This window comes from Maylandia zebra, linkage group LG4, assembly GCF_041146795.1.
Source record: "Maylandia zebra isolate NMK-2024a linkage group LG4, Mzebra_GT3a, whole genome shotgun sequence".
NCBI lineage: Eukaryota > Metazoa > Chordata > Actinopteri > Cichliformes > Cichlidae > Maylandia > Maylandia zebra.
In genome coordinates this window covers 27311955-27384043 of record NC_135170.1, presented here as the reverse complement: position 1 = coordinate 27384043, position 72089 = coordinate 27311955, and the positions used below count along the sequence as shown (strand labels likewise).

At 38.6% G+C, this 72089-nt stretch overlaps 1 protein-coding gene across 1 annotated transcript; it reads left to right on the top strand.

Moving 5' to 3' along the window:
* Positions 1-26470: 26470 nt before the first annotated feature.
* hs3st2 (heparan sulfate (glucosamine) 3-O-sulfotransferase 2) lies at positions 26471-60241 on the top strand. Its single transcript, XM_004552209.3, has 2 exons — positions 26471-27439; positions 59428-60241. The coding sequence occupies exons 1-2, from the start codon at positions 26931-26933 to the stop codon at positions 60044-60046; spliced, it is 1128 nt and encodes a 375-aa protein (XP_004552266.1). The 5' UTR covers positions 26471-26930; the 3' UTR covers positions 60047-60241.
* Positions 60242-72089: the final 11848 nt, after the last annotated feature.

Sequence of the window (72089 nt, the reverse complement as noted above, 5' to 3'; positions counted from 1 at the left end):
AACGCAGACAAGCAGCTGCAATTAATCAAAGCTGTGGTTGACAAGGAGAAGAAGTGTTCAGTTGTGACAGACTCAGATGACAGTAACACAAGAAAGAAGATCATGAGAAAATTGTGAAGTGCTGGGCACTGAAGGCCTGAACTGTATATATGGAGAGTAAATTCCAAACTGCAAGAGTGGCTCCAGCAGATTCCAGGCACACTATCTCTGCTCTGTCCTGATGAGTACAGTCCTAACAGCAAGGATACAGACACACACATACACACACAGTTAGGTCCATTAATATTTGGACAGGGGTAAGTTTTTTTCTAATTTTGGTTCTGTACATTACCGCAATGCATTTTAAATGAAATAATTCAGATGCAGTTGAAGTGCTGACTTTCAGCCTTAATTCAGTGAGTTGAACAAAGGGATTGCAAAGAAATGTGAGGAACTAAAGCATTTTTAACACAATACCCTCATTTCAGGGGCTCAAAAGTAAACAAATTAAACGACTGGAAATAAAAAGAGTTGAAAACTCTTTTTTGCCAACGACAGCCTGAAGTCTTGAACTCATGAACATCACCAGATGCTCTTTAATGTTCTACCAGGCCTTTACTGCAGCGACATTAAGTTTCTGTTTGTTTCTGTCCAAAGTTTAGTCTTCAACAAGTGAAATGCATGCTCCATTGGGTTAAGATCAGGTGACTGACTTGGCCATTCAAGAATATTCCAGTTCCTTTCTTTAATAAACTCCTAGATTGCTTTAGCTGTACATTTTGGGTCAGTGTCCATCTGTATTATGAAACGCCATGCAATTAATTTGATTGCATTTAGCTGGATTTGAGCAGACGGGATGTCTCTGAGCACTTCAGAATTTATTTGGCTGCTTCTGTCCTGTGTCACATCATCAATAAACACTAGTGTCGTAGTGCCACTGGCAGCCATGCACGCCCAAACCATCACACTGGCTCTACCATGCTTTAAAGATGATGTGGTATGCTTTGGATCATGAGCTGTTCCATGCCTTCTCCATACTTTTTTTTGCCATCATTCTGGTAGAGGTTGATCTTGGTTCCATCTGTCCAAAGACTGTTCTGTTTTTCCAGAACTCTGCTGTCTTTTTAAATGGTTTTTAGCAAAGCCCAGTCTAACGTTTCTCTACTTTACGCCTATGAGTGGCTTGGATCTTGCAGAGATGCTTCTGTATTAACTTTCATGCAATTCAATTTCAATTCAATTTCAATTTTATTTATATAGCGCCAAATCACAACAAAAGTCGCCTCAAGGCGATGCAGTCTTCTCTTCATGATAGACTTGGATATCAATACGCCTACCTTCTGGACAGTGTTGTTCACTTGGTTGACTGTTGTAAAGGGGTTTCTCTTCACCATGGAAATGATTCTGTGATCATCCACCACTGTTGTCTTCCATGGATGTCCAGATTTTCTGCATTGCTGAGCTCACCAGTTCTTTCTTAGGATGTTCCAAACTGTAGATTTTGACACTCCCTAAAATTTAGCAATTTTTCGGATGGTTTTTTTTTCTGTTTTTGCAGCATAAGGATGCCTTGTTTTCATCTTGTTTCACCTGCAGGGAGACCTTGTTTGTTGTCTGTTCACAGCAAAATCTTCGAAATACAAGTGCCACACCCCAAATAAATTCCATCTGCTTAATTGATTATGATATAACAAAGGAATTGCCCACACCGGCCCATGAAATAGCCTTTCAGTCAACTGTCCAACTTTTTTTTTTTTTAACAAATGCTAGGAAGCTGAAACTCCCAAACCCTTCATCCAGCTTAAAAGGGGATACCCTAAAAAGAAAGTCTTCACATTATGTGTCCATTAATGGATATAGACACATTATGTCTATATCCATTAAACAGGACCTAAGAGCATGCATATATATATATATATATATATATATATATATATATATGTGTGTGTGTGTGTGTGTGTGTGTGTGTGTGTGTGTGTGTGTGTGTGTGTGTGTGTGTGTGTATGTATACATATTTATTTATTACATACTTATTAGAAAATGTATGTTTTTAGAGAACATTTTATTAATACTATTAATTTATTTAGCCTAATACCTAAATATACTAAGTCTAAATATATTTCTAATACCACTTACATCATGTCAGTGCTTTATGTTATTCTGATGCAAATACCATGCTGCTGCTAATTTCTCAGTCTGCTATTTATGTGGCGTGAAGATGTAATATATTGACCTGTCTATGGGTGGCACTACATCAACACCACCAGCAGAGGGATGGGTGATCATTATTATGCTTCCCATCATATCTGTTTGTTTGACAAAGATGGTAAAGTGTGTTGCATAGTAGCTCATTAAAAATCAATCAAACACTTCATTAAGCCTCTCTGAATCCAATAATTTAATTTCTAGTGGCCCAAAGCTTTGTTAATGTATGTTACTGGTATAATTTTTCACTAGGTTCTAAGGCTTTTGAGCAGCACAAACATGTCCGTTCTTGTGTTTAAAACCTTTCATAAGACAGTGTATACTCCAATTAAATACTTTTGAGCAAGACCCTAAACTAAAACAGCTTTATTTGATCTGTAACTCTATCTGGAAATATGTCGTTAAAAGCCCAGCTGACTTTAATCTTCACTGTTGCCTGTATTTTAACAGTTCTGTGACCACGTTTTCCTGTCTAATTATATACTGAGCCTACGCATTTTACTTTAATGTACTGTAGGATTTGAATCACATATCTGTAGTATGCACTCTGAGTCAATTTTTAAAAGAGTTTCTGAAATACGAAGCAGTCGAGAGGTTTCTTTGATCATTTTCTTATACTGACATCTGTATAATGTGAGGGCCTGGGATGTGGTTACAAGAGCTATTTTGAGCTCAGCTTGCTCTGATCAGTGAATTGATTAGCTGTGAATGAATCCCTACAGAGGTCACTGAAATCAGTACAAGGACATCAAGGACCATTGGACTAATACTTCCAGCCCATCAGTTGCACCCATGTTTCTAACTCAACTCCTCAAATAAAGATTTATTACAAATGTTATTACAACTTTGTTATATCTGTGTTTAGATATTACAGCATCCATGCTCTGCTTATACACCAACTCCCCCTAATGTGTATCCATCAAAGCAAAACCACTTTTCTTTTGTTGCAACTATCATATTTTTTACAGCAGTTACAGAATGCTGTAACAGTTTTTTTTACAGCATTCAAATGCATACTTTAAACATGAGCATCAATGATAGTGACTAACAAAACATAGACAGCCAGAAGGTATTATAATTAAGATTTAATTAGATGTGTTTAAAGAAAGAAAAAAAAACCCAGGAAGCAGTATTAGTACTATTAAATCTTGTTCAACATGCAAAGGTCACATCAGTGTGTAAAAATCATATTTTTGACTGGTAGTTCAGCTAATCAAGGAAAATTAGCTGCATTACGTACATGACCGATTTTAAGCAGAGCCAATGCGAGTGTACTGTAGGTGTCAATGTATGTTTGGTTATTTGGCACATTTCATTTAAATTGGGGGGGAAATGTATGAAACATGTACTAATGTGCTTTTAACTGCCTGCTGTAATACATTTGTCAGATATTTCATCATCATTAAACCTTAAATTGAGAAGTGATCAAACATTTTTGTTTCACTTTCAGTTACACAAACGGTGCATTTGTGATTGAAACACGCTTCATCCTTTAAGTTTTGGCTTATATTGTCATTTACTTTGCCTCTGTAATGACAGACTTTATTATGTGACTTTACTGTAAATGTATTCAGTGGTGATAGTGCCTTAACAGCAATTTAGCACAGATTTCCCACTGAGACCAATTCATGCACCCTTTTTATTAAAATAAAATCTTGTGTTCAGCAGTAGACAGTTCTCCACCCATAGGAAATGATGAATCAAGATTTAACATTCTGTCTACACAGGAAGGGAGCGCCCCACAAACAGAGCTCCTCTCACTAACAAAATGTATTCTCAAAAGACAGAATTATAATGCCGCTGCAAGCGACAAATAGATGAGCCGAGTCCAAATGTTCACAGATGAAAGATTTTCAATAGTGGTAGAATATTCATTCAGTAACACTTACAGTGCAGCCTGCCAACTTTGTCATTGTACTAAACTGACTGCAAAGTAAGTACAATGCCTGGGCTGCAGATACTTTCAGACTCACAGGGTTAGCAGGAAAATCTAAAATCCATCATAATGCACTCTCGCTGATTTCAATCAGAATATAAATTACAACATTTGTAAGTGATTTGATAAAACTCAAATCAGAATAAAAGGATACGTTTTGTCCCTTCTGGCAAACCGCAAGTCATGGTTTTTGTTTGCATATTTTTGAATGCACATGAATTTAAATAAAGTTTTTTTTTTAATATAATAAGAGAGAGGAAACAATGAAAGCAGTTTATTTATTTCATCTGGTTTGAATTTTTATTTCATTATTATTATTACATTTTAACCTCTTAAGCTGCAATGCCCCCTGATACGGGGGCAAAAGGCAGGAGATCAGTTAGGCTTGGGGCTTAAGATGGCAAGCTACAATGTAGCTTGCCATCACCAGTGTGTGAATGTGTGTGTGAATGGGTGGATGACTGGATATGTAAAGCGCTTTGGGGTCCTTAGGGACTAGTAAAGCGCTATATAAATACAGGCCATTTACCATTTAAAGAAAAAAATGGGTTCTGATGTATATTATTCTAAGCATCAGGAATAAATAATTACTTGCTTATAATCAGCAGATATCATAGACTGCACCTAAAAGACAGACACATCCAGTGGTAGAGAAAAGTGACACTAATATTGCAGATCATTAAAGATACCAATTCTTATTAGAATAGGCAGAATAGAACTAAAAATGAATGTCACCACTAGGTGACATTGTTTTGCCACAACGTGGAGTTTCTCTGTAATTAGAAACAAGAAAATACAAAACGTGCAACTGTCAAGGTCCCTCCTGTCCTCCAGGTATGAATCCCTCTCTCTGTCTCTCTTCTGCTGCTACTTCAGTTCCCTAGTCTTTACCCCTCAGTCATTATTAGACTGTTGCAATACTCAGGCTACCTTAGCTTTTGTAGTTAACATTACTTACTCTGTCTGTCCATCTGAAGATCACAGATGTGATCTGGAAAACCTGCCTATCTCAAAGCCTTCTGAAGAAATTTACCTTAGAGCAGAATAAGCATGCTTGGGTGTTAAACCTGTGGAGAATTCTGGAGACTTCCCTGAAATTGTGTAGCTCCAGAGCAGAACAGAAGCTACCTGAGTTTATTCTTTAACAGACTTCACTTGAAAAAAAGAGAAGTTTGAGTTATTATTCAATACAGTATTCTTACATTTTGTGCTTGAGTTATCACTACTTTGCTATCTAGCAATCTGTTAACTAGGGACTTTCAGATGAACTGAGCCCCAAATAAATGAGTTGTCTTAACTATTTCCAACATATAGTCATAGAGTTGATTGCTATCCCAGTGCTTGTAAGGTAAGAGGCGGGTTTTTTATTTATCATACTTTTTATTTAGTATGATGTAAATTTGCTATTTGATGCAAACAACTTGGAAACAGCCTCAAGAGTACTGTTAAAAATCAGGAAGAATATACTTTAAAAAGTTGCATAAATTAAGTTTCAGGGATTCAAACTGCACATTTAAATATTTTAGCAGAAACAATGTAAAGATATGTACAATTACGTGCAGTAAAAATCATGAGACATACACAGCTGGACTGTTATTCATTTCCAACTTCATTTAGGGTTTCAAAATGATCAATCTGCTGAAAACTTTCATCTTTAATCAAAACACCAAATGTGAAAAAAAAAAGAAAATGTCCTGCCAAATTTCAAATGAATGATATGGAATTTTAGCTGATACCTAACCTTGGGATACCTACCTTTGTGAAGAATTAGTAATTTAAATTGATGTCCATAGTCATAAAAATTATTATCATTAAATTTTTTTTGTTGTATTATTTTATTAGGAAAATACAGGGAGAAATTCAGAGTTTGCCCACCAAGGGGCTCCCTCCTCAAACTCTGATATAACTATGCAAAGCAGCTTGACTCTTTTGAATGTTAGTCAGCCACAGTGTGCTGTATGCTCTTTTTATTTGTTAAAAAAAGAAGAAGAAAACAATCACATTTTTTACTCTCAAATAAATAAATACCAGAATATTCAATACAACATGAAAGTTGGAAAGATTTTATTTTTGAATGTAGATGGGGTTTTTTTTCTTTAATGCAAGAGAAATTTAGACCAGTGTCCTTATATTTCTAATGTTCAGTCATAGCTGAACATGTCTAAATTTGTTTCTCTGTTACATAATCATAACCACAAAATTAGAATAACCTATTAAATTTTTATTTAAACATATATTTCCATCTTTTATTTAAAAAAAATCATGTCTTTAAAAATGTTAAAAAGAAAACATCCATTTGTTTAGACTTCTTATAGTCAGAGTATTATTTATTTATTTATTTATTTATTTTACTTCTTTATGCAGTGTAAGAAAAGTACAGTACACACAGTTTCAAAATCCAACATAATCAATAAAGTAAATGTTATTAAAAACTGAATCGAATGCAGAGTCAGGCACATTTCCATGTGCTTTCCCACTGCAGTGATGACATCCAGTTGTACAAACAGCCAAAACAATAAAAAAAAAATGTTTTGCATGGGGCCCACGTCCTCCACTGACCTTTCTTGATTGAGTGTAATAGCATACAGAGCAAATGCAAAAAGGTCGCTAGTAGACAGCTTTAATGTTATAATTGGCACTTTTTTCAGAAAGACAACTGAGTTTCAGGGTGTTACAGACACTTTTTGCAGAAATATCTCTTAGAGATTAAGGGCATTATGTTTGCAGGCTTTGCCATATGCACACAAGTTGGGCTACCTGGTTAATCACACAAAAGCACTGCTATAATATGTATAACACAATAAATATACTGCAAATGTAGTGACAGTTTTTTTCCACTTTTTGTCAGCTGGCAATTGGCCCTGCCCTCAAGTCTTTACTGAGGCTACTCTGAGTAATTGTAAACTATGGCATATTTTCACCTGAAATGTGCATTTGCTTTTGCGGGTATAAACAGAAAGGAGATTTGTGCTGAAAACACTGAATTACGATGCTTACCTCAACATTTGTTGAACTAGCACAGTTCCATCGCATTTCAAAATGTTGCTTCTGTCATCTTCAGGGATAATCATCGCCCATGCTCCTCTGCTCTCTGCAAGCTAATCAGCAGAGAAAAATATTGTGTTCTGTGACTGTTAAGCACCTTCAAGCACTCTCTGACTGCCCTCTCCTTGTGCTATAATGATGAGCAAGCCGTTTGGCCAGTTTAATCACTGTTATTCAGGCAGGTTAGTTTTGTACGTGGGCTACATTGTTAAAGGCCAAATCTGAAAATATAGAGTGAAGCACAGTGGAGATACAATTGTCCCTGTGCTGGTTTTGTTTACATTGTTATTGAGTAGATAAAAGACATTGTCACACTGGGAAGTCAGAGGACAAATGGTTTTGCATTAATAAAATTCCAGTGAATATATTTGACCTGAATATGGGACTGTTTTGGTATTCTGATGCCTGATGTAGGATCATTTTGGTGCACGAGCTCACAGCACTTCATGTCATAGTATCCTAACATATTTAGCCACAATTCGTTACATGAAAAATGTAGTTTCACTGTGATTACCAGCGCAATAAGTCCAACTTTTTATGCACAGGTACATTGTTGTATTGGAGAATTAAAGAACACACACCCTGTGATGGTTTGCAAACTCAAGAAGCAGGTGGAACAAACAAAAAAGTTGGAGAAAAGTTCAGTAAGGAAGTCCAAAGTTTGTAGTGTTCACCTCAAGACGTTATATCCAAGTGCAAAGGGAAGACAGCACCACTATACTCGCAAGCTGAAGGAATGAGACACAGGTGCACACAATCAACACAATCACAAGGGTGGAAGTAATACTAAAGACAACTAATTAGCAAAGTAAAACAGGAAGTAAGTAACAATAACTAAACTGGAAAACTCAAACATGAAAATATACTTGATACAGAGAAAAGAATAAAAGCAGGGGAAATAACTGAAAGGACTAATAAACTCTAATATAAAAAGTAAAAGTAACTAAGAGCTCAAAATGGCAAAATCACAGGCTATGATCCCCATCATCAACATCCTGTCATCACTGAATAGACTGATTTTACATCTTGGTAAATAATGCGGTAACAGTTTCCGAATGTAGTTTCCAAATGTAGCTACAGTATGACAATGGCAACAGTAGGTGGAGTAATTATTTTCACTCAAGCTAAATAGGTTTAGCTCAATGGCTTGTTTGTTCTGGGTTATGTAAATACTATGCATTCTAATTAATGTAATGGGGTAAACAGGAAGAGATAATTGGGAAGCATCACACAGAGCTGTTGTGTGCTTTAGTTAATAAAAGAGTCACGGTCATTGAATACAAACTTTAATGCAACATAATCATAAGCGAACTACGTGAAATTTAATATTGTGACCCGGTTCAGACATACTGTATTCTTTGGAGATGATATGGAAATGAAAAGCTATTCATTGTTGCAATAACTGTTGCATTTGAATGGTAAATGGTAAATGGTCTGTATTTATATAGCGCTTTACTAGTCCCTAAGGACCCCAAAGCGCTTTACATATCCAGTCATCCACCCATTCACACACACATTCACACACTGGTGATGGCAAGCTACATTGTAGCCACAGCCACCCTGGGGCGCACTGACAGAGGCATTTCTAATGCAGACCAGTTTCCTACTGGACACACTGAACAAATGGCATCATGACAACATCTGATAGATAGCATTCAGCCTGTGGATGATATCTTAATGACTGATGGGAATGTCAGAGGACTCACTGACTTCACATGGTGACTCTTGTCATCTTTTTTTTTTTTAACTGTGCAAAGTCTTTATACCAGAAGGGACATTTCAATCTTATGCTCTATTTTTGATGATTATTGTGTCCTTGTCCCTTATGTCTGTGAGCAGAGCATTGAAAGGGTCTGAACTTGATTTCAATGTAAATTGCTATTTTGCATTTCAAGAGAATTTCTGCCTCCTTTTTCTTTCCTTCATTCAAAATTCCAATTCATTATTTATTTTTTTATTCCTTCCGACGAAGGTGAAATTTTGCTTCAGTGATTGGCTCACTAGTCATACTAAAATAACCCCCAAATTACTGGTTGGAATTCTGTGACATTTGGCTCGTGGTAATTAGGGAACATTCAGGGTCCCTGAATAATCCCTCAATCACCAAAAGGTGATACTACTTTCTTGTTGTTACCAAGATTTTCCTTTTTTTGTTTTTGAGTGGAATCGACATCTAGCATTTAGCCGCTTGCATGGCCGTCAGCTATTATAGATACACATGACATTTAGGGTTCACTAATGTCAGGGGGGACACTCACATTACACAATGGAGTTCAGTGAGGTTTAGTCCTGTTGCGCAGCTGTCGACTCACGGGTCATATATTTACATCTGAACAATCAATATTAAAAACTCAGTGTAGCATGAGTATGAAGGAGGGTGAATTATATTATATTTCCACCCTCTCGTTACAGAATATCTTAAATCTTCAGATGCAAATGAACCCTAAAGCCGAGACACTAAAATTAGTCTGATAATCTGTCTGTGGAAATGATAAATGTGCGGCTGTCTCTATGGGTTGATGTATTCCAGTGAAGGTGTCAGATCTAACACTGTATGCGACAAGTGTCTATATGCACCTGTGAACCCCCTCCATGCTTTCGTGATTATAGCATTTAATGGCTCCCTCTCAGTAACACATTGACATTGTCTACCCGAGATCCTCTCAAAGATGGCTTGATTTACCAAACCCCTTGAAAGGGGAAAAAAATCTCATTGAGGAGACGGATTGCTGAGGGGCTCTCCAGCAGGCCTATAAATCATTCTTTAATCAGAGCACGCTGAGAGTGAGGTTACACATTCAGACCCAACATTAGCACCACTGACTCTCAGCTGTCTGTGGTTGTGCTCCTGCACTCCGCCTTCCGAAATTCTTCTTTGCACCTTTGCCCTTCATCTGCTCCCATCCTCAGCATTCAAAAATCTAAAGCAACATGTCATTTACTTGAGAGAAATTTGGAAAAATTAGGCATTCGTGGTTTCAATGTCCTAAATATCTAAGTCATATAAGATGCGTTAGTGCAAATATGAAATTGCAAAATAGGAGGGAAACATGTAGACTGGCAGGTTTAATTTCAGGGTTCTGTCAACAGTGAAACTGAACAGACAAGGAGCACCTTTTTTCCACACAATTCATTTTCAATATTTAATGTAAAACCATGAAATTGCAATGCCAGTTTTTTTCTGTTTAAAACAAAGACCTCTGGAGTTAAGCAATCAGTCAGTGTGTGTCTAGCCATCCAAAATAAATCCATCCAAAATATCATTCTTTAAAAGTTAAGGTTAAACAAAAACTATGGCATGAGTGTTTGTCCATCTTTGTTTGCTGAAACCAGACTGTTTAAATATGAAACAGGCTTTCTGGCCTTCCTCAAGTCATAGACAGACTGGTTAATATTAGTGGAAGCACTTTCAAAAATAAATAAAAAGAATAAAAAAGGAGGTCACAGAAAGAGGTGCAGGAATGTAAGATAAGAGTCAAGGAAGAACAAAAGCTAGAAGGCCCGTTGCATTCTTATTAGTTAAAATATTGTTTGAATGTAAAAATTAAAAAGCCTCTTCAGGATAATGCGCAAATATCCTGAAGAACCTTAAAATATCAAGATGGTGTGCTTTGATGAATGTCAAGCTAACTTTCATTTCCTCATTAGAAGACTATAACAAGTGTGTGATTAGCTTTCTTTGTCTCCTCGGGCCAGAGTAATTGCTCTGTTGTTCACTCTGAACTCGACCACCTTCTTCCAGCTTTGTTCACTGACTCATAGTTGACTATATGCCCCTTTGTCTCAGATACTTGGAAAGTGATCATCCTTCATCTACGTACTATACTTTGTGTCTTTAATTATAACTTCTTTTCCTAAATCATGCATGAATGATGCATGGAAATTTGCACAAAAAAAAAAAATCTCCTCTAAAAGAAGAAGCGTGAATAAAATCTGTGATCCAAACAAAGAAACTTAACCAAGGGTGATGAACAAAAATAACCTCTTAGATTATTGGACCAGTTTATATTCAGTATTTTCTCTGTTTTTTGTTTCAGTGAGAGTTGCATTTTAATAGAACCCTTTGCAACTGAATAATATTGAAATACTAAACATATGATGAAAACATAATCAATATTTCTGAAGGTTGTTTTGGAGGTAAAGTGATACGTTAGCATCCTCATTAGGTTTGCTGTGTACCTACGCTCACACTCCGCAGCGAAAGTGCACCCGGTCGTCATTGGATTTAAGTTCTTTCAACTCACTTCAAAAGCAGTCTTACGCTGATAGTGTGGCAAAAATTCAAGCTTCAGTACAGTCACATCACAGCCTGCACTCTGGATGTGTCAGCTCCATCATCTGGATCCTCTTAGTTGCCATCTTCTTCAAAAAGGATGCGTTCAGCTTGACTGAGATAGGGACTAGGGAACTATATTTCAGTCTATGCATTAGGACATCAAGTTTGTTCAGCCTGGGGATCATGGAACTTCACTTGTGCACTTCACTAGTGCTCTTTCTCTTTTAAAGAGAAAACAACAGCATATAGAAGTATGAACAGTTAAATGTGTATCAAGGTGAGCAGCATTTGTTCCAGAATTTAAAACACTATAATGTAGGGCAAAATAAAGTTAATAAACTAATACAATATAGCATATTTAATAGTTCGGTGGTGTAATTTGGGCATTTGATTGATATAGTTCTGGGATTTTAAACAAACTACAAACACAACACTGACAAGTCTTAACACTTTAAGTTTATATACTTGACCTGTAACCAAAGGCTTAGTTATTTAAGCATGCTGCACTAAAATTAACAGGAAATCATTTTGAGCTGGGAATTATTTTTCTCTTTCTTCTTGCGTCTGCCAGCTATTTGGTGATGAGCAAGATGTGTACAGTTGGATTTTACAACTTTTTTGTCTGCTGTACCCTAAAAGAATCAGAATCAGAAAGGGTTTTATTGCCAAATGTTGAGCAGGTTTGCAACATTAGGAAATTGCTTCGGTACTTAGTGTCATATAACGCTTAAATAGACATTAAAATAAGAATTAAAAGTGCTAGGTAGATAGATATATACATGAGTGCAGGTGGTGATCAGTGCCAAACATGGAATGATGCAGTGAACACAGCGTAGGGTCATGTGTTAGTGGTGGGAACAGTCATATGGTTATTGTTCATGTGTCCAACAGCAGAGGGGAAGAAACTGTTCTTATGGCGAGAGGTTCTGGTGCGAGTGGACCGGAGCCTCCTGCCTGAGGGGAGCAGGTCAAACAGACTGTGTCCAGGGTGAGAAGGGTCAGCTGTGATCCGAGCTGCACGCCCCAGTGTCCTGGAGGTGTACAGGTCCTGCAGAGATGGGAGTCTGCAGCCAATCACCTTCTCAGCAGAGCGCACAACACGCTGCAGTCTCTGTTTGTCCCTGATAGTGGCTCCAGCGTACCACACGGTGATGGAGGAGGTGAGGATGGACTCGATGATTGCAGTGTAGAATTGCATCATCGTCCGTGTTGGCAGGTTGAATTTCTTCAGCTGCCTCAGGAAGTACATCTTCTGCTGGGCTTTCTTTATGACGGAGGTGATGGTGGGCTCCCACTTCAGGTCCTGGGTGATGGTGGTACCCAGGAAGCGGAATGAGTCCACAGAGGTGATGGGGGTGTCTGTCAGGATGATGGGGGGGAGTGGGGCTGTGTGCTTCCTGAAGTCCACAAAAATCTCCACTGTCTTCTGGGCATTCAGCACCAGGTTGTTTAGAGCAATGAATGTACCAAAGCACTGAAATTAAAGCTATACAAAGCACTGAATATTAGTGCATATTCACATGATGGCAATCAATAAAAGCAACCCCTTTCATGCTGTGATTTCATTTTGTCATTATAAAAATACTGATTATGGGGGCTTTATGGAACAGCAGTGCACTCATCACTTCTTGATGGTAATGGCTCTGATTCTTTTGAAGCCAGGCTGAAAGAACATATGTAAGCCTTTATATCTACAGTGTGATTCACAATCTCTTCATATTAAACTATAAACTATGGGTTGAAATGATGAATCCACTTAGCAATAATCCCTACTCTGCCTGCTTTTATCTCTGAAACCTCAAGTGAAAGTTTAAATGGAAAATAGAAGATTATTCTTAGCATCCTCAGCTGTTGAATCCTGAACAGGTATAAGTAATTAATTGTGCACATTTCAAAGTAAATATCACCATACCGCCGGCTATACGAATTATTTCAGTGCCTCCAGAGCACATATGGTAATTTCAGTAGTCGCAAATCACATTAACCTTCTGCTGATAAATATCCTCAAGTTAACCTTCGCATAGCGTACAGTGTATGCAAAGCTCTCATACATCTCTCTCAGAGGATATCCCTGCAGACTCTTAATGGGTTAACCTTAACTTTAGTTGCCAATTTATAGCGTGTTAATGAAAACTAGTCAGTGCTATGCCTCTGACCTGAGTTTACATCTTTAAAATGTTACACTTGTGTGTTTGCATAGCATTTTGCTGTTGCATGCAAGTGTTCAACATATTGAGGAAAGTATTGTAGATTATCAACTATCAACATATCAACAGATTTAAAGATGGACGTAGCCATGGGGACTTCACCCACTGTTTTATGAAGTCTCATTATAAAGCCTCATGCTGAGTGTTTTCTCCATTGCCAACATGTTATTTTTTGTTTTTGTTTTGTTTTTAGGGGGGATTTGTAATAGACCTCCTTTCCTCCTATCTGACCATATTTTCACATAATGGACTTTATGTTCTATTTGGAAAAACCTCAAACTAGCAGCAAAGCTCATAAACTCATCAGGAAAGAACCCCTGCCTCATCTTTACTTTTTAAACCCAGAAGCTGCATCATTTATATTGTCTATCAATAGACAGCATAACACAGTGGTTCCCAAACTTTTTTTGCTAGGCCCCCCTTTGTTTTACACAAAAAATGTACACGCTTACATATACACACGCAGTTACTGTCCCTCCATTTAGAAAGGCAGAGGCGTCACGGTGCAATTATGTTACGTGTAGTTGTTTTTTTTTCCTGTGTAATGATATTCAACATTGCTATCAATACATTTTTCAAAAAATGCCTCTCTGTGCAAAATGGGTTTAAAAACATAAATAGCTGCGGGATACTGTTTGTCCGTGATCTGAACCGAGGGAACAAATCGTGGCAGGATTATTTGTATCCTGCTGTAACTTTACTGTATAAAGAGCTAACATCTCCAAAATGTCAGGAGTAGTTAGTCATTACAACAAGTGTTTGTGAAATAAAAATCAAGAATGTGGGATACTGTTTGCCCGTGATTTGGAGAGCCCAGCATGTGCTAGGAAAACTAATTCTGCAGGGGAGACCTACCTTGGCACTTGTGCAGGTGAAGCCAAAGGGAAGACATGCTTCAACCATATTTTCTAGTCTTTGGCTTATTTGGAAACATATTCAGCGATGCTTCATCTCCTGCTTTGCGTTTGTGTGGGAGCCCCGTCAAAGACCTGTCCATCCTGTTAGCAGTGTCCAAGTGTTCTTTTTTTTTTTTCCCTTTTCATACCCCCCCCCCCCCCCCCCCCCCCCCTGCAATGGCTCTGCCCCCCCCCCAGGGGGCGGGCCCCACACTTTGGGAAGCTGTGTTGTTGCACATTGGCTGCAGCTGTAACACATATGTTTCAGCAGGTAGCCTCACCTTTGAAAGGTGTCACTTTTAGGGGAAAAATAATATTTAGGCTGTGCATGTCACAACAATTTGGTGTATGACAGGAAACTTTTATCACGACAAATCACTTCCTGCAGCACAGCTTTCACGTCCTAAGAACCTAAAGGTGCAAAAAAAAAATTTAAGTGAAATGTGGGGCCTTTTTATTCATAATTAAATTTAGTGTTTAACATTTGCCCGTGATAAATAATTCAAATCACTCACTGATGTGTTCTCCATCAGCTAACAAGTAGCAAATGGCAAGCAAGTGAATAGAAAACTCATTTCCACAACCAACTACAGCTACAAAGGAAGAAAAAAAAACTTTAATCATTTTTATGAGCTTTTATGTTTGGCTCATAAAATTGGTTGTTTGTGTTTTGATTATCTGTTACATTTCCACATATTCTTATGGCTTTAAAGCTGGAAAAATAATTCTGAAGAGAAGCAAACAAATGTGACCCTTGTGATCGTGTGGCCTTGCAAGTTCTTCCTCAGAGTTAAATATGTAGCATTTCATTTCTGTCTACCATGCAAAACATGACAAATCACTAAACCACCTTCTGTTTCTGCAGTTTTATCATCCCTCACCCTTGTTCTTTGTTTTCTGAATCTCCACCCCTATGACACTGGTGCAGCAAAAGGTGATAAATGATTGAATTCCCCTACCCCCTCACCCAACCATTTTTTCCACATTCTTCTGCGTGGTGGCTACACTATCTCCTTTGACAGACACCGTCTGTGAGTGGAGTTTCCCCTGAGCAGTGCAGGAATGGTATGGATACAGAGTCAGCCCTCTGTGAAAAGACAAACTAGGCAGAAAATTGAACACCTCCATCACTATTTGCAACAACCAATTTATATAAAAGTTGATAAAATATTTATGTAGCGATTCTAAAAGTCCCTCTTCAGATTGTGTAGGGTTATATCTACCAACTTATGATAAACTTACAAGGATTTTCCAGGAACTTGGTAAAGAAGAAAAAAGGCAAAAATAATTCCATTATTCCACCGTCTGTGTCTGAACACACAGATTGTTTCTGCTACCTGTTTCCATGGTCACTGCTGAGCACCTTTCCTTTCAAATCCTCCCTGAAATCCCAATAAGAACATTAATTGAGACTAGATTCCTGCAGGATAAAAGAGGTGAGTCTGCACGGATGACAGTAAATGAGATCTGAATATGTAGTGGGGACCAAGAAGGATTTAAAAATAAATTATGAATACAGCAGAATTTCAGAGTGCTCTAAAAATTCTCCTTCGCACTTTAATAATAGACATGGTTTAGTGCTTTGCCAATCCTGTTTTATACACCAGTGTTTGCAGGACTGATGACAGCAGTTGTTCCTTTTTACGTTAGATGACTGAGATTTCCAGTATTGTTTAGACATTTCCTGTTTAGTAAACATGAACTCAGAAATCAGTGTGTTCTTTTCAGGCACAGCCTTACTTATCGGATTCGATATTATAAATTTGAATTATTGCATTTACTTCAGGCTTGTTTGTTTTTCTTTGTGAAGAAATGAAATAAGCTTTAAGCTCTTAACTTTCACATTATTGGAGAGGAAAAAAAGAGGTGTCTTACCTGAGACAAATGAGCTGTTTTTAAATTTTAACATTCTTATACCAAGTCCCAGATCTTTGCACTGCGCTGCATGTTACTTGTGCTAGATTTACACATTTTTAATATACACTATCATAAAAAGATACTTTTTACAAACACCTTCTGTTCTCACTTCTGTTTTCACAGCGGGATGCTCTGTAGGAGCAGATCTGCTCTTTCCTGCACTGACACCTTTCATATGCGGAGATGTCTGATGAACTGCAAGACTTCTTGGGAAAATCAAAAAATTCTGTTCAAGGAATAGCATGCTTTAGGGGAGTCAGTACCAGGTATCTTTAAAAATGTATGCATGGATAGAGGCAGATAGGTTCTCTGCCCATCTCAGTCACCTCAGTCATAACACGTAATGTGACCTGCATTTTGGATGGGAGGATATTGGTATGCCTGTGCAGAAAAGCAAAAACTACTTCTTGAGGCATCTTACCAGGATAATTTCAGGCAAACTGCAAGGTATATACATGTTTATTTCATGTTCAGGCCCACTGGGAGATGGTAAATGGCCTGTATTTGTATAGCGCTTTGCTAGTCCCTAAGGACTCACACACTGGTGATGGCAAGCTACATTGTAGCCACAGCCACCCTGGGGCGCACTGACAGAGGCGAGGTTGCCGGACACTGGCGCCACCGGGCCCTCTGACCACCACCAGTAGGCAACGGGTGAAGTGTCTTGCCCAAGGACACAACGACCGAGACTGTCCAAGCCGGGGCTCGAACCAGCAACCTTCCAATTACAAGGCAAACTCCCAACTCTTGAGCCACGATCACCCCAGATAATTAAGGAGCTGAGGGCCCAATAAGCTGTGCATTCTAACAAGATACCAGGTAGGAAAAAATAATGTGGAATACAATTGCAGAAAAACAGCAATGATCCACCATCTACAGAAAACATCAGCTGACAAAGTGGACCTCAAATAAGGCTGAAGGAAAAAAAGGGACCACAAGACCAACTTTATGTTTTTTTTTCCTCTTCTGTTTTTTTTAGATGGAAGGGTTTTCAAATTGTTTCTGGTCAATCACCAATTTAGGAATTATCTCATCTCTGCTCTTCACAGGCCTACATATCAAACAACTTCTCTGCAACGTAGCCAAACCCCTTTGAGTTTCTACAAAGTATGGGTTTCTTTCATGCCATTAAAAAGTAGCAATTTTCTTTCTTATGGCCAAATTGAAGGTTTGAAAAATAGCTTGTGGGCCATAGCAAGAAAGAAAACATTAAACATGTAAAAGGTTTTAGCAAAACACAAACTTGAGGAATGGGCAGCAATATGGAAAGGGCTTCCGTGACTGAGGATGGGGAATGAAAATAATAATGAGTGAATGATTAAAAAAAATAGTCTGCTCAGTCTTTCAGCAGAGAGGGAGAAGTTTAGAGTTGGAGGAATATTCCCCCAAGTGTTATTACTGTCATGTAACAGTCTGCTTATTACAGGAAAATCAAAAAGGTCAGCAGGGACATTGAAGTCAGAGAGTTTTTACCACATTTAATGATGAAAGCCCTGCAAAAATTCTTGATAGTCATGCACATGTGCTTTCAGTCCATCTTTGTCCAACTACTCGTAGAATTTCTGGATGTCAGCCACCTCCTCTATCTGCCAGTGGTATATACCACACAGGGGCCTGTCCTTCCATAACGGTTCCTCCTCTTGCTCCGCTTTCTTGGGTCTCTGCTGCCTGAGGTATTCACTGAGCACACGGTAGGTTGTGGCCATCTTTCTAATCTACTCATGTGTCAGGGTCCTGGGTCTCCTGACCCAGCGTTTTAGTTCTTTGTGATTTTTGTATTATTGTACTTGGTGTGAGTTTCTAGTTTCGATCCCTTGCCCTTCATGTTTCTCTATGTCCCCTCTGTTCTGTGTAAGTCTGTGTCTGCATGTTTGATTTCCCCTCTGTGTCTCTCGGTTCTTAGAGTCCTCTGCCTTATGGTTTATGTCTCTGTGTTTCTTAGTTGCTGTCTCCACTGTGTCAAGTTCGCGTCTCTGTGTGATCCTTCCTGTTTTACTTTGAAGGTCCGTGTCTTATGTGAATGTGTCCTGCTTTGCTTGTCTCGTCAGTTCTAATTTCCCCCAGCTGTGCTCTCCTTCTGTGTCTCATTCTCCTCGTTACTTCCCAGTGTATTTAGTCCCTGTGTTTCTCTGAGTCAGTGTTGCGTCGTACCCTCAACAAGCTGTGTGTGTTTTGCCTCCGTGTTGCCAGTGTTTTGTTTCCAGTTCCAGTTCAGTGTTTTGTGCTTCAGTGTTTTAGTCCACCAGCGTTTTTGTTTGTCTTTTGGTGAGTTTAGTTAGTAAGAGGTTTTCCAGCATTAAAGCTGCGCTTTAAGTTGAATTTCTGTGTCTGAGTCCTGCATTTTGGATCCACCACTCCTGCTTGCCCGCCTGCCACACAGCCAACCATGACATCATGGATGTTCGTTGTCTCATCCTGGACTGTATACTAAACAGAAGGAAAGAGGGCGGGGACTAGTGAGTGTCAGTACCACAGTCTCAGGGTGCTGGATTTGGGGTGAAACCCTCCATGCATGGCCAGGAGCTTCCTCATCTTGATGTCAGTGGCTTCTATCTCCTCCTTTAGCCAACTTATTATCCCAACAGGGTACCTGATCACGGGCAGGGCGTAGGTGTTAACAGCCTGGATCTTGTTCTTACTGTTCATCTGACTTCTCAGGACTTGCCTGACCCTTTGCAGGTTATTGGTGGTTGCAGCTTTCCTAGTGGCCTCATGGTTCCCATTTGCCTAAGGGATTCCCAGATACTTGAAGCTGTTCTTGATGTCTGCAATGTTGCCTTCTGGTAGATGGATCCCCTCAGCTCTGACTACCTTCCCTCTCGTTGTTACCGTCTGACTACACTTCTCGAACAGGAATGACATTCCAGTGTCCTTGCTGTAGATCCTGGTGGCTTGGATCAGTGATTCAGAGTCTTGTTTACTCTTGGCATACAGCTTGATGTCATCCATGTAGCAGAGGTGGCTGAAAATTGCTTCATCCTGTAGTAGTCGGTATCTGTAGCCAGTCTTGTTAATGATCTCACTGAGGGGGTTCAGGCCTACATATCAACTGATCTATCCATCTGTATGTGTGTATGTGTGGGTTTTTTGCTGTTAAATATGCATGTAGCATGTGATCATATTCCTAATTTTTGCTCTTCATGTTCATGTAGAGACTGTTTGAGTGGGAAATGTAGAAACGCTTCATATAATATTCTAATCATGCAGCCATTTCAGCGTGTGTGTAAATTAAACAATCTACAGTTTTGCTCGGAGCACAATATGAGCCAATTAAACATTCTCATCTCCGCTGGACATGAAATTCTGCTGGACTTCCCAACCAATATTTGTCATTGTTAATTCTCTCCTCAGGTGGAACAGCTAAAACCGAAATGTAGGGTCTTAAGAAATAACATCTAAAGCATTCATTCTTAACTTTGCAGAACCAATGTTTTAATTAAAAAAAAAAAAAGGTACAATGACTTTACTGGATAGTAAAGTTGTGCAACAAAAACTTCTCTTAACCAAGCAATAGCAGCCAGTTAATTTTCACAGAAAGACTCGTGGTGGTCTGTGTCATTATCGGACTTTCTCACTGTTCCCCCAGTTTGATTCTGTTCTGTGATACAACGGCCCAGTGAAAGACAGTTCTCATTTTGTCTGGATTCAGAATTGCTGAGCCCCAGAATAACAGAGGGGATTAGGTACTCCCCATTTGTGTGTTTTTCACAGGATGCTGGTCATCCAGAATAAAGAGGCTGTGATGCAATCAGAGAATACAAATCTGAGAGATACTGAAAGGACATCGAAATCCTCTTCACAGCCATCAATTGACTCTTGTCGCATTTAGGTAACAGAAACAGGAGTGTAGCCTCCTCTGCACAGTGATCAATCATTCAGCAAAGCTACCCTTTGTCTCTGTCATTGAGACACAAATAAAGTGCACAAAATCCATCAGCCATGTGGTCTGTCTAAATCAATAAGCAACTGTGTTCAGAAGTGCTTGCAGCAAAGCGACTGCTTCATATTTAACCACACCGATGTCCTTCTTTGGAGGCAGCTGTCCGTCAGACAGCTGCTACATCAAACTGGAGTGGTCGGTGCTAGAAAATGATGCAGATACACTTGATCAAAAGCATGACTGAGTAGCTTCTCCATAACCCAAACAACTTTATGAACTGACAAATGGTTAAGAAAAGAAGCGATGGCAAGATTTCCATTTCTAAAAAAGTCAGTGTTGGAAACTATTCCCCAGTGCAATTAAAAAGAGCATCGACTGCTTAGAATCAGTGTCTCTTACTTTATCAAATAAATGTGTATCAAATTTCTGCAGTGTTAAAGATAAAAGAAATCTGATTTTTCTTTTTTTTTTTTTGTTGCTAAATTTGTAACTAATTGGAATTTCAGGATTCCTCTCGACAGTTAAGAGTCTTTTTCACCTGCTAGGGGGTAAAACCTGTGGGTGTTAACTTCACTCTGCATGCAAGAGGATCAAAAATGTTTGCTGCATCTAGGAAAATTGCTGAGTACTGTCAAAACAAACGGTGTGATAATTAGAAGATTTTGTCAAATATTGAGATTCTCAGCAGACAGCGGAGAAGGTGGCATTTCTAAACTATGTCCCCCGTTCGGGAAGAAACAAAAGAAAGCGGTGCATCAGAATAGTTTGGATTTAAACAACGTGGGCAAAATGTCAGCAGCAATTAACAGAAACTGCAGCTGACAAAGAGAGAGGTAACCTGCTGTTCAACGGCCTTTAGTCGATGCTTGGCTTTTGTTCTTGTTGTCTTTTCTTGATAAATCCATGGCAAATTCAGAGGAAGAAGAACTTTTAGGAAAAAAAAAACAGGAGTTGTTATAATCATGGTTATAGTGGCAATAGAAACTGGTTTGAACTGCAGATACAAGGAATACACGTTTAAAAACAAGTTACCAAAACTCAATTATGAGAAAGCTGAAAAGTGATGATTTTGCTTCCAGAAGTTCAGCACATAACAGGTTTCATAGTCAAGGCGTCTTTATTGCAAAAGCTTTTGGGTGGCTATTGGAGAAAAAAAGAAGACTTTCCCCCCTAATTATTAAACAAAACACATAGCTTCTTCTACCCTCTGCATTTTAATACAATATGTTTATTAGGCAGTGCATGTGCATAGTGCTCAGACTCATGCACGAGATAACATGGTCTGCACTTGTACACCCAGCAGTCTAGTAGAAGTGACACAATTTAATTACATATCTTTAGAGGTTCAAGTCAGTCAGGAAATTTTATGTTGTTAATCACACACACACACACACACACACACACACACACACACACACACACACACACACACACACCTCCCTTTTTGCCCAGCACAGAAAGAGCTCCAGCACATTTGTTAATTAAGTAATGAATATAAAACTATTAATACATTCAATAGACCATTAAATGACCACCAGTTGGTAATTCAAGCGTAATTCTCTGACCTTAAAACACCAACATGTAGATAATTAAACTACATATACAATCCTCCGAAAGGACCACAAAAAAACCCCATAGAGTGCCACTAAATTTATTAAGCATCTTTAAATGAATTTTGATGGCACCATAATGGTGGTAGAAAAGGCTAATTGGGGTAGAAATGCCTTAGTTAAATTGTGCAGGCGGCAGAAAAAAGGTCTTAGCTAAAATAGAAGGAAGAAGCAAACTGTCGCTTCTTCCAGTCTTATCACACCAATGATTTACAGCAGCTCGCACTTGCATCACTGCCAGAACATTATGATGAGGGTTGTTCGGTAGTTATATAATAACATGTTATGGATTCAGTGAGAGGGAAAAAAAGAAGACAGAGAGAAATGCATCTTTGTTTTTAATGTTTGAAACATTAGCGCAGTCGAAGTGACACAAGACATTGCTGTAACTGCTCGGGTTCTGCAAACTCTTCTTTATTTGTCAAAATATCTTCTCTTAATACTTTTGGCTGCTCCCTTATTTCCCCAAGGGGTAACTACAGTAGATGGATCAGTATGTTTGAATTTTTTTTACACTGGATACCCTTCCTGATGCAACCTTCCTATTTCTCTGAGATTGGGACTAGCCCGAGAAGTGCGCTAGCTTGTGGCCCCCTGAGTCTGGATCTGTCTCCTCCCACTCTCAAACAGGAGATTTTTTATGTATAAGGAGAATGTGTTAACCACTACACCATGGAGTCACAAACTTTTCTTTTTCTTTTTTTTTTTTTTTTGTGAAGATATTAAGTAAAGACTCTTGATCTGGAGTGGGGACTGCTGGGTGAGAGTTAACCAGAAATAAACATGGCATATTTTGCTGTATAACCTGAGGTCTGAAATCCATCATCACTGTCATTGTCACCCCCACCCCTAAGGGAACAACAGCTATTGTCCTTACACCACTGTTTTGTTTTTTCAGTTTATCTACAAACCTGCAGTCTACAGGAAGCCACATAACTTGCCACATAATGTCAGGTTTTCACATAGAGTGGGTGGAATAACTTAATGCTGTCAAGTCCTGATATCACACAGATACTTCTGATCCTATAATCTCTGAAAAGCAAGAAACTAAATGAAGAAGTGAGATATCCTGATATCCCTGGCATTATAGAATGATGGAAAGAAGAAAGGGAAGGTGTTTCATTACCACAGGGTGCTCTTGGCAAGGTTGCTTATTCTCAGTGGTTTATATCAACTTTTAAAAAAGAAGATTATTTGAATCCCCTGGAATAGTATTCTCTGTTTGAAACAGAAGTTTCACCCAGGATCCAGCTGGCAGTTTAGCAGAAATGGTATAGCAGCAAAGAGATACTATTTGAGGTTAATTGGGCCATAGTGGCAAGTGGTCAACTCAGATTAATTCAACAGGGAAATAGTGTGTTACTTTTGCTCTGCTGCAGGATCAGTATGAGCAAAACTAGGCACAGCATGAAAGTCAGCATGCTGCCCTGCAAATGTCATTTTCTGAAATCTGTGTAACAAAGTATCAGATATTGTAGAAACTTGTATTTAGAAGCAATCTGTGGGATACGAGCACATATCAGGCAACAGCTTTATAATATTCTGCTTCATTACTCAATGGGATTGCAGTTATGTGATCAGAAAACAAAAAAATAACCATCATGATTCCTAAAGTGTTGTGTTGTTTTACATAGCCCTGTAAATAAATGTGTTTGTGTCTGTTTTTATTTCCTGTTATGGATCTGTGTATGGTTATATATCATGAGCATTATTGGAAAACTCTATTATATCAGTTTATACTCCACTGTCGGAGATAAACAGGAGCTCAAGTGTTATATAAAGATCCTTTTAATACCTTATGTCTGTGTAAGTGTGAGAAGGAGGTTTCCTAAAGAAGGTGTGTATTTATTTGCGTTTGTGGAGTGAAGTTGAAGCTTTACCTGCATTGAGTAAAAAGTCAATAGTGTTTCAAAATTGAAGCATGAATATATTTAAATTTTTTCCTCCTTTTGCTCTTGAATTTTAATTCCAAGTACACATTCAAAGCAGCTACTAGTATGAATGTCCTTGCATACTAGAGCCATTCTTTCATGTTTTATTTTTGAGTGACAGTAACTGAACTGTTTTTGACTCAGTCTGTCAATTTTGTTCTTTAGTTATTACTGTCTCTATAGAAGTGATGCATATGTTTGGTGAAGACAAACATGAAAGACTGGTCCGGTCAAACATTCAGGTATGTGTCAGGAGTTAGGAATTTACAGGGGGAAAAAAATTTAAACTTCTATCTTACTGCCTGTTTTCCAAGAACAACATTAACTATTTTTCCGTATTTGAGCTGAAATCAGAAAGACAAATGTGGAAAAAAGGCAAAAGCAAATGCATTTCTGAGTTGCAAATGTTTTGGAGCTGGTTACATCCCTGGACACCATCCAACATCAGCTTCAGGTGAACTGATTCTGTCTGGTAAGCAGCACAGGGGGGCTGACAGATTATTTCATTAAAACTGTTCAGCTGCAGTAGAAGTAAAAACTTGCCACTTGTTTGTTTCCAAAAACACAGCAAAGCAGCATGGTGGAAAACCCCAAGGAGCCCTGAATGCAGTCTGTTTATAAAACAGCACTGAGTCTGCTGTGTGTCAATATTTCCAAAATGTATGTGGATGTTTTCTGAATTAATTAATAAGCAAGTTGTTCAAAATCTCTGCAAAAATCTCTGAATGGGCAACAGGTGCACTGGAAGAAAAGCTCCAAAGAACAAATATAATTCCAACACACTCTCTCACTTACTGCTGATACGTGTATTTAAAAAGGTACCGTACAAAGACCGTGTCCATATATTCACACACACCCAATCAAGCCATACTGGTTGATTAATACATTTATACACCATTAATCAGACGAAAACATCAGTTTAACAATGCTAATCATAAATACACATAGCCTTTTTTCTGCATAGGTCAAAGGTAGCAACAAACAATATAAACCCAATGGCAATCCCACATTGACTAAATCTATTAGCTGTAAGCAATGTGAGCAGGAGGTATATTCAACCACTTTGTGTTTTAATTAATAAAAACTGGCTGTTTTTCTGTGCAACATGATCCCTATTTACATATTTATTTTAAATTAAAGCAGCAAGTTAATGATTAAGTAAGGGAAAATATACTATATGCACATATAGATACTAAATGTGACCTTTTAGTTCTGTGTGCAGTTTAAGAGTTAGAAAATGCATATACTCAATATTAAGCTTCTGCCTCATTCTGTTTATGAGGAATTTCACCTTCACCTCCATGCACCTAGCTGCTATTTAGTTTTATGTATTACGGTTTGAGTACACTTTTATCATTAAAATCCTTTATAAAACTAACTTTTTCACTTTCGTGCTTCACTCTTTTGTAGACTCTGTGCCTTGAAGCAGCAGCTCTATGTTGCTACATAACTCAGCTCTGAATATCTCCCCTTCCAACCATTTCACGCCCTTTCTGTTGCTTAGACTGTGCTTCAGAGGACACCGATACAACACACAGCTGCTACAAATGGATCCCAAACTTCATGAAAAAGGCAGGGATGCATCTGCACAAGGCTGGAGACGCAAACAGAATAGTAATATATTACATTGATATTTTTGCTTTAGAAATCTATCCACTCCTACATATTTAAACAAACTTTGACCATGACACTGAAAGAGACAAATATCTTTGCATTCCACCCCACATCCAGTTTTTTATTGTAGCGACACTGAGGAAACGTGATCTAATGTTCAGGTGTGCGTACAAAAAACACTCGACATGTAGAGAATTCCACTCAACCTTGATTAGTCATTTTGCTTAAAATAGAAGTTAAATTTGTAACGCACAACAGGAAACTTACTTTATGGCTTTAGAAGCAGCTGAGAACAGCTTTAAAGTCAAAGTGCTGGCTCTAAGAGATCTGAGCCACCATACACATTAATTCGGGCCCAGAATAGATTAAGTTTCAGTTTATTTGGTTCATTTTTGGGTAACAAGAAAATTGCTACAGCTTGTTTGTCATCCAGATCTGGCAAATGGAAGGGGGCTATGGCTGCATTATTCCACACAGTATGTGGTGTGTGCTGCCTAGGATGGGGTGGTGAAAAGAAAGAGCACAAAAATATAACCCAGATTTAAGCAGCACACAAAATAATTTCATGAAATTAACTTTGTGAGTCACCATGGCTGCAACAAGTCTTTCCCACCCATCTTCATCACTTTTTAATTTCCTCTAACTCTTTTTTCCTCGCCTAAATGTTCCACATATTATATAAAATATTTTTCGCAAGTTGCTTAGTGTCAAACTTTTAGGGCAGATTTGCAAGATATTATGAAGCTACACGTCATCATGGGCTCAAGTTTCAATAGGCTCAACCACAGTTTACCTTTTGCACGCACTTATAATGAAACCCACGTTGAAATGTTCCCCTGCCTGAAATATTTGGGATGTTCCTTTAAAAGATAAACGTATATAGAATTATGATCTTGTGCATGACGTCAGAGGGTTGATTAAATATTTATACCTGGTAGTCTAAGTGCATATATCTTCACAACTTCATTATGAAAGGGAGAGGCATCACAATCCCCACGAAGGCAAGCAGAACGCTCGCGCTACAAAGAGTTTCAGCGACACCGAGGACGCCTTGGACTTTTTCTTCTCTCACACAATTGACACAAGAGAAAAAGAGAAGGAGGGTAATGATGGGCGTCGAATTCCTTCGGTATACGTTTCGAGACAGTGCCATCAGTAATTGATCCAAATGACTCTCTTCAAACTACTTAAGAACAAGTTGTTTAAAGGAGTGACCCATTTTTTCTCTCTCTGCTGTGATCATATTCGGCTGAGCAGCCTATGAAAAGAAATAACACGACTTGTGCGCAGCTGATGCCTCCAAGAAACCACCCCTATCCTCATATGCCAGCCTGTCTGACTTTGGAACCCACATTACTACCGGACTCCGACCGCAGACCAACAGAGGAGGCAAGCTCCATGGAAAATCATGCAGGACTTTGAACCCATGGAGACATGGCACATAGGTTCCTTTCATCTGCGAACAGATTCAGCGCCAGATTCGCCTTCATATTCACCGTGTCACTGTCTTGCACCTATTTATGCTATAATATCATTTTTTGTCGCGGCACAATCATGACAAATCAGGGCTACGAGGGGAAACGGTGTCCGCCAGGCAAGAACGCAGGAGGGAAGAAACTTCTTGGAAAATTGGACCACTGCGCTTTGCTGAAAGCCAGGTCCACACTGGATGAGTCTGCTGCCCAGCGAGGAGCAAGCGATCTCCGCGAACAAAGTAAAGCCCCCTCTTCTGACAGTCACTGGACTGACGCGAAGTTGAAAAACATGAGTGTTGCGCAAAAATATGGGAACAAGAAGCTGCCCAACGCGCTAATAGTCGGTGTAAAGAAAGGAGGAACCAGGGCGGTGTTGGAGTTCATCCGGATACATCCAGATGTGCGCGCACTTGGAACAGAGCCGCACTTTTTCGACAGAAACTATGACAGAGGATTAGATTGGTACAGGTGAGAAAAACGAAGCAAACACTGAAAACTAATTGTTCTTTCACTAAGATAAGCACGTTTACATTGTTGTCATCGATATGGCTAAATATCGCACATCTTTCATTTTGTCTTTATGACTTGGTTTATGATACGGGAGCTCTTCCAGGTCCATTAAAGTGGATTTCTGGAAAGCAAAATTGCGTAATTAAAGCACTTATCATTTACTCTCTGTTAAATAAGCTAAAATTTATTTGAATGAGCTTAGTTGATGGGACTACAACACACACACATACACATGTTGGGTATTACAAACACAGCTTCTAAGGACATACACTGGCTCTACTTTTTTACAAGGTGTAATGTTGTGTTTTTTCAGCCATGCACATGTTAGCTGTCACAGCTCCATGGTGCTGAGCAGACAGCGCCATGAGGCTGATGTAGACTGATGCAGTTCACACACATACACACACATCACAGTCAACACCACAGTTGACAAAGGCAGCCCGCAGCTCCTTTCAAACAGGCTGCACCAGAGCACAGAATGTTCTTGCATTGGCAGGTGAAAGGACCCACAAGCACAACAAGCCCAGGGCTCATCTCTGCCTACAGGTGTGTTGTGTTCACTAGATTCCCATCTGCATGGCCTTTTATAAGTCTGACACGACACCTTTCTGACTTGTTTTTAACCCACAGAGCATTTCCAAATCTTAAACTCTAAGAAACAAATTGATTATATAGCAGAAAGTAAAAAGTATCCTCAAAACCAAAAGCACACTAATTGCCATGAAAGCGTGAAGTCTGCAAGTGTTTCCCCAAAACAGCTTGATGGTTGTTGTCTCACATCACATCACACTGTTGAAGCTCATCTTCCCAAAAACGTACCTACTATGGCATCAGCACTGTGCATGCCATTGCTTGCAAAACAGGGAGGAAGTCTGTTCTCAGGCTGCACTGCAGGAATGAACACCACGGACTGCAGCAAATTATCATGTATATGAGTATCTGTCCATCACGGCTCAGTTCATGTTTTCTCAGATGTCTTCAGACATGCAGTTTGAGACATTTTTTGGCTTTTAGCAGCAAGATTAAAGCACATTCAGAAAATCTGCATGCTAAAGTTTTGGACAATAAAATCTCTCGTTTAACTTGAATTTGAGCTGCTAAAAGCTGTAAGATTGATTGATTGGCAGCTAATTCTTAAAATAACTCATGTTAACATCTTTTAACTTGAAATCTTCACATCTCTGGAATTAACTTGTAATTTTAATGCTACTACAACTACTATTACTACTACACCAACATTTTTATTTTTTATTTTTTACAGTACATCCAATTTACTATTAGGTCATCATTTCACACCAGATTTTTTTCCCTTCCTAAAATTAAAGTTGTGTATAAAGTTGCAAAATAAAAAAATATAGCCCTTACCAAAAATGATTTTTGATGAAAATATTCATCATCTGTGGATTCCACATAGAATATGTTGGAACTCCATATTTATAATACATGTGTTTTTCTTGAATACTGTATGAACAAATTGTACTGATGCAAACATAAGAGAACCGCCAACACACACATATACACACACATACACACACCTACACACACACACACACACACACACACACACGCGCACAATGATGGCCTAAAGACTTCTAATACAATGGAATTATCACAAAAGCAGATTCCTACTGATGCAAAGAGAACTGAAAATCCTTTTCATCCCAATCTAGTGAACCAGAGGCTAATATTAAAAAACTTATCACAGAAAGACATAAAAGGTAACACAGAAACCCCCAGCAATGTTAAAATAGTAAAACTTTAATTTTTAACAATATTTTCACGTTACTAAAGACTTTACCACTTTTTGAGATTGATCTTATTTTTGCTTTCATTTGTTATGAACCTTATATTGTGACTTAATTGTGTTTGCATGCTCAATAAGGAACTTAATTTTGAAACAGTGGGGTCGAACTTTCTAACCAGTTTCTTTATGGACATGGAGTCTTTATTGTTATGTGTTTTGCAAATCAAATTGATTTAGAAACAATGCATTCACAAACAAAGGAGCAAAATCTTGGAAGCAGTTAAACAGCATGAGGTGATAAGATGGCAAAACACTTCAGCAAGCACCCAGTAAACTTTCAGAAAGGCCCAGAGGATTGCATCTTTTCATTGCTGAAACTGGTGGCTAATTTATGAAAACACTTGCACACAACACAGTGTAGACATAATGCAACTGAGCCAGTCGCACATAGTATATTCATACACAGACCTTACAATAACGAGCATCCACACAGCAACAACAACAATACAATTACAGAAGAACCAAACATCTGAATTTCAATACAAAACAATGACGCTTCTGACCCTCTGCTAGTCCATTGCTTACTACAGCAACCTCCCATTGTCTAAATATGGCATTTAATACAGCTTAATGATACACAACAGTAACTGTTCACATCATTAGTACGCAAACTGCCATACTAGAAGTTCTGCTTCTGAGTCACTGAGTCACTCCAAATTTACACATAAATAAACCGAGGTCTCTCAGTGATATGAAGCACTTGTAGAAAAATTACAAAACTAAAATGTTGCACACTTGTGGCAAACTGACAGTTCATATACACGAGATAACAACTTAATTAATTGAAACTTTGTGTCCAAGGTACTGTTTAGGGCTAAAACAACTATTATTCAACTGGATTTTACTGAGTTACTGAGGGATGTTCATTGTGTAAGACTGGCCCTCGGTGATTATGTGTCACAATGTTTAGGTTTTTGGCAGCACATCAAATTTCATTTAATTGTGTCATTTCTCTCCAAAGGCAAAGAAGATAATGCATTTATATAGGCTGTATGCATTTTCCTTGAAAAGAACAGAGCGCTCTCCAGTAACACAACGTATCAACTGGCATATTTGTTTATCACTGTGTGTCAAAAACAGCTGTTTTTTTTTATTATAGTAAACAATACATTATAATTAATTTGTAATTATCATAAACAATAAAACAATCTGGTCCCAACTAATCAAAATGTTACACCAGACGTTCACAACATCTAGCAAAATTTTGCAAGCGATCACAGGTTGTACTGAGTCATCGTATCTCCGGCTTTAGCCAGGACGTTAAACAAAATAAACTCTGCACAAGTTTAAACTGACTTTTGTTTGTTAAGCAATAAATACAATACAAAACATCTGCGTGTTTAATACCTGCAATGATTAATTCAACAAGCAAACTAATTTGCAATAATAAAAAAACTGAGGTGAGATGTAATTAAATATCCATAAAATAAAATTTTAAGAGTAGTGTTTATAAATCCACAGTAATAATAAAAGCACTCAAATTCAGAGTAGACAATGAGACAAACTGAAAATGCCACAGCTTGTGGTATCCCCTTTATTCAAGAGCAAGCTGCCCACTCTAGCCTATCCAAGTGAATATTAATAAGTCATTGCAGTTTAATTTAAATATATATTAATATATTGGACAGTTTTATTGAATAGATCATACCTCATTTGATTTTTTTATAATAAAAATATATATAATAATAATAATCAGTTGCTTTAATAAGTAGCTCAATTCTTATAGTCATGAATTAGTTTGGGATTTTGCACTTTGGTGAAAATTATTTTAAAAATACATTTTATGATGTCATTCTTGGCGTTAGGACATTTCACAGCCATTTTCACTGTTTGCTTAGAAATCAAATGATTCACTCAAAAAATATTAAATTTTGATGAAAAAAATTTAAGTGTCAGACATGTTTGAAATGAAAAGCGAAAATAAACCATCATTAATATTTGAGAAGTTGTAAATGAACATATTTTACCCACATTAGTCATGTGGCTCTCCATTGCTAATTTAAAGTAAAGGATTTTGAAAGCTATTGCTTGACTTTCCATTACAAATGTTCTCTATTTGGGCAAGAGTACTGAGCCACGTATACGTTACACCAGTGTTTCCCAATCACTGTGTGCTGCAAGAAATGATCAGGTGTGCCGTGGAAGATTATCTGCTTCCACCTGATTAGTACTCTAAGCAATTGGCGTGAGTAACGGGCAGAATGATTACTTTCTCTTCCACTGGAGGGCAGTACAACTACCTGCTCTAATTAAATGGGTTACCAACTGCCAGTAAAACAGAAGAAGATGAAGAAGAAATTACACGCTGTGAGATGCAACAGGCAATAGATTAGTATTTGAAAAGAAAAAGTAGTCAATCTGACCTGGGTCCTGGAGAAAATTCCGACCCAGATGAAGGCCCTAGCATGAGTAGTGGTCAGAAGAAAGGAAAAAAGGGTATACTGGGGACAAGCTGAACCAGTTCCACTATACCAGATATGCAGGGAAAAATTATGCTTTTTGTTTGGTGGTGTGCCGTGTGATTTTTCTAACGTGAAAGATGTGCCGTTGGTTACACCCACACACTGTACATGGTCTGCCAATGAGTTGCTGTGGTTCCTAAACACTTCCACTTTGCAGTAACGCTGCTTACAGTTGATTGTAGACTAGCTAAAAAGGGAAGACAAAGTGACTTGTAATCATGACTCCCTATTGTGGTACTCAAATTCACTGATCTCCTTAGAACCACCACTCTATTTTTTGTTGTATTTACTTATTTATGTATTTATTTTTACAAATGTTTACAAAGGCAGACTGCAGAACTTGTTGAATGTTTTTATCTGTGGCAAATAGGACTGAAAAACACCTGAATTTAAAGATTAAGAAATACAGATACAGCCATTCAAAATAGCCAGAGGTCAGCTGGCAGCTAGGAGTCACCCCTCCTTCCCTTGGGAGGGATCTACATTTCACTATATGTCATTTCTCTTTCTTAAACGTTGACTTGAATCGTTCGCTATAGATGATTTTCTCAGTATTATTGTATGGTTTTTACCTTCTATAAGAAAGTGCATTGAAGCCACTGTTCTGATTTGGTGATGTATATAAAAAAACTAAATTGAATTTCACATTATTTTGATAGCTTTCGTTGTAACCCACCCAATAATACAAAAAGTTATGTTTTGAAATAATAAGTTTTATTAAATAATAAAACTTTCCAGTCAGTTTGCCTATTTATACATTTTATACTGCAAACCACTAAAACTATTTCCTGGAAAATGAAATACAGAAAAATATTATTCTTGCATACAAGCTTCCTCGTAGATCCCAAGCCAGATGTGGAGGTCATTTCTGAGACTGGTAAACTTAATTTTCCATTTAGCTTATTGTTTGCTGGGTTATTACTTCTTCAGACCTCTGTTATGATTAGGAGCATTTTTTTTCTGTTAGGTTGCAAATGATTATTTTGATGTATTCTTTCTTTTTTCTTTTAAGGTTTCTTAAAACCTTAAATTGTACAAAAGTCTTCAGTGACCCATAATTTCTCTATATTTTGCATATAGAGAGGAGCGACTTTCACCTAGTTTCTTTTTTACTTGCTCTCCAGACTTTATGAATGTATTTCAAAGCTGTTCTTTGGACAGTTCCTACTTTATAAGTCATTTTCAGTCCTGTACCTTAGAGGGTGGTGTCTTTCCAAGCTCTACTTTTACTTGCAACCACAAAAATGAAAGTGTATTAGACCAGTGTTAACTTGACATATGTGTGTGGGTGTGTAACTCTTGTCAGCTGTTTGGACTTTGGGGTTTTGTGGGAGCTGTCTTTGGAATTGTGGGACAACACTGACCAAACAGAAGCGACCTCATGGTGCATTCCTGTTTGCTTGTCTGCAGAAGGCTCTTATTCACATCATTAACAGGTGAAATGAAGCTCAGCAGATGAAATGAGAAACGCAAAAATCCCTCATTTGAGCTTGTAATAAAATTCAAATTCAAAATACAAAGAAGATCATTGTTTTCATAACAGTCATAATACTTTCTGTCAAAGATTCCTGGAATACCATTTACATGTGTTAAAATCAGGGGTTGGAGAGCTGTTTGAATGTAATGTGTGATGAAGGAATCCACTGAGATGCTAATGACAGTCTGCGCTCTCTTACCTGTGTGTAAAAGTTAGTTTTGGCCTTAAAATTCACTCAGTGATTTATCAGAGATGTGCAGAACTTGGAAGGCGAGTTAAAAACAAAAACAGGCGGTTAAGATAACACAATCCACTCTTTAAGACAAACTGTTAATAATATAATAATATTCTCTGGGGGCAGAGAGCGCTGTTTGCTTAGTCGCTCATTAAGACCAGGTTGATCGCTAATAACTGTTATTGCTCTCCTACCTTTCAGCACATGAAGATTTCACTTAAAACTAACTAGCTAAAAAAATAATTAATGACTGCAGGTTGGACACTTATTGGCAGGACATGTACCCATTGTCGCATTTGGAGTGTCTCTTTCACAGCGCAAAATGTTTGGAGTAGAGTATTAAACTAAATCACCAAAGTGATATGTTAAGAAACAGACAACTTGACTATGCAGGCAGGACTGTGACCACTAATGTGGGACTCGTAAGCAGAGTGCCAGAGTTTTGTGGTTCTCTCCTACAGCAGCATTTCACTGACCTTATTAATCTATCGAAATGTTTAGAACAAAGCGCCACATCTTTCTGCCAGAAATACACACATGTGCTACATATTATTGCGCAAGTAGTGCTCGTGTAGCAAGCCTGTAAATGAATGTGCCTCAGTTTTTCCAGAATACTGCTTAGGGGCGTTACTACTCATGTCGTCCTCGTCATTACAGTCAGGTTTCCCATTATGGTCAGGTTTCCATCATGGTCCTGTCAGGGACCGTAATGTACCTGTACCTGTACCTGACCGTAATGTAACATGATAGCATCACACAGTTGCGGTTGGACTCATCTATGATGTGAGTAGGGCTGCCACAAACGATTATTTTGATAGTCGACTAGTCACCGATTATTTTTGCGATTAGTCGACTAATCAGATCATCATCCATTGGACGTAAAACTACAGCTTATTGCACCAGCAGCATCTGATCTTATATAACTATCATTAGCTTACAGCTTTAAGTGTTTAAGGTCTGTGCTAACTAAAAATAAAGACAAGATGATAGTTTATTAAATTTTAATGAAATTTGCAGATTGTTTCGGTGAAGTTTAATAAACTCCTTGCTATCTAAAATATAACAGGACACCGGGGTAAATTCTCGAGCATCTCACACTTCTGATAATCAGCTGTCTGCTTGACATTTATTCAGTTGTGTAGAAACTATAACTTTAATCTCAGCCAAACCGATTCACTCAGGAACAAATAAAATACTGAAAAAAGCCAAACAATAACATTTTTAAGTTATCTAAGTCACTTATATATCATGTTTAACCTGAGTAGCGAAAGACGGCGGTGAGTTTGAAAACGATTTGCTGGGAGTCCGGTGCTCTCACGGCGCTAGTGAGCCTAGCCCCCGGCTAGCTATCGAGCTAGTGGGTAACAGACGTCTCCGAAAACGTCGGAGCGCTTTTGAAAATATGTGGTGTCTTGGTAAACTGAGCAGATATTTGAGGTTTACACAGCTACATTCTCGCCTGAAAATATGTTAAACGTTTATTGTGTGACCCAGAAAGAATAATAAGAGTAACATTAAAACTAACTAGCTGCCGCCATTGTTGGAAACTGAGCTGGGCTGCGCTATGAATTCTGGGACACAGCTTCTTCTTCTTCGGGGTTTAACGGCAGCTAGCATCCTTGTACATGCAGTGCTGCCATCTTCTGTTTCAGTCCGTTATTACACTCTTAAATCCTACTACTCATTCCTGCGTCTTTTGTGATCTTACAAAGCTTCAAACGACGCGTCGACTATTAAATCAGTCGTCGACGATTTTGATAGTCGACGTAATCGTGACTAGTCGACTAATCGTGGCAGCCCTAGATGTGAGTAATCCGTTCTGCCATATCCTAAAAGATCTCAACCAAGTATTGATCTGGTGATCTGGAGTGCTGTGAACTCACTGCCATGTTAAAGAAACCGGTTTGAGATGATTTGAGCTTTGTGACAAAGATGCTTCTGGTAGCAGTCATCAGAAGATAAATACACGGTAATCATGAACTGATGGACATGCTCAGCAACAACACTGAGGTATGCTGTGGCGTTTAAACCACTTATTTTTTTAATACCAAATAAAAACAAAAAACTTGGTTTGATATTGGTACAGATCAGCTGTTATGTGTTGAGTGTTATCCTTCCTTCCAAAGGTTGCAGCAGAAATTGACACTAATCAGACGGGGCAACATTTTTCCTTTTATTTTCCAGTTTTGGTGAGCCAGTGCAAATTTTAGTCTCAGTTTCCTGTTTTTTGGTGTGATCCCCATCTTCATAACATTGTTCTAACAAGTGGCTATTTGATTTATTGTCGCCATCCTCTCAGCCTAAAGTAATCTGGCCAGGCTCTGACCTTTGGCATCAACAAGTTATTTTCACCCAGATAACTGCTGCTTACTAGATATTTTCTGTTTTTCAGACCAGTCTCTGTAAACCCTAGAGATCGTTGTGTGAGAAAAATCCCAGTAGATCATTTTCTGAAATACTCAGCCCATCTGGCATCAACAACTCTGCCATGTTCAAAGTCACTTGAACCTTTCTTCCAAATTCTGATTCTTGGTTTGAATTTCAGTTGGTAATTTTGACGATGTCTACATGTCTAAAGACGTTGAGTTGCTGCTTTTAATTGGATGATTAGCTATTTGCATTAATAAGCAGTTGTACAAATTAGCAAAGAGGTGTACCTAGTAAAATAGCCAGTACATGTATATGTAAAAATGCCTTTAAAATTGGGAACATCCTTTTTTGAAGATGCTTCAAAAGAAAATCATAGCTCGTTTTCTTTTGTTTCTTCTATTTACATTCATTCTCAGCAGCTTATAACTGAGAAACAGTCAAAAACATAGAACATGTGAGACGAAATTAACTCCCCTAAGTTTCAGTAGAGTGGCCAGTTGTTTTGCACAGTCTGTCTTGTTACATTAAGCGTGTGACAGACCATTTAGGCTCAGAAGAAAAATGGTTCAGTGTTCATTACTGTGCTTCCTGAACAGAACACACACATGGCCTCATTTATTTTGTGTGAGGGTACTCGCATAACCATACAGGACCTGATGAAACAGACATTTCTCTGCCACCAATTTCCTCACACGTTTCTCACCACTTTCTCCATTCTCGCAGAATCATAAAGATCAAACAAAAAAACCTTGCCATACACCATCAAGACTTAAAAGGGCATCTCAGCTCTATTGATTTCACAGGAGTCAGAAGCACTTCCAGTTGCTTCTCTGAAAAGTGTTGAAATTGTACAAGAGGCTGCATCTACAAATATTCTCCTGGTCCACATTAATTGGCTCGGGGAGGCAGGGAACTCTGGAACAGTATCATCAGAAAGGTTGATGAGGACAGAAAGTTAGATGGTTCTCATTTAACACAGAAAACTACGCATTATAGACTGAGGGATGGTCAAGTCTAACTCTGCATTATTAATAAGCTGTCTTTATTGTAGCGCAGCTCAGAGACATGCAGTGGTTATCATTAATTACCAAACTACTTTTTTTGCGTAGACAGCCTGAACCAAGAGAGTGCACTTTTATCCTTATAGAAAAGTTCAGGATATAATCTGATCACGCATAAACTCAGCATAGATCAAGGTATTGTGCTGAAAAATCACATTTTCCACCACAACTTTATTAATTATTGATTAGTAACGAGTAAATCAGTTCAACCTGCAGCAAGATGCATAAAACTATGTGAAGATTCACTAGTTAGAATCAGATGTGTGTTATTTGTGTCATCAGTTTTATAAAATAATAATAATTTTTATAATATCAGCTGTTGTGAAATTTTACACAAGTGCCCAAAGGTGATTTTCACTCCTGTCTTTAGTCGGAAATGCCTGCAGAAACTCCTATACTATTTGCAAATAACTATATAATTTGTTGCACAGTTACTGCAATTAAAACAGGCTGCTTCCCTGACAGACGAAAACTACTGAAGGATAAAAAAAAAATAATGGAGGATATCAGTTCTCTAAGTTTTGAGCGAAGGATGCTGGCAGAGGTAAAGAAAATGATGGGGGGGGGGGCATGGTCTTAGACATCCAAGGTCCACACATTCTTCATTTTTCAATATTCCTAGTTCATGAGGAAACTGGAAGAATTAAAAGCATATTTTTTGTGCACATACTTCAGTCATACATCAAGCCCCAGACCGGTTAGCTTTTGGTCCAGACAGAAATATCTGTTACCATGACATTTTCTGCAGATTCAGTCCCAGATAATGTATTGTAACTTTAGTTAAACCCCGGCTTTCCTGTAAGATAGACTGTTGTGAAATTCATTCACATGATCCTCAAGAAGAATTCTAATAACTTCCTTTGGCTATCTTTGTGGCAGAAGCTTCCAGAATGTATCACTACAAACGAAATTTAACATAACTAGAAAGAGTCTAGGATTTCTTGGAAATATCACCACATTTGTTAAGAAACAAAAGAAATGACCAAAATTAATGACTCAAAACAACCTGAGAATTGTTGCGGGATTTGGTGTCCGCTCTAATTTAATCCAGAGAGAGAGAGAGAGACAAAGACAACTTCCTGCTCATCATTTATAGGTTTGCAGTTCATCAGACCAGATACACCTGTGGGATGATCATAAGTAACAGATAAACCAGTAGGGGAAGGGAAGACTCAACACAGGTCAAGCAAACCAGCCAAAAAATTTGCTAAACATGGTGAACAATGTTGTTCATATAGTTCATGCTGTCATTTCGATAATGTAAGCAGTTTTCTTAGGCTTAATCTGAAGGCATGACCCTGGATGTGAATCCTTGTCACCAGAGTCAACGTCCTATATATTGTGCACCCACCATTTACCCATCAATAATCAGGTAAGCTTGTTGTTTACTGGTACACACTACTTTTTTTTAGACAATTTGAACATAAACTTCAGCAAAACCATTAATTGTTCTAAGAAACAAGTAGTGATATTGTAAATATATTGTTTGTCAAGCAGCACATGTCTGACAGTGACTGTGCCGTTAGATGCATAGAAAACAATACATATATATTCTAATTTTTCGTTTCAGTCATCCCTCTACTAAATAGTAAGATTCAAATTACTATCATTTGACATTATGATTGTGGAAATATTTTGCTGTCAGCAATCTTTAGCTCACTTTTAGTAATTGTCAGCTTGTTAACTTTCTCCTCTTGGCTAACCCAGCGTGTCCCTGCTGAGCAGGGATCAAATCCTGTCTGAGCTTCCTCTTCTGCCTTTGCTCTCTCCTTTTGTAGTTTCCCATCATCTAAGTAAACATCGAAAAGCTCTAAAGGTGTGGAATGTGCTTCTCGTCATTTATAAATATCCTTGACTGTCACATTGCTAGAGGCTATACTGTAAACTCAGAGAGAACTGCTAAGGGCTTCTGTGTTGATGTAAATTCATGGCATCTTGATTCATGTCAGTTAAGATGGTGCTGTAAAGATGAACAACTGGGTGAGAAGCTGAGGGGAAGTGTGAAGGGACAAATGTAATCTGCTTATCAGTGAATAAGACATTCACAATGTCATAATGTGGGTTTCATGTAAATGCAGATATACAAATAACGCAAAAATATGAATATAGCAGTTCATCAGCTGGAACTTCAGCAACAGCCCAACTGCTTTAAATTCATTTTAAAGAGTTTAAAAAATATATGGAATGAGCTGTAATCCTCCGGTGAGAATATGCAGTTTAGGATTTCAGAGGCTTTCCTGTCTGTCTCAGTGTCTTTCAGTGTCCATGGATACTTTGCCTTGCCACATGTTAATGTGACAGCTCGTAACTCAGTTCAATTGAACGTGTTATTGCTCAAGGAGAGCAAGTGTCAGTCATTTCCCTCTGCAGGCCAAACCATGAATAATTGTTATTTCAAGGAAAACAGGGGTCTTGAGTTGAAATGACAGCAGTTCAATGGGATTTTGTTTAAGGCTAAAAATTTCATGCATTTTTTCCAGTGCTGCAGTACTGCATTGTACAGCATTAGATATGTTTTGATTTTATAATGTAGCTGACGACATGCCTGGTGTCACAATGAACCCCTGCTGCAACACATCTGACTCAGTTAGTCTGCTGTTTTCAGCCAATTAAATTAGAGAAGTAGATGCTTGATTCTCAGGACACTGAATTGTTATTCACCTCTTTGCCTCACGTAGCCGGAGCTGGCCGCAGGTTTGCTGTAATCGCCTTGACTGCCCTTTGTTAACTCTTAATAGACTTTTGAGGTGGCAGGCTTCTGTTGCTGGTGATTAATGATCAGATGTCATCACAGCTGTAATCGAAGTGAGTGATAGTTTAATAATAGAGCCGCCTCACCAGTGGAGACTGGATCTGTGCTGTCATATCAGGAAAAAGGAAGATGCCATTTTTAGGAAGCGCATTGTCACAGACATTATGAGAATCACGCAGCATAAGAACATTTTCTCTGCACAGTCTACCTGCATAATACAAAGTGCTAATGGTTTAGACGCCATGGAGCAGGTCTGTGCATCTGTGGTATTGGCTTTTCAGGACATTTCAGGACAAATGGTTTGTACAGTTCAAAGAAATCATGCAAACAAAAACATCTGAAAACACTGGAACCTGTTTTTTTTATTATTTCCAATTGGACAACTCAAGTTTGAACTGATTAATTTACATCAGTAGCAGAACATTGTTAGTTTGGTGTTCATGTTCCATAAATATGTTGCATAGAAAACTGAAGAGAGTAGCCTATGGGTAGATGACGTGGTGGTGGAGGGGTTGTATGAAGAAGAAACTTAAACAATCTGCGAAACTGGATACTTGCATTCAATATATGACATGAGGGCGATCGTGGCTCAAGACTTGGCAGTTCGTCTTGTAACCGGAAGGTTGACGGTTCGAGCCCCGGCTCGGACAGTGTCGGTCGCTGTATCCTTGGGCAAGACACTTCACCTACCGCCTACTGGTGATGGCCAGAGGGGCTGATGGCACGATATGGCAGCCTTGCTTCTGTCAGTCTGCCCCAGGGCCTCCACCAGTGTGTGAATGCGAGAGTGAATGAATAGTGGAATTGTAAAGTGCTTTGAGGGCCCCGAAAAGCGCTATATAAATACAATCCATTATGAGGAAAGTGAAGAATTTAAAGTATGTATGGCACACAGCATCTTGAGCTGCTTATCTGAACTAGCTCGGACTTCACAATCTAAAAAGTGATTAAATGATGCAAGTAAATTCATCATATCTAACTTGCTGGATCTTAAATTAAACAGTAATGTAGATGAAGACTGTTTAAAAACATTGTATCCAAAGACATTAAAAAAAATTACACCAATCCTTATAACAGGGCACTGAAACAGTACATTGTTCAGCCATAATTATATAAGAGTTTACACTAAACAGATTTTAACATTAGGTAAATGATTCGACTCAGTAATAAACATTTTTCTCCATGCACTACTGCCATACAAGTTTAAGTTCATTCTAGAAAATGCCATGTTTTTGCTTTTACACCCAACTTTTTGTTCATTGCTAAGGCGTATGACTATCATTACTCTGCATGCTGCTTATTCTGATAACACACTGGCAATGAGAGCCCAAGTGACTTTTTCTTGTAATTTATTGGGTAACTGTTTCATTGTTAAATTACTCCTGAGACTGGATAAACACGGCATGTAATGGATACTTTAGTTTGGGCGTCTCTGCGGTCAGTCTGTGAGCTTGCATATTGTTTAATGGGCAGGGTTCATTATTACTCCTTCTAATGGCAAACACTGGTTGTCCGATGGGAGGTAAAGACATTCACTAAATTTCTTTGCCCCTGCAGAAACACTTCACAATGTGATTAATGGTTTCTAAGCTAAATCCCAAACAGATTTGCCAACTCATTAAACTGATTTATTAGTCATACTCTGTTGCAACACCTTGATTGATTAAAAGATATAGGAAGAATGGTGTGCAGAAAACACTGGTTAGTTCCTTAGCTCTCACAGTCAAATGTGTTTTCTTGCTAATTATAAAAAATAAGGTCAAAAACAATAGTTGTTAATGGAATATAATAATGATCATTTAGATTAAATTTTTTTTAAAAAGGAGAAAAAGCCCCACTGGAATCATTGTTTTAATGGGTACATCTAAATAGTGAAGCAAAATGTTCACGCTCCATAAGCTCAACTGTGATACAAAAATCATTAATGAGCAGCCATTAATACCCCACAAACATGGCACATATCTCACATTAATAGGGCAACACTACAAAGCACAGAAATGTAGCAAAGATCTCACATTGAGTCTTCGATTTTAAGGAGGCAGTGTTGGTAGCTACGAAGAGGAAGAGAAGTGGTCTAGATGACATACCTGTGCATATATGGAGATGTCTAGGGGAGGATACCCGAGAAATGGAGAAGAAGTGTACTGGTACAAATTTTCAAGAAGACGAGTGATGTGCAGAACAGTGGTAACTGCAGAGGGATAAAGTTGATGAGCCATGTCAAGCTATGAGAAAGAGTTGAAGTTAGGTTAAGAAGAGAACTGATGATCAGTTCCTGTCAAGAAAGAGTACTACAGATGGTCAGATGGAGCATCATTTCTTTGCGGATCTAGACAAAGTGTAAGATAGGGTGCCAAGTAAGAACTGCCACAACATAAAAAGCCGCAACATAACTAAGGAGACGAACACAAACAAGGCCACCCTGAGGGGAATCAGTTTAAAAAAAAAAAAGGTTTATTGCAAACTTTAAACAGAAAACTGACAGGGCTGTGTTCAACACGCCACTGGGCAACCAATTAACACATAAGGCAAACACAGGTGAGAATAACAAATGACAAGTCTAAACAGGCTAAGCTCAACCATACACCGGGGTTAACCCACAAAGTTCACCACTTTGAATAGAGTTGAGCGAGCACAGTTCACAGAGGGAGGCAGGAAGGGCAAATTGCACACTCTCCAAAACAGATGCCCCGAGTGAAGGTTTTCCAGTGTTTTGTAGCGGCAGGTGAGCACGATCAGCCACTGATTGCTTCACGGAGTGCCACAGGATCCCCAGGCAGCCAATCGTCTATGTAGGTTGCCATAGTGCAATCTGCATGCACAGGGGCTGGCATGAGTCTCCAGCTAGCCAATCGTCAGAGAGTCCTGGCACTCTTGGCTTTGCTTGAAGGGAAAAGGCGGTCTCACTTTCTCCAAGGCCCAGGGCCGTAACAGGTACTGTATGAGGAAGTCAAGAATGACAGAAGTATGTCAAGTACTGTATAAGAATAACCAAACTGTGGTGAAGTGTGTGGTAGGAGTGACAGGTGGGCTCAAGGTGAGGATTGGATTACAACAGTGATAAGCTCTGAGCCTTTAATTTGGAATATTGATGAACAGGTTGACAGTTGAGGTCAGACAGAAATTCTCAAACTATAATGTTCACAGATGATATTGTGATCTGTAGTGAGAGTAATAAGATACCACCATAGAAGAGAACCCGGAGAGGTGGAGGCATGCTCTGGAGGGAAGAGGAATGAAAGTCTGTAGAAGCATGACAGAATATATGTGTGAATGCAATACGTGAGGGAGAGAGCTGTAACAGTGAATTTGTAATGAGTAGAGGCAGTGAAGGCAGATGAGTTTAAATACCTTGAGTCAACCATCCAAAGCAATGGACAGTGTACAAGAGAGGTGAAGAGGAGAATATAAGCAAGGTGGACTGGATGAAGACAAGTGTCAGGGTGATTTGTTACAGAAGAATAGCAGCAAGAGTGAAAGGGAAGGTTTACAAGTGATGTGTGGTTTGGAGATGGTGTCAGTGACAAAAGGACAAGAGGCAGAGTTGGAGCTGAGAGAGTTGAAGATGTTAAAGTTTTCACTGGGAGCACTGGGAGCGACGAGATTTGAATATAAATGAGTTTCAGAGGAATAGCTTGGGTTGAGTGTTTTGGAGACAGAGTTAGAGAGGCAAGAGTGAGATGGTTTTGAAATGTGCAGAGGAGGGATAGTGGATATGTTGGACAAAGATCTCCACACTCAGTGGGATTGAAAGGATTGAAAATGAAGCTGCCAGCCAGGAACAACAGTTTGGTATGAGTTTTAAAGAAGAAAAAAAATCTTTAAGGTCAACTCTAGAATACAGAATAGTTCAACCAAACAAACCAAACCGGTTCAAAAGTAACTGTATTTTACTGAAAACTGCATCCAAGACAGCAGCAATTGCAGCAATTTCCCAGGTTGTCATGCCCAACTGATTGTTGCGATTTTTGTGGCTGTAGTGCTCCTTCCACCCACTTCAAAGGGGTGTGCTTTTAGCCAGAAAAGAAGGTTGGCTTGTTAAGTACAATCCAAGTCAACTCCATTAGCAGAAGAGAAATATGGACTGAGTAGGTACAGCACAACTATTGCTATCTTAATTAAGTCGGAGATAAACTAAAGAAACTTCTGCATTGGCTTCATTTTTCTGAATTTCCCATCTGGTATGCTGACTACGGTATATATGAGTAATGCACAAGTTACAGATGCACTTTTATTTTCACTGAGAGAATGAACAGAGAACTTATGTTGAACTGGCAAAATGCAGTAGTGTTTTTTAAGTCCAAGCCACGGTAAAATGACAGTAATACATTCTGAGTTCATTGATTGTTCACAAGGAGATGATTCAAAGCTGACCTTTACTTGTTCTGATGGTCTGCATCCCTGATGAACCTGCATTGCTCTTTGGAAGTTTAAGTTGTTCAGCAAAGCGCATCTGGAGAAGATCAGTTCTTTCTTCGCCTCAGTCTTTCTGTGCTGGAAGTGACACAGCAATTTGCAGCTATACACTTTGTAGCCTATTAACAGTATAGCACACATGCAGGATCACACATAAAGGCCTGCTTCCTCATTGTCGCGCTGACCTAGTAGGTGTGGCTGTTATTCCTCTTTTCCTCCTCCTGCCCTCTACCTGTTCGGTGCTGCTGCTTACCCATGGCCGCTGATTAGACCTTGGGTGCAATCAACAACTAAGCACGGCCTGGTGTGCGCCGCCCTGCCAGGTGAGCCACATTAGAGCAATCAAGGGTGGGCGTGCTGAGTAAACCTTTAAATGCATGCAGCAGTCATTTGACCCAGGTGCAACATACTGAGAAGACGGCAAACAAAGCACTTTTCCACTGTGAGGAAGACTTTGAACAAGACAGGCTATCGGTAAGCTCTTGAGTTCACATTTTGCTTTTGCAGATGTATCTGGGACTATGGAAGCTCAGTTGTGCAAATGTTTTACGCTTAGGGAAATAGTTGCTGCATTTAAGTTTAATTATATTGACAAAAATGAATGTTTAAGTTTGAATAAATTGTTTGTGCAGTTAGTGTTCCCACATATTTATGTTAATTAATATTAAAAATAGTTACCCCAAATCCTTGGGTGGATCGTAAAACTAGTGAATAAATGTTTGGTTTTGATTTAAAGAAAATAATTCTTTGTAAAGAAAATCCTTAGTTAAAGTCTATTAAAATGTTTGAACTCTAAAATGTATACTTTAAAATACAATTGTTTATAAAAAAGTGTTAATGCAAAGAAGACACATTTTGTATATTTAAGAACCACAGTTAAATTAACACAGTTAACCACATGGTAAATGGCTTTACTGAAGTGTATTTTGTTATTTCATCTGTCTTCTGTGTAATGCATGTAATTTATCTGAATGGTTAATGGAATGTTCTTTATTTTTGTGTTGAAAGGTTTTTTACCTGCTGCTACCTACCAGCTATCAAACTAGTTGGTCTAAATAAAGTTGAGTGAAATTCAAAGTCTGGTCTTTTTCAAGTGTGGACACCTCACAGTCAGAGGAACACTTGACACTCATTAACAGTTTTAAATTAAATTCTGCTGAATTTTATCAGCGCTATCTAACCATTTGTTAACCTAGGCTTTCTGCTTCACAAGGGATGTTTTTCTTTACATGACTCATACTCTTCACAAAATGATCCCTAATGTCACCTGCTCCAATCAGAGAGGTTACATGATGATGATGATGATAAAATGGAGACAATATTGGAATTAATTTTTACTATCTGAATAGGTATTATTGGTGATAGTATTGGTGAAAGTACAAAACATACAACAATACAAAAAAGAAACATGACTTGGCAGAGGGAGGTACTAAGATGGAAGACTGAATGGCTTAAAGCTTGATATAGCTTGCTAGTGTGACTTTTCTGTCTCATATGTGTTCTTTATTTCCTAGCTAAATGACTAGGGTATCCTATACTATACACATAATATGGTCGAGAGGAGATTGTGTGTTCAGGGTTTCAGTTTAAAACTACATGTGGCTAGATGCGCCATGTTCTCATTAATTTTTTAATTTACAGTGTGTTTAAAGCGAAATATAGATTTAATATATAGTTAATTTGCTAAGCTGAACCATCAACATCAGGGATGAAGCCTACCTGTAAAGTTACACCTGCAAAAACTGTGTCACATTATTAGTGAGATTTGTACATATTTAGCCAACGATGCAGGGAATGTGTAAAGGTTTGTATACTTGATTCTAATCTTGTGATAAGTCTCACATTGCAGCTGCTAGAACACAAAACACACCAAGAACTCCTATTCCGTCAGTAGCATTCATTGTACTTTGATCTGTCAAAAAAAAGTGAAGCAGTTTCCATATCTTTATTATGCTATTGGACAAAGTCAGAGCTGAGCACACTCAATCACCTTTAATGTTTAAGAGTATCTAGTTTATAGTTTCAGAGCTTGAATGTGCAAGCATAACTTTAGAAAGAAACAGCAGCACAGAGAAAACAGTCAGGATTAAAATGGTTATCTAGTATTAACATGTTTTTGTTTTTCCTTTCTTTTAAATTGCACTGTGTTTTAAAGCCCAAGATTAAAGACTTCCTCCGGCATTAATTTCCTGTCAACACTTTTGCATTTTACTGTTATTTTTTATGTGTCCTCTAAAGAATTTTATTACCATTTTATCATCATGTGATAATATCTCTGATTGAAGTAGGTGGCACTCATAGAAACCAGAGTCATATAACGTCAGAGTCATATAATGTGGAAAAACCCCCTATTCTGTGTGAGCATGCTCAGGGCCTGAAACAGAAAACGCAGTTTAAGTGAGAAAGCTGATAACCACTGTTGTTATACCCATTATCTCTCACTGGGATCTTCGGTTTTCTCAATGCAGCTAACAGAATGAAATCATCTTTAATATATACCCCTCAGGTGGCACACAGAAATAACAACAGATATTGTGACAAAGCCTCAGGAAAGGCAGGCCTGTTTACACGCAAGGGCAATCAGGGAAGTGGCGACAGCTGTGGCAAACTAAACACAGGTGTAGACAATCAAGACAATGACACAGGAAAAAACTGAAGGAAGGAAGGAATACTGAGGAAACTAAACACAAATAACAAACTCCATGTAACAGTAACTGGGACTCAACTACAACAAGAACTAAAGGCTCACAATTGGGAAAAAAGCACATAGAATCACAGTGAAACTGAGCAAAGAAATATAATATTTTAATAACAATTTAACATATTTCTAAAATAACAAGAATGAAATTGAAAATACTAGATGAGAAAGAGGACCAACAGGAAATCGAAATGTTTATATTTATATATGTTTATATTAATCAGAAATTATGAATAATAATGAAACCAAAAACACTAAGAAAATTCAGAACTTACAATACTGGGACAAAATCCAAGTAGTGTTGAAAAATTGAACTTCCAATTAAAGACTTCAGAGAGGTTATGTTTGTAATCGTTTGGTGCCGAATTATGCAGTATTGATAGAAAGCAGTCTGGGATAACCTAATTCAAATTCAAATTCAAATTCAAATTCAAATTTTATTTGTCACGTACACAGTCATACACAGTACGATATGTAGTGAAATGCTTGGACAACTGCTCGTGACCTAAAGAAAACAAAAAAGGAAAAGGCTATGAATAAGATAGGAAATAAATATGAAAAATTAAAAAGGGTAAATTTAACTAGGAAGGAATAAAATATAAATTAAGGTTAAAAATGAAATAACTGTACAACACAAATTAGAATGAAGGGTAAATTTAACTGGGAGAATAAGATAAAATATATAAATTAAAGTTGAAAATAAAATAACTGTACAACAAAATACACAATATAGAACTATATAAAAATGTATGAAGAAATACAAATAAATATATACACAATAACAGCAGCATATACACAATAACAGCAGCGTGATTTAAGTAATGAAGTGAAAACAATGTCCAGAATGTCCAGTGTGTGTAAGAACTGTATGTGTGGGTCAGTACTGTATGGTGGTGTGATTGAGAGACCGTATCGCCTGCGGGAAGAAGCTCCTCCTCAGTCTCTCTGTGTTGGTCTTCAGGGAGCGGAATCGCTTTCCTGACCTCAACAGAGAGAACAGTCTGTTGTTGGGATGGCTGAGGTCCTTCACGATCTTCCTGGCCTTGGTCCAGCACCGCCTGCTGTAGATTGAGTGCAGGTCAGGGAGCTCGGAGCGGATGGTGCGCTCAGCTGACCGCACAACCCTCTGTAGAGCTCGTCTGTCCTGCATGGTGCTGTTCCCGAACCAGGTTAAGATGTTTCCCGCCAGGATGCTCTCTATGGTGCAGGAGTAAAAGTTCCTGAGCACCTTGGAGGGCAGTTGGAAGTCTCTCAAGCGTCTGAGGTGGTAGAGACACTGACGGGCCTTTTTCACCACGGTGTTGATGTGACAGGACCATGACAGGTCCTGCGTGATGTGAACTCCGAGGTATTTGAAGCTGTCCACTCTCTCCACTGGGCACTCGTTGATGACAGGGGTCTGGTAGTTCCTCTCCTGCTTAGTGCTGAAGTCCACTATCAGCTCCTTTGTCTTACTGACGTTTAGAAGGAGGTTGTTCCTCTGGCACCAGTTCTCCAGATTCCTAATCTCCTTCAGGTAGGCCGTCTCGTTGTTATCAGAGATCAGGCCCACCACGACGGTGTCGTCAGCAAACTTGATGATGGTGGTGGAGCTGGTAGTGGCCACACAGTCATATGTGTACAAAGAGTACAGCAGGGGGCTCAGAACACACCCCTGGGGGGCTCCAGTGCCGAGAGTGGTGGAGGCTGAGACATGTCCGCCCATCCTTACTGCCTGTGGTCTGCCAGTTAGGAAGTTGGAGATCCACAGACACATAGATGAGCTGAGTCCCAGATGCTCCAGCTTGGTGGTGAGTGTGGAGGGAATTATGGTGTTAAATGCAGAGCTGTAGTCTATGAAGAGCATTTTAACATAATTCCCCCTTCTAGTGTCCAAGTGAGTGAGTGATGTGTGGAGGAGATGAGAGATGGCATCGTCTGTGGAACGATTTGGACGGTAAGCAAACTGTAGTGGGTCCAGTGTGTCTGGTAGTGAGGAAATGATGAAGTCTCTGACCAGGCGTTCAAAGCACTTCATCACTACTGAGGTGAGGGCTACAGGGCGATAGTCATTGAGAGAAGCAGGGTGGGGTTTCTTCGGGACAGGAACAATGATGGACTCTTTGAAGCATGTGGGGATCACCGACTGAGATAGAGAGATGTTGAATATCTCAGTGAACACAGGAGCTAGCTGGTATGCGCAGTCTCTTAGGATACGACCTGGGATGCCGTCTGGTCCTGCTGCTTTCCTGGTGTTCACTCTCTTGAAGGCTCTCCTTACTTCATGCTCGGAGATGACGAGCACGTTTCCGGTGCTGGCAGTATCTTCCTGTCTGCAGCCGTTAGCGCCGCTAACACTAGCATTGTTGGAGTCCTTAGCTGCAGCCTCGAAGCGAGCATAGAAAGTGTTCAGCTCGTCTGCCAGAGTCACGGCCGCGTTCGTCATACCGGTTGTTGGTGCTTTATAGTCCGTTATTGTCCTTAGTCCCCGCCACAGGCTCCTAGAGTCACTCTGTTGGAGTTGTGACTCTAGTTTCCTCCCGTAGCACTGATTCGCCTCTTTCACCGCCCTCCGCACGTTATATGACGCGGCTTTGTACGGGTCCATGTCCCCCGTCATGAGTCCCGTGTTGTAGGCAGGGGTGCGGGATCTCAGAGCGTCGCGGATGGTTTTATCCACCCACGGCTTCTGGTTGGGAAACGTTGTGATAGTCTTTGTCTCCACGGTATCATCCGCTAGTTTCCCGATGAATCCCACAACCGCTTCCGTAAACACGTTGACATCATCATCGGAGCTGTTTCTGAACATGCCCCAGTCTGCGTCATCGAGTGCGTCCTGTAACGCGGCCACCGATTGATCCGTCCAGCGCGCGACCTTCCTCTGAACCGGAACTTCCTGTTTCAGCCTTTGTTTGTATTTTGGGATGAGGAAGATGGCGGCGTGATCAGATTTGCCAAAAGGAGGGCAGGATTGTGCCTTGTAGCCGTCCTTGACCGTAGTGTAGCAGTGGTCCAGTGTCCTTTCACCTCTGGTGGGGCAGGAGATGTGTTGATAAAAGTTCGGCGCTGCGCGTTTGAGGTTGGCGCTATTAAAGTCCCCCGTCACAATAAGCGCAGCGTCCCGGTGTTGTGTCTGGTGCTGTGTGAGTGCCTCATGCAGCTCACATAAGGCGGTGACCGTGTCCGCTTGTGGTGGAATATAAACGGCACTTATAATGACCGATGTAAATTCCCGAGGTAGATAAAAAGGACGACACATGATGGACAGTAGTTCCAGATTTGGTGTGCAGGAGCGTGTGAGAGGAACAACGTTCGCACTGTTGCACCAGTTGTTGTTCACCATTAAACACACGCCGCCTCCCCTTGACTTCCCCGAGTCCCGTGTCCTGTCCATGCGGTGAACCGAGAAGAACTCGGCCGGCTGGATGGCGTGGTCCGGCACCGCTGGGTTCAGCCATGTCTCGGTGAAGCAGAGGAGATTGCAGTCCCGAATGTCTCTCTGGAACTTTACCCTGGCCCTGAGGTCGTCAAGCTTGTTCTCCAGTGACTGGACGTTGGCGAGCAGGATGCTAGGCAGAGGTGTGCGGTGTGCACGAGCTCTCAGCCTGTTCCTGACGCCGGCTCGCTTCCGTCTAGGCCGCCGCCGCTTCCCTTTGTTCTCCCTCAAGATCTCACTCAGCCAGCTCGGATCCGGAGTTAAAAACTTCGAATTGTGAGTACATTGTAAACCAATAGAAACAAGAGTGTCACTGTCATACCTAATGTACCAAATGGTGGTGATTTTGCCGATTTAGAAACGCTGAAAACTAACTTAAAAAACAAAGACAAAGTGGTCGGAGCAGTCGTGACGGCAGCCGACCTCACCGGCGCCATCACCTAATTTAAATCTTTATGTTATCAGTGCATAGTATAGTCATAAGGTTGAGGGTAATAACATTTTTAATAGATACGTTAATAACTGTAACATAATAAACTTTAACAACAAAGCTGCATATTGCACAGGGCAGTGCTTACCTATACTGCACCACCGGCCTACTGCAGTTGACCAATAAATAAATAAATATATATATATATATATATATATATATATATATATATATATATATATATATATATATATATATATATATATATACATATAACAGATAATAACAAGCAAAATGCTGTACCCGGGTTTAATAGGGAATCCTTGGTACTTCAAATGAAGATGTTCATATTTGTAGGTTATTAATTTTGTAATGATATAGCAGCATCTGGGGGGAACTCAGCATGGAGTCCAAACCCCCTGCTTCCACATTGCCAACAGAGAAAATCATTGAGCAAACTAGCCAGCAAGCTTTTTCAGGTTCACTTTAATATTTAGACTATCTTTCAGCATACTACACTTCATTAATGAGAGGCAAGGACTGACGTGCTTTCTGCAGTTGACCCCAACAAAGCTGTAGATAAGAGATGCAAAAGGATGTTCATTTCTGTGTTTTCTTCCTTTTCTCATTAATATTCTACCACAGTGTAATGTTTTCAAAATTCATTTTTATATGACGCTCATACCGACATTGTAATTATTACCAGAATGGTCAGAGTAGTTATTCTAAGACTAACTCCAGCACAAATTCTAAATGTCACCACTTCAATCATTTAAGTCAGTGTTTTTAAAATTATAAGTGTGTTGGTAAGAAGTGAAAACGTGTCACTGTGACATTATTACATTAAATCAGCTGTTGAATGTTTTAATTAATTAAAAAAAAAAGTGCAATTGCAGATTCAAATGCAGTGCTGAAGCATCCAAAACAAATTAGCTTTCATCCATGTTCTCCAGGAGCCGGCCTCATTTACTGTATTGAGCAGATCTTCCACCCATGAGTTCATTTTCTTGAAGTGATTAAAATGTCAGAGCCAAGACTGTAATGCATCCTGACTTAAAGTTTGACCAAGAATTGTGAAGTAGATTGCAAATTACCCCCAAAGAATTTACTACTTATTCTGAGTGAGAAGGTGGTAATCAATCAAGGCACTTCACTCAAATGTCAGTTAATCAAGGTGTGTGTCTGGGTTTTTGTGCATGTGTTTGTGTTCGCAGGTCCAAAAAGCAAAGTGTTCAAATGGGAGTGTATTTTAATTCGAAGCATTTTGATTCAAACTTTCAGAAACAGTGACTGCCCCCCAAACAAGTCTAGGGGAATTAAAATCTATATATTTTGTTGTAACAAATAATTATTATCCACAGAGTTCGTGAGCAGCTTTTGCGTACCTGCTGCTGCAGGAACCCTCAGTTTTATCTTTTTATTTCAGATGCCGTCTGCAGTGCTGATAGTTTCTTGGTATGGTGAGGGGGGGGTGGAAAACAAAAACGCTGAAAAGCACAATTTTTGATGATGGGTTCAGACACCTGCCTCAGGTATTGCATATTCTCCTTCGGGCTTGATTCCTGCTATCTCGGTAATGAAGAGACACACAAATGAGGCTGCTACTACTGTGTGTTTAAGTGAGCAAAGGTGTATGCTTTATTAAAATAAAATATTCAGTCTGTTTCAGCTAAAAATCAGCCATACCCGACCGAATTGTGTGATAACCAGACAAATAAACTTGGACATAAACCTTTGCTCCAGTGTTCACGATTAACATCTCTCTAAATATCTCACTAATATAAAAGTGTCCCTGTTAAATGGTTATGATTTTAATATATAAAAGAGGACCATCATTGTTTGATTATTGGATTTTACTTTTTGCTCCCTGGCTGAAGTTATAGCTAGTTAAACAATATGATGAAACATCAGGTAATTATTTAAAGAATCATAAAAAGAACGTGAGAGTCGGAGGATGCAAAGCCGAAGATAAATGTAAAAATAATTTATGTGTAAACAGATAATGAAGAAAAAACACAATTTGTTTCATAATTGGTAACAAATTGTGCTTCATTCAAGAAATTCCCTCAGAAAACAATAATTAACTCATATAAGATTTATTCATCCATTAATGACAATTACTGTAAACACCTGAATAGTTTTAGTAGGAATCACACTCACTGCTGGTGTAATGCTTTCCACTCAGGCCTGAGAAAAGTTGGTGGAGATATCCTGTACAGGCTGGGAAATCAGCCCTATTCAATTCTGAAATAGATTTCTAGATGTTCCCTGAAGATATATTTTAAATGGCCTCGTCTCATTTTCCTGGTTTTGGGCTCATAGAACATGTACACAAAAGCTGAGGTAGAAAGCATCCATGTCTGAGATTAACTAAACCAACTGAACACCTCCCAGCACACATTGATGGGAAAAATTTATAGAACTATTACCACTCAATCTAGATTTTATAAATCTTTCTGGACTAAATAGATTAAAACCTAAAATTCTAAACATGTATTCATTATTTCAAAGTTTTCCAATGATTGCATTTGCAGAAAATGCATTTTGTTCAAGTGTATGTAACGTAAAGAAATCATACATTGCTATTTTGTGCTCACTGGTCATTACTTTCTAATACTGGAAGGAAATAATCCATTACTTTAATTCTTTCATAATGTTGGATGTGATATCTGAAGAATCTATTAAACCTACACTGATTACACTTACACCTTCCTATCACTGTGAGTCAGACCACCTTCAGATGTGTTTTAGATGCATTTGATTTCAAATGTATGCTGCATGCATTAGCACCTTTCAAATGTTAATGTGATTTTAACATGCGGCTGACTGCAGTGTTTTCTCTGTGGACATGTTTATTTAAAAAACTACGTGCATTTTCAAGTAAAAACCTTTTGTCTTGAACAAAAGACCAGAACAGGAGAAGCAGGTCACAAATGAAAAAAGCCAGTAGACCATGTGGTTTAATCTGGTTGGTGGATTACTCCTATTAGAAACAAAAAGCATAGCGGTGTACTACAAAGCAGGTTTAATGTAGTTGGGCGTTCTTGGCAAAAACCTCAAACTCCATTTAGAGGTAATGACAGTATAAAAAGTATTTAGCATGTTTCTCTCGTTACCTGGTCTTCCTGCTTCAGGTTCGCATAAAATGTGACATACCATTTCACTCTTTTGAGCATCACGAGAGGTTAAAGTGGAATCGAGCATCTAAGATTGGGTGTAACAGTGCATATATGAAAAAAATGACTTATAAGACACATGATAATTTGTTTTGTGAGCTCCAGTAGATTTTTCTTTGTGAGCACACTGTGATCAGCTGGCCTATGCTGTACTCCAGTACTCTGCGCTCTTTATGGATTTAGTCAACCTGGTCTACAAGCTATAAGTAGATAAGTATAGCTCTATGGCTGATTTCCAACACTGTTAAAGTCTGAGAAATATGAAAAAATATCAGAAAACACTTAAACATCTGCAAAAATAGAATGACATAAGGCATATAAGGTGAAAACAGAGTTTGTATAATTCTAACAAGCTTAACAGTCAATATTTGCTCTGTCCAATTTTATTCTTCAACACAGCCTGAGCTCTCTTAGGCGAGCTTTCTTGTAATTTTTTACGTAGTCTCCAGGAATAGTTCTCCAGGCTTCTTCAAGCACATTCAAAGCTCTTTTTTGGATGTTGGCTGCCTTTTATTGTTTCATTGTGTGTATCCAGGTGTGCTTTATTTCCACTGACAGTGTATTTGGGATCATCACCCTTCTGAAAAATTAAGCATTTGGCAGTCAGATGATATCCAGGAAGTACTGCATGGTGGATCAAAATCTGACAGGGTTTTTTTGTGTTTATAATTCTCTCAATTTCTACAAGAGTCGCAGCTCCACTGGATGAAATCCAGCCCCAAACCATGACAGAGCCTCTGATGTTTTACACATGGCTGGAGACACGCACTGCTCTCCTGACCTCCTCCGTACATATTAGTGACAGTGAGTCATAGATCAGTGTTAAGTTTAAAACTTTAAATGATATAGCACTTTTAAAAAAATCTTAATTTACACTCTCTCCTTGGCAGCAGATAGCTATGCTTTGGTTCTGTTGCCACAGTTTCTTTTTCCACCATGAACACATAACAATGAATGTGTTGAAGATGTAAGCAGACACGTAAAAAAGGCAAGGCTGTAGCACACACACTCACACACACATATATAACCCACACCTGTCTCTAAAACATTTAGAACATATCAGAGTTTTTGTTTTTTTGTTTTTTTCTGATAATTTTAAAACAGCAAGATTTTTAGACCATTGAGTTCTGACACCCTCCTGACTAATAAAGAAAATGGCAGATCAATGTGAAATTACTGTTATTGATTGAGTATTCTGAGTGATAAATAGCCTACAAAAATAACTGATCAATTTTCTGTGCTTTGAGCTGCCATTCCACTTGTGTAAAAGACACTAGTGCAGCACATAAGGACTAATTATTAAAATAAAATACTGCAACTTAGTTTTCATTTGGTAATATTACAAGTAGTGTTTTTAAGACAGTTTAAAAATTGTGTGTATAAATGTATTCCTTCAGAAGAAACTCAAAGCAAACTGTAAATAAAAGACAATGTGACATTTTCAGATGACTTCATGTGTTTGGCATCAGGGACAAAGGGAGCCAACTTTGTGACACTGAAAACTTTAAGTTCAACATAACATGATTTAATTGTGCTTTGTAGAATACCATCAGGATGGAAACAGGACAATTACTCCAAGCCACACTTGATCAGTTTCACAAAAAACAACTTCCTGGTCCAGCCTCACATACGATTCAACAGCAGATACGGGAGGTATGCTTTAGACTGTGATTGACATGTTGCTATGGTATTAAAGCACAGTGCGCCTCAGTTTCTCAGCCGTGCCTCATCAGGCTTCAGAACACCAAGATGTTTTTGATGATGATGATGATGATGATGATGGCTTCACAACTGGGCTTTATTAACACAGTAGCTTATAACATCCTTTCCTCCCTTAACTTAAAAATAGAAATGTATTTGAGATTCGTGGGTTTTTTTGTTCTTTTTCTTTAAGGAGATCTTGTCAATACAATATCCATGTCTAGTCCTGCGCCTCACTGGGAATAAACAAGCTTAAAAGACAGGCTCACTACCAGTGGGAGTTAGGAATCCCTGTCAAATATCTTCTAAATTTGACATCCTTATCGTTTTCATAAATGTCACAGTCCCAGCCTCTTCTCCCTGCACTGCAAAGGTGTTAACATGTTCTCTACAGAAAAAGAGTTGTATATGCTTGCACAGTAAACACTATGTGCCCTTTCTCTGTATGTGTTAATGTTAAGCTTTGTGTAATATTAAATTCCAGTTTTTAACCAGTGCATATTGAATTTACTTTGCAACTACACAATCTTCATCTCTGAGGGTGGTAAAAACGTAAGGAATTGACAAATCAGATAACAAAAACACTTATTCGAGAAGACAACTGAAGATCCCTTTAGGTTCTGCACCGCCTTTTTTTATTTTTATTTATTTATTTTTCCAGTGTGTAGCAAAGCTGTTTGCTTGGAAGGTGCTGTTCTTATAAAAGATTAATAGTTCCCTGGTGGCCCCGAGGCACCCGAGCCAACAACTAAGGATTCATAAATAAAACTAAATGGATCAATAATTCCAAGACTGTAGAGGTAACCTATGGCTACCCCTACCTTGAAAGAAAAGGCTTTCAGAAAGGTTAGGTTTTAATCGAAGCCTTCCTCCGGTAATAATAAAGAAAGTTTGATATTTATCATCAGAACTGTGTAGTAATGTATCTGATATCCAGAAACCAATTCACATGCTGAGAATGTAGCTATGTAACATGGTTTAAAGTCACCCAGCACTGTGCTGGACTTGCAGATCAAAAGTATAATGTTTATTTTTGCCATGTCCAGAACCTAATTACTGAGGTTATATGGACACTAAATGTGGCTAATTACTAACCACAATACCATAGATAGTATTTTTTCCACAGATGCATATGATCCAGTCATGAAGCATATCAGTATGTTATGTGCGTGTTCTAAGTACTCATGCAAATGAATGTTGAAGACTAGCAAACAGAAAGCATTCTCCAATGCTTCAAGGCTCATCTGACACGCCAACATCCGAAGTTAATGTCAGTGTTTTTTGAACATCTCTCACTACCTGTCGTTTGTTTTAATTAGCGCTACACAAGGGAGTTGGGGTTTGACACTTTACAATCTTTAAACTTTTTACTGATGTTTCAGCATTGTTTCAGTGTGAACTTTGTGTCAACCCCAACTTTAGATAAACTATGTGGATAAAAGAGTACTGGGCCAGAATCCCTAATCTTTGAATTCAGGTGTTTTCAGTCCTATTGCAGCAAGTGTACAAAAATCAAGCCAGTAACCATGCAGTCTGCCCTGTGGAGGAATAGATCATTCTAAAGAGCTCACTGAATTTGACCGTGATACTGGAATAGGATGCCATCATTGTGATCAGTGAGTCCATCAAATGTTCTCCATCCTAGCTGTTCCACAATCAGCTGTAAGTGGTATTATTGCAAACTGGGAGGTGTAAGGAAGCACAGTAACTCAGCAACAAAGTAAGAGACAGCATAAAGTTACATAGTACTCTGTTGGCCCAGCAACTGCAGAGTTTGAAACCTCCTCTTGCATTAACATCTGTGATTAAAAAAAAATGCATGCCAGGAACTTCACAGCATGGGTTTCTATAGACGAGCAGCTCCTGGAGGTTTAGGTGTCCCGGTGCAGTCTACTACAGCATACACTATATCTGGGTGTATGTTGTTTTGAGATTTCATGTACAGTACAGAGTCTAAGGAGCTGGAAAGAAAAGTGTCTGGACTTCTTTAAGCTTCTTGAAGAAGTTTCACCTCTCACCTGAGAAGCTTCTTCAGTTCTAAGAGCAATTGGTGCCGAGTCCCAGATTTTAAGCCCTATTGGGAGTGTCACTAAGAGGGTCTTGGACTCCCTGTTGTCCCTCTGCCTAATCACAGCCAAGGTGTAAAAACGGGTGTTGGTCACAATCAGCCAAGGTTTCAGGTGATTGTGAGACCTTGCCCCACCCTATCATGTGAATTACTGAGAACAAATGACCCAATGTGTGAGTGACTGTTAAGGTGTCTGGGAAGGGATCTCAAAGCTGGATTTTCACTAACTGGGCCCACGTCCTCCGTTTAGGTTAGACAGCATTTTAGTAGATGAAGGTGAATGGCTTGGACGTGAATTGAGCAGCGGTTTGGGGAAGGCCTCGAAGGGGACTGCTGGTGGCTCCCGGGCCTAGCAGATCCCCATGTACTAAATAGAAGCGAAGAAGTTAAAGAATTGGCACATAAACGAGAATGAACAGCTTGTAGAACTGGGGGAACATATATAGATAAGAACCGGAAGAAACATGTTTGGAGACGTGGTCCCACCCCTGAAATTCGATACTTTATCTCCACATAGATGGCAGACAGTTGGTGTCGTGAGCCACCCCCTCTGTTCAAGCAGGGTCGTTCACAGTGGACGTAGATGGCTTCTTTCATCTGGGACTCTCCACCAATTGCTCTTAGAACTGAAGAAGCTTCTCAGATGAGAGGTGAAATGTCTTCAAGAAACTTAGATAAGCCCAAACGCTTTTTTTCCCCAAGCTCCTTAGACTACGATGACCTGGATGACTGAGACCCTTCACAGACATTTACAGTACAGACATTTAAGCATTCTTTTTAACATGCCATCAACCCAGCATTTGTCCTAACCACCAAATATCAAACATATTGCAGACACAAAATATTAATGTTATGTTTTCAGGTACTCTGTAATCTGTAATAATAAACATAAAAGGCTATTTTAAAAGAACTGTCTCGGAGCTGTTCCTATCAAATTGGTGAGTTATTTTGCCAAAGCTACAGCAGTCACTTGAATATGTAGAGCAAAGACATAACTATAGAGAAGTATGGATGATCTCTGAATCGTGAACAGGGGATCCATTGTCTCAACAGCCAACACCAGATGGTTATTAATCAACTTTTATTGAACCAAAGTGCCAAAGCAGAATGACATATTACACTGCGAAGGGAAACTCTTGTGACAAATAGGACGAATAAAATCATTTGCCTGTGGATGTGCAAAGCCATTATCTTGGCAGCATGATGATGATAATTATGATGCATGTTTTGGTTGTACAAGCTGTCCTGTCAGCACCGAATGCCTAACAAATACATCCACACCGTGTTTATTTGGGTGTTTGTTTTAACAATGCAGTGCAAAAGACGGACAACTTTCTTTGTTAGCTCTTAAATATTTTGTATTTTTCTCTTGCTGTTATACAAAAGTCAGTAAGATTTGACATTGACATTTAATTAATGCTTTTTTTGTTTCTTCTTTCCTTATATTATTAATTAATATTTTCAATGCAAGACCAAAATAGACATATTTGTGAGTAATAACTTTATAACTATAATAAAAAGAATTAGAGACACACTAAGTTTAAATTTCAATTTGCCATTATGCATAATTTGTGCTTTTGATTTTGGTTGTTATTAATGACAATATGCTTAACTAAAGATTTTGGATCTTCCTCATTGTGGAATTGCTGCTTGCCTAAAAATATTTGAACACCCACTTTTTTTTAGCTCTGTGATCCAACTGACAGCCTTTAAACTTCCACCTAAGATAGATGTGTGTGTGTGTGTGTGTGTGTGGGGGGGGGGGGGGGGGGGGGGGTTCAGTCATAAAACATAAAAGCATGTGGAAATATTCCTGGACATGAAAATAACAACTCCTGGTGACTCATTCATGTGAATTTTATTTTTTGTCTTTCTTCCCAGGGGACTAATGCCACGTACACTAGACAGCCAGATCACATTAGAGAAGACTCCCAGCTACTTTGTTACCAGAGAGGCTCCCAGACGCATTTCCAGCATGTCCCATGAGACCAAGCTGATCGTTGTGGTGCGTAACCCAGTCACAAGAGCCATTTCTGACTACACACAGACGCTTTCCAAGAAGCCTGACATTCCCACGTTTGAAGAGCTGGCCTTTAAGAACAGAAGCTTAGGTCTTGTTGATACTTCCTGGAATGCCATTCGGATTGGGATGTATATTGTGCACCTGGAGAACTGGCTGCAATACTTTCGCTTGTCGCAAATGCACTTTGTGAGCGGTGAGCGACTGATAACAGATCCAGCAGGGGAAATGGGACGTGTCCAGGACTTTTTGGGACTGAAACGAATTATTACGGACAAACACTTCTACTTTAATCGAACCAAAGGTTTCCCCTGCCTGAAGAAACCAGAGAGCAGCAGCCAGCCACGATGCCTCGGTAAATCCAAGGGTAGGACTCATGTACAGATTGAGGAGGAGGTCATAGAACAGCTGCAGGAGTTTTATAGACCATTTAACATCAAATTCTATGAAACTGTAGGACAAGACTTCAAGTGGGATTGAATGTACCTTATTGAGAGAGTGTTGTTTATTAAAATGTCTGTACCACTGGAGAAATGTATCTTTAACAAAATATTTGAAAGAAAAGTTTATTGAGATATGTAGATTAAAGAAAAGATCTAAAAGAAATGATATAGAACTCTGACTTCAAAGCTTAAATATAGAAATGATTTCACAACATTCCCGATCATTCTGGGGACAAAAATTTCTTTAAGAAAACACTTAATATATACAAACACGGTTTTCTTGTCATACATGGCATTAGGAATTCATTAACATGCAAATAGTTCTCCATTAACTAATTCATTAAGAAGTAGCCAACACCTTCTTAATGAATTAGAAGGCTTAGTCATTTAGTCACACCAGACATAAAAAGATTGCATTGCTTGAATATTCATTAACAAGATTGCTTATTTATTCAGTATTTCTGCTGGAACTGAACCACTGTCTTTACTGTCAAAAAGCACTCAACATGATGTCGCAGCAAACCGCCAAACCGATAATAAAACCAGCCTGTCAGTTATTCTGCAATGCATTTTATTGCCTTACTGTTGACAAAAGCTTGCAAGGAAAATTAAGAATGTGTGAATAAAAAAAATAAAATGTGAATAAAAATCATCATCTTTATTAAAATGGCTTCTGTATTACTGATAAAGGTTAGAATTTGCTGAACTCATTCAGCTCTTGCTGTGTTTACATTTTTGTTGTGATCATCAAAATAAAAGACTGCATTCAAGGTTTTATCTTTTTTAAATTCTTGGTGTGAATAATCTTATAATAGAGATATAATAAAGACATTTTTCCCAGTTAGAAAGCACAAGATCACTTATACACAACCATCTTATCTATTGAGATAAAAAAAAAACAAAAAAAATTCTCCTCTCGCCCCTGCGGGTGGTATTGCCTTCAACCTCGGGTCCTCTACCAGAGGCCTGGGAGCTTGATGGTCCTGCGCAGTATCTTAGCTGTTCCCAGGACTGCACTCTTCTGGACAGAGATCTCCGATGTTGTTCCTGGGATCTGCTGGAGCCACTCACCTAGCATGGAAGTCACCATACCAGGTACTCTGATTACCAGTGGGCCACTGATATCTTCACCCTCCACATCTTCTCGAGCTCTTCTCTGAGCCCTTGGTACTTCTTCAGCTTTTTGTGTTCCTTCTTCCAGATATTGCTGTCATTCAGTATCGCTGCATCTATCACTACAGCCGTCTTCGTCTGGTTGGTTAGCCACCACCATTTTGTTCGTCTGTATATGGAAGTCCCGCAGGATCTTAGATCGATCATTCTCAACCACCCTATGAGGCGTCTCCGGCACAGATGTTCCTGTACACTATGCCGGCCACTTAGTTATGCCGTTCCACTGGTGGGACTTCTGGATGTCAGCCTCTTCCTCTATCTGCCGGTGGTACATACCATGCAAGGGCCACATTAACCACATAAATTTCACTCTGAAGCCAATCAGAGTGGTCATTAATGATTTCCACTGATGACTCCAAAATTCTCAGAAAAAAAGGAGAAAATGAATGAAAACAAAAGTCAATCTTCAAAAGTACTGATGAGCTTAAAGAGTCTGACTGTAGAGTCTGAGATAGCTCTTGGGTTTGTTTGTTTTTTTGCAGTTTCTCTAAGTACTGCACACTCTGGTCCTGGGCTGAATTTGGTGGGATGTCCACTCCTAGGGGCAAGATTAGGGCATTGTGTTATCACACAGCTGTATGTAATCAGAAAATATCTGAATCTAAAACTTTACAAATAAAAATTACACACACTTTTCATGACATCAGCTAAACTTAATAGAAACTTCAAATGAAAATGCCTCACAGTGTCATTTTCAGTGATGTTTCACAGTAATGACACGGGATAGCTTCATCTTGAAAGTGTAGATCATATTAGAATATTCTATATTAGAATATAGAATATATATATATATATATATACAAGGAAAACATCCTGGCTGAACCAATTTGCTGTACTAATTTTCAAACTAGTTCTTGCATATTTAGCATATGAAAAGCAGTAAATTCTTCTATAGGTGTTTCACTTTCATTGTTTAATCTCCTGCTACAGGGCTTTAAATTCAGGAGTTCTATCTAGTCACACTTAGACTAATGTGCAAATGTGACAATGTGACCTTCCATATTAAGGAAATTAGATATTCACTTGCATTCCGACTAGGGCTGCCACAAACGATTATTTTGATAGTCGACTAGTCACCGATTATTTTTGCGATTAGTCGACTAATCAGATCATCAGCCATTGAACATAAAAGTACAGCTTATTGCACCAGCAGCATCTGCTCTTATATAACTATCATTAGCTTACAGCTTTAAGTGTTTAAGGTCTGTGCTAACTAAAAATAAAGACAAGATGATAGTTAATTGAATTTTAATTAAATGTGCAGATTGTTTCGGTGGAGTTTAATAAACTCAGCCGATTTACTCAGGAACAAATAAAATACTGAAAAAAGCCAAACAATAACATTTTTAAGTTATCTAAGTGACTTGTATATGTTTAACCCGAGTAGGGCGGTGGGTTTGAAAACGATCTGCCGGGAGTCCGGTGCTCTCATGGCCCCTGGCTAGCTATCGAGCTAGTGGGTAACAGAGACGTCTCCGAAAACGTCGGAGCGCTTTTGAAAATATGTGGTGTCTTGATAAACTGAGCAGATATTTGAGGTTTACACAGCTACATTCTCGCCTGAAAATATGTTAAACGTTTATTTTGTGACCCAGAAAGAATAATAAGAGTAATATTAAAACTAACTAGCTGCCGCCATTGTTGACAACTGCGCTGGGCCGCGCTATGAATTCTGGGACACAGTTTCTTCTTCTTCGGGGTTTAACGGCAGCTGGCATCCTTGTACATGCAGTGCTGCCATCTTCTGTTTCAGTCCGTTATTACACTCTTAAATCCTGCTACTTATTCCTGCTTTTGGGATCTTACAAAGCTTCAAACGACGCGTCGACTATTAAATCAGTCGTCGACGATTTTGATAGTCGACGTAATCGTGGCAGCCCTAATTCCGACTGTGCTCCACCAGTACATGTCCGTCGGCCAACGGCAGTATTTAAACTGTCATTTGTGATATTCCCCATTAATTTTTGATTAACCTGCCAATGCTGTCTTCAGCTGCCTGCTACTTAGTGAGCCATCAGCAGACACACCAGTTTAGCAACAAGCTCAACTTTATCTCTGCTCAGTTAATTATAACTTTTCCCCAAGAATGCTTGATGACATGGCGCTGAGGAAAAGCTCCCACATCATTGCCACCATATGATACCCAATGAATACTCTCATGTGTTATCAGTCCTAAATATGACTTTTTTCCCCGTGTGACTTCTATTAAAAGATAATAAACTTTTTTGGAAATATTCATGCTTCCTTAACCAAATGCAACAAATTGCACTGGGCCACATAGCTTTTCCACATTTATATTTTTGTTGTTGTTGCTTCTTTTTTTTTTTTTTAAGACAACCTACGCCTTCAATGTCACAGATGTAGCTGCGGCGATCAAAGCACACAGTTCATTGATGTATATATTGTATTAACTCCTCATTATGAAGAAACAAAGGTTCACAAGCTGTCTGACTAACCTTTCTAACCTTCAAAGTAAATACCAAAGAAGCTCTTGTAAATGTCATGAACTTTGAAAGACTCCCAGGTAAAATACACCTCTGCTACTCATCAGAAATGTCTGGCCGTACACACTGAAATCCATTACCATGGAGTCCATTTATTTTCCTTTTTATTAAATAAAAATAAATAACGAAGCAGAATTCAAATATGTCTTTTACAGTCACCTCTTGTGGACTCTAAAGCTGCAGAGTGCTTTTGAAACTGCCATTATAAAAGTCTATTGAGCTTGTATTTCAACCTCGAAACTTCTCACACACTTCACAATCATCTGTGCGTGTGTGCCACTGTATTTTAGGTAAGACATCTAAAGAAAAACAGCTATTTATATTCTCTAGCTCATATACCCTGTCTAAAAATAAATAAATAAATAAATAACAATAAAATGATTAAAAAATGTTAGAATATTTGTAGACTTGTTCTCTCTAGTGTGCCTTGTTTTATATTCAATTTCTTGACATTTCCACATGCAGTGGAAACTGATCTCCACCTTGTTTCTTGGTGGAATGTATAATTTCTCCCAAAAAGTCTTTTTTTTCATTTGGGGTATAGTGTGACAGTATTTATATGGATACATCTCCTTGTCCCCTTTAATGAGCCAAAGCCATGGAGGATAATGAGGATGTCCCTTTTCTCGATGGACAATGAGAAGAGCAGACTTTCTTTTAGATGATTTGAAACTTGGTAGCCAGAAACCCCTCTAGATGAAATCTCATTAAATACTAAAATGGCATACGCGGTAACCTCTACCTGCATCGATGCGCTGTTTGAATATGTCATCATTCCCCAAGGTATTTCCTAGAATATGTTCTATCACTGTGCATCTTCAAGTACTTCAAGCTTTTCCTCTAAATTAAAGGATGTACAAAACTGATTTATTTCCACTGCAGATGCATGTTAGGATTTTCTGAGGACGTTTCAAATGTCTCTGCAATTTCACCATGGTTGATGCGACTGACAAATTTTTGTGCCGCACTAATGAAATTCTTCCCATTAAGACCACTACACATTCTTGGGAGAAAGAGGAGTAACATAGCCACACACGCACAACTGCTATATGTACATGCACACACCACTAACCAATGTAAAAACCTTTCCCCTCACCTCATTTCCTCTGGTCTGTTGAACATGTGCTGCTTGCCTTACCTTCAGAAAGGTCAAGTGCAGAACTGGTCTCCAGGCACACACTCAACTAATTAAGCTGTAGTGGTGGAAGATGCGTACCAGCTCCTAGGAGACCGCTGCAGTCGGTAGCCACCCTCGAGGCTACCGAATATATTGTTTCGAATGCAAGCACAGAAGGGATTTGCATTACACTGCTCTTGTGAAATATGAAAGACCACTACTATTATATATCAGGACAGAAATCAACTTTATGGTAACACTGAGAAAAAACCCAAAAACCAATGTCTGAATCACTCAGCTATTCCCATTTTTTAATGCAAATCATTAAAACATTACTTATTATTAAATACCATAAAACAAATGCAAGTATATATATATATATTATCTTAATTGTGATAGTATGAGAATGTAAATGCAAAATGCTTATTTGATTAAAAGATTTGGTCATTTATTTTTATCCATCAATGGCTTTATCATTGAAAGGAAATGTTCCTTAAAAAGAAAGAGAAAAAAACAAACAACCAAAAAGAAACTACCTCTACTGCATTCCAGCCAACAGCATTGCAGAAGTGTTCTTCTGGATGATATTTTTACTGGAAAAATAAGATAAAAAATGCATAGGTACTAGTTCAGTGCTGAATTTACATTCACCAGCTACTTTATCAGGAATGCCTGTGCTTCCAGGTAATAATCACACACATTTACAGTTTGCTAGGTTATTAGTATGTTATTAAATAGAAACAGGCAGGTCTGCATTTTGCTGGTCTGTTTCCTGCTTATTACACAGAAACTACCACAGTTAATTGAGTGGCAATAACTTCGAAATTACCACATTATTACAATATTGTTTCGGCCTTGTTACCCTACTATTACCACTTTATTACCGAGCTGTATTTCCACATTATAACCCCCAGTTCTTGGGCCCTCATTATCCAATTACATAAAATCAACTGTAACCACTGTTACCATGATATTACTTGGTTACTACTTTGATAAATGCATGGTAACAATTTAGAATATACCACATTATCAAATTGTGTTTCTTCCTTGTTAATCTACTATTACCACTTTATTACTGTGCTGTGATAGAAAGTGCTACCCAAATATCTAATAAGCCAATCACATGGCAGCAACTCAATACATCTAGAAATGCACATTTTTGAACCTTGAAGGAGATGGGATACAGTACCATACAACCACACCAGGTGTCAATCTCTGAGTTTGTGTCAGCTGGAGGAGACAAAGATAGAATCCTTGGTATCAATACTGTTAAAAATCGTAATTTGATCTTAATTCAAAATGGGGGAAATTCAAAATCTCTAAAGCATATTTGCCAAATACATTGAACCCCTCCTTTACAGAGATCTGGTAAACGGTCTTTTAGCAACAATCTGTACTTTAAGTCAGTATATAATGCAATATTTAAAATTTGCAAATAATCTGCTCAAAACTAAACTGCCATTTGTATTTATTTTTTAATTTTTTTGATAAAAACATTGAGAGAACACATGACAAACTGTTACAGAGGCGGCAGCTTTGGAAGACGAGCAACTATTCAGGGTTGTCAGAGGAATATGCTCTGCCCGCTGCTCTCCATTTAAAAGTGGGATCACAGACAAAGTCAGTTCAGTGTACAGGACTGTGCCCAAGGGACCTCCCAAAGGAGAAGCAGAGGTACGCAATGATAACAGACTGACTCTCCAGGATCCCTGATAAATGTAGTCTGGAACTAGTTAATTAAGACCTTTTTCAGCTATGTGAATGTGCCTGGCAGCATGTTCAAGATTGCTTAGCAAAAAAAAAGGAGCTCAGCCAAATGACCACCACTGACCCAAACTTCCACTACTTTTCTTCTTCTTACTAAATCCCAGAGCCCATCAGCCTCAGTTACAAGAAGCTCATAGTTTCGGAAAACTTTTTTAGACTGAGCAGGTGGTGAAAATGAATAAAATATCATTTTAAAAAAACATAAACTTAACTCCCAGTAAAAAAAAAAAAAAAAAAAAAAAAGAACATCTGAACTAGTAATCTCAATACTGTTACTGCTGGCCAATAATTTCTCACATACACCTAGTACAATAAATAATGACTGTGTGTAATATGCCATGTGCTTTGTGTTCATCAGAGATTGTATTCAAGTAATTTTAAGACATGCTAAAGACCAGATGATTTTTATTATGTCCTAATATATAATGTATGAATTGCATGATAATTTATATAGTGCCTTTTCTTTTTTCATACTTTTGGAATATGATAAAAGCATACCAAGCATAAACTTATGACCATCTGCGATAATATTGCGTTGGTTTTGCTGCCAAACACGCCTGACCAGTGGAGGCATGGACTCCACTAGACCCCTGAAGGTGTGTTGTGATATTTGGAACCAAGATGTTAGCAGTAGATTCTTTCAGTCCTGTAAGTTGTGAGGTTGGGTCTCCATGGGTCTCAGACTTGTTTGACCAGCATATCCCTTTAGATGCTCAATCAGACTGAGATCTTGGAAATTTGGAGGTCAAGTCAACACCTCAAACGTGTTGTTGTGCACCTCAAACCATTCCTGGATCACTTTAGCTTTGTGGCAGGGTACATTATCCTGCTGAAAGAGGTCACAGCCATTCCATGAAAGAGTCCACGTGGTCTGGTTTAGGTAGGTAGTACTTGCCAAAGACATGAAAAAAAACCATGATTAATCAGACCAGGCAACCTTCTTCCATTGCTCCATAGTCCTGTTCTGATGCTCACTGTTGGAGCTTTAGGTGCTGGACAGGGGTGAGCATGGGTACCATAACTGGTCTGTGGCTGTGTAGCCCCATGCACAACAAACTGCTCTGGACTGTGCATTCAAATAATGTTCTCTGATAACCAGCATTAAATGTTTCTGCAATTTGAGCCACAGAAGCTCATCTGTTGGATCAGACCACAGGGGCCAGTCTGCAATCTCCATATGCATCAGTGAGCCTTGGCCACCCATGAGTCTGTTGCTGGACCACCGTTGTTCCATCCTTGTTAAATTTGTTTAAATCCTCATGCATGCCCATTTTTCCTGCTTCTAAAACAACAACTTTGAGGACAGCATTTTTACTTGCTCCTTTACATATCTCACCCACTATCAGGTGATCTATCAAATGCTCCCAACCACTTCTGCTCCCACTATGAGTACAATGCTTGCACAACTGTACACTATTTAAACTCTTAGTCTCTATACTACAATTACAAATTATAAGAATTATACTTGTGTTTGACTTGTTTGAATGATACTGCATATTTGTGCTGCTTGTTCAGACATAATTATTAATGTAAGGTTGAGATTTATGAAGGCATCTCTAATGAAATGGAACTATAAAGCTGCCATGATTGTTTTCAGGGTATGAGCAAAATGCCATCAGTGTCATAAACATGGATGAGGACGTGCTCTGTTGATATAATGCCTCATTGACCCTTAATGTGTAGGCATTTTAGGGGGGGGGATGGGGAATCATTTTTGAATATAACTCTCTGTAATTGTGGAACTAATGGCCTTACTTTGAAGAACAGGAGACAATAATCAGAGCAAATGCAAAGCCACTGAGATTGCCTCTGTCTGCCTGGGATGAATTCTAGAGAGAAATTAGCTTAGATTGTAGCAAAGGTTTTTGCAATCACACTGGCTCTGCTTTAGCGTAATGTGACTTATTAAAGCATTTCCATTGTGTCATTACTTTCATGCTTTCAGAGAAAATGGGCTCATTCAGTCAGTTTCAGTCCAACTCCTTCTCTTATCTTTTACCGTCTCGCCTTTCAGCAACCCTCAACCCCCAACCCACATATTAAATATTTTAAGATATTTGCTGCTCACTCCAACCAGCTCTCTGCCCCGATTACTCTTCCTCATAGCCTTTGATTGTTTGACTGCGCAGTATATTTCTTTATGCAAAGGAGAATGGGCATCAATGTTTTTCACTGGTTTTAAGATTTTTTATTTTTTTAAGAGAGAGAGGCATCTATCTGGATTTCAAACTATTCTGCTTTTTATGTAGTTCAGTGTAAGGACATAAATGTAGATGCTGAGACAAAGAGGAAAGGAATAATAAAAAAAATACAAGTTTAAAGCAAATTGAAGATTTAAAAAAAAAAGGATAAGACAGACTTAAAAACAACTAAATGGTGAGAGAGAGAAAAACAAACTAAGGACACAGAAGAAAATAAATGGGTAAATATACCAAGGTAATTAGGAGCAGGTTTAAATAATCAGGGTATCACAGAGGCAGGGACAGGTCAAAGATGCAAAGAAAAACTAAGATGTACCAAAAAACACTGAAGACAACTAACAGACAAACAGGGTTATTTAAAATAGATCTAGAGACATAATGAATTAAAACCGCGCACATACAATGGTCATGACAAACAAAGTATTACACTCTGTGTCACATATTTAGGGACAAATTAAGGATTGTCTGATTGACAAACAGAACTCACTGAGGTCTGCACTACTGCTGCTTTGAAATTGGAAATCCAGACTTCCAAGTCCCAATTTGGAGAAGTCGCACATCTCCAACATCACCATCCAAGATGGCCGCAGTGCATGTAAACAGTATACAAGCTTGAGCCTTCAGTTTTCAGACTTTCTTCTGCCCTCCCTTACTAATGCTCCAATAGGCCTGCACAGCTGGGGGCTTCCCCTGATGCACTGAGCAGTTCTTCTTCATTCACATCTTTTCACTCTCTGCTTTCACTTTGGTTATACATCACTTTGCATTTAATTATTAGTTGTTATTAATCTCTGCGTCTCGTCCACATTGTCTTTCCCCTCAACCCCACCTGGTCGCAGCAGATGCCTCCCCTCCCCTGATCCTGGTTGTGCGGTTTCTTGCTGAGGTTCCTTCCTGTTAAAAGGGAGTTTTTCCTTCCCATCGTCGCCAAGCTCTTGCTTGGAGGGGTTAGTCTGATTGTTGTGGTTTTTTCTGTGTTATTGTAGGATCGTTATTTACAATTTAAAACACCTTAAGGTGATTGTCGTTGTGATTTGGTGCTATGTAAATGAAACTAATTTGAATTGAACTGAACTGAAAAAAGTCCAAAGTTCCAAGAAGGCTCTATACAGCATGAGGCATTGTATTTCTAGTGACGCATGAATGGCTTCACCTTGCTAGGGAGCAAAACAAATCTGTATTTTTTCTTTTCTTTGCTATTCTTCTCAAAAGTGAACAATTTGGGAGTGACGTTACTCGCAGCTCCTACATCCGACTTCTGAGGTAAAAGAAACACAGCATTATAAACAGGATTTGAGAAAACGTAAGGTTACAAAGGTGTTTCACTTCTTACTGAGGTAAGAAGTGGTAACTTGCACAGCAGACCTACTCAGGAGCAGGTAATACTGTAGATAAGAGATCAAGGGGTATGAAATCACCACCTACAGAGCAATCAGTTCTCTGGAAAATAGTGTCCGTTCCTGGAAAAGCCGCTGGATGTCAGTGAGCAGGCAGTAAGTGAGTGTATACATTTGAAAGATATTCTACAGTTTTTGTCTTTCTCTGTTGAGCCTCAATCAACAAACAGAACTTTTAAGCAGCACCATTATTCATGCTTTTTTCCTGTTTAAAGCAATATTGTTCTATAAACCTTAATACAGTGACATCATCCTAAAACAAGGCACCCACATCTTTTAATTGCTGCCATTTTTATGTTTTCTTGGGTTGCAGATGAAAGAAAAAGGCCAAAACAGTTTTACAGAAACTAATGAACATATTTAATTAATTTAATAGAATAGCAATTGTAATTATATTTCAGATATTACAGGTATGTTAAACTTGATTCATGGTATAAGCCCAGAAACATTACTCAGTGACAATAGCTAAAATTATTGTTTTTACACTTGGGTTACATAGAGAAAATGTGCTAATAGCAGGGCTAACGAGGAGCTGCAAGCCAGACATTTATTAATATTATTCATATTTTTATTATGAATTTGTAAAATACAGATATGAAAGAAGTATTGATCTTTTCATCAGAAATTTCTAACATTAAGCACACAACCTCAAAGATGACAAACTTGGCACAAACAGAAAGCTACAGCCATCCAAAGTAAGTTTATATCAATAGCAACTTTCAAACATTATGACTGCTTTGAACAACAGCTCACTAAGACACAAAAATACATCAAAGAAATGGTCACAGAGACCATTTAAAAAATATATAATTGATTTTAAGTGTAGTACGTAGATAAGGGCTAAAAATAAAGAAAAGGAGAATTAAAATTAATTAAGCTATGGCACACAGAGACTTTTTCAATTAGAAGTGGTTGAAGTTATAGCGAGATGAGACTTTCTTCAGCTCATCATAGACAGATAACCTGAAGATTTAAGTATTTTGATCATTAAACAAGTCTGGTGCTTCTAAAGACTGAATATGATTAATGTGGATGTTTATGGTTTTATTAAGATAAGATAAGATAAGATAAGATAAGATAAGATAAGATAAGATAAGATAAGATAAGATAGAACTTTATTAATCCCTCGGGTGGGTTCCTCTGGGAAATTCGACTTCCAAAAAGCACAGCAACGACCGAAGTTACAGTTACAGAATTGTTATATATATATATATATATACACACACACACACACACACACACACATATATAAATACAGAGACAAATATAAATAAAATATACAAAGGGGATAAATAGAATAAATAGGAATAAAAAAAATTAATTAAAATTAATCTAGGATTTTCTGCAATCCATTGCTTATTCCAGCACAGTTATTGATTTTATAGAAAGCATTTAAACTTTGGCAATATCCCCACGCTGAGAAAAATTTAGAACAGACCCAAAGAAGACACGGGTAGTGTGTGTTAATGCATGCCTCATTTTGGCATTTTTTCAACACTACGTGCTAAGAGCTTAAAATGATATGTTAATGCACACTTAAAACAACAATCTTCTCTGCAAATGAGAGAAAATCACCCATTTAATGTCAGATTTCATCAGTTCTCCTCGTGTGGAAGTACAGTTATTTAAGTCTGAATGATTTCAAACACACCCTCGAAATCTTGAGAGAGAAGGTAAAGACATAACAAGGCTCATCTGTTCTCTCTGCCTGTGAAATGGGTGCAGCTTAATGGCTTGTAGCTGGCAGAGGCGCTTTACAGCTATATGCAAGCAACAAAGAATCAATGTGAAATGCATGACAAGTTACTCTACATGGGTTCGAAATGTATGAGGATTAATGTTTGCTGACATAACTGGGACTTTCAGTGAGCTCCACTGCAATTGTCAGCCTTTGTCTTATAGTATCAAAGTTGTGTAAGAC

What these genes read in the sequence shown, in the direction of transcription:
- hs3st2 (XM_004552209.3), top strand. Translation starts at nt 26,931, where the DNA reads ATGGCACATAGGTTCCTTTCATCTGCGAACAGATTCAGCGCCAGATTC. An exon ending in AGAGGATTAGATTGGTACAG is followed by an intron (nt 27,440 to 59,427) that starts GTGAGAAAAACG and finishes CTTTCTTCCCAG; the next exon opens with GGGACTAATGCCACGTACAC.